Genomic DNA, 70,704 nt, shown 5'->3' on the forward strand with positions numbered 1-70,704 from the left:
ATAATAAATTATCACATTGCAAGCTAGATAAAAGTTATGACAGACATTTACTTACATTTTAAATAACTAAGTCTTGTACACAGGCGTATCTCAATTAAATCCCACTTATTTGGACTGAATGCTAAAAATAAAAAAGGGTTCACTGACTTTATGGCTGGCTAATTCGATGTTAGTTGCGAACTAAGTTCTTGACTAGTTAACTACATAGCCAGCTGTTAACTAACATTAATTAACTACAGCTAGCTAAATGCCCATAATTGATTTTATAGCTTTAATTTGCTTGCAAAAGTTAGAAATAAGAACGTTAAAACATGCACAGCTAGCAGCTCAAGGCTCTAACGTTAGCTGAAATAGGCTCCCAAACCAACAAGGCCCTAAAGTTAGCTAACGGTGAGAAGGATGCCCATATCAGCTAACGGTAGCAGGTTAGTCGACATTAGAAGGATAGATTGCGAGTTTCCTCAGAAACAGATTATAATTTTCACAAGGTGAAGCAACGGTAGTTATACTTTGGCTAGATGCATTTAATGTATACACTATGCCAAAGACGATAGACATGTTACATTTGTACTAATGTTAACGTTTGTCTAAATAGGACTTCGCGAAACTCCTGTTAGACAAACGTTAGCCTTTTCCAACCATTAGCTACACCGACACGCATGTTACACAGCCCGATATTTTCGTTACGAATTTATAAAAAATAAAATGTTTAGGGGTCAGTTTTAGGTTCTTGCTAGACGGTTTAACAGTCAGCTATGTCTTTACCTTAGTCTTCTCCATCAATGGTTTGCTGAGCTAACACCAAGTTCGAATAACAACCTAGCTAGCTACATTAGCTGGCTGGCTAACAATTCAAAACGGAGAAATAACAATTTAGCATATTACGGACGTTTAGTTCACGGAAAACAACTGCCCCACCATGATATGGTAAATATGTAGTCATAAGTCTTAAACGATATTAGCAAACTAACGTTACAGCTAAACATGAATTGCGAACAAGCCGTTAGCCACCTACCTCAAACCGCTTCCAGTACAGTGAATGTGGAAATTGAATTGCCCCTTGTCACGTGACAAGGGCAATATTTTGGTCTTCAACAAAACAATTCCATTTTGAATGCTTCTCTGCTCTTTCTCCTTAACTTGAGCAAATGCATACACGTGTTTGTCTATGCTTGGGTGCAGTTGATTTGGTAAATCATCGAATTAATTCGCTGTTTGTTGCTAGAGATTTGATGAATAACTCCGATGAAAAAAATGTACCTTGAGAGCAGCAGGTGGACCAATACAATTCACAACCCAAACAGTCAGGAAACGTACATGTATTTGCTCCAACAGTATTAACTCAATTATTCAATTTACAAAGAACGCCAAAAACACATGCTGAAGCTTCTTGGCATGTAAACAACAAAACAAGGTTCAGAAGAAAAATTCAGCACCATTTTAAAATTATAATTTCAAAAACATCTTCAAATGTATTTTCACTTGGTTTCAGAGACATTGACTTTATGGTTATCATTAATTCTCTTTTCACATTTTATTTTGTAGGCAAATTCATACAAAAGCCATTGCATACATTAAGATTACATTTACACAGTAGGGTAAAAAGGGATAAAGTTCCTAATTTGCTGCACAGGACTGAAGCTGACACTGAAAAGAGAGAAGTACTCAAAGAACTATGGTGTAGGGGGAGAAATATGAAATCAGAGCTTCTAAACTAAAAGAAAAAACATATTTAAAGAAAAGCTAAACATAGCATTAAATAAAACATGCACCACTTAATAAAAAAAATCTTATCAGCTTCAAAAACTCCCTTGACTGTGGAAATTCAAGAAGCAGTTGTGGTTACGAGAGATGCAGAGAAACACGCAACACTTGAGGCATCGTACTCGAGACATTCGCTCACAGCCTCCGAAGCGGCACCTGCCACCTTCTCCCTCCCCAAGCTGCTCCGGCCAGTGGCCCAAACCGTCGTACCGCGTGGCCACGTCAGGGAGAGGACTATCCTGTAGCAGGCCAGGATCTGGGGCTGTGCCCGGGGAGTGTAATTTCTGAGGGGGGTGCGGAGGGGCTGAGTCCTGGGTGTCTGAGCCACTAGAGAGGATCAAGGCCTTGGAGACCTCTAGCCTGAATGCCATGAGGTTCAGAGGCTCAGGCAGAGGAACATGATCCTGCCTGTACTGCATCCATGAGTTTACCAGAGCCAGATCTGTAAGGTACCACAGAACGGCCTGTGGCCAGCTAGATGGTGCTGAGGCTGAGAGTGGGGAATGGTAGAGATTCAGTAAGTCTCTATTGAGGCTGGCTGCTTTTTGAGCCTTCTCGAAGCTGTCGATGAGAGATGCCATGTTCTGCTGGGCCTTCCCTACAGTAGAGAGGATGAAGCCGAGATGGTACCTGTGTAGCATAAGCCGCCCGTCAGAGCTAACAAACTCATCACCCATCTGTCCTTTGGCTCCTCCCACCTTGCCCGCACCATGCACCCCAGACCCAAGGAGGTGCTCCAACATGGCAGGGGTAGAGAGCTCCTGCTTGCAGAGATACACCATCCCATCTCTGGACACCATTTTCTCAACAGTGGCCTCTTTGTTGGAGAGATCCAGACTAAGGTTGAAATCTAGGATCAGACCGTCAGATCTAACTAAGACTGTGCTGTGCAAGGAGGGCCGCTTGTTGTTGACCTCTCTACACGTCAAAGGGAGAGGGTATTGATCGACTCCATGGTCAACCTCTCTTCTCAGCATCAGGCATCCGGCCCGAACGTGGTCCATTAACGGTCTAACCCTCCAAAGGGGGTCAGTTTTAAAACTAAAACAGTCCTGGCTGGATGGTATGTCCCCACACCTCTGCCAAATGCTGTGAGGGATTGTGGAGCTAAGAGCTTGTATTTGACTGTGGCCGCGTGTAAGTGTGTGGCCGCTGCCATCCAGTTCACCTCTAGTTGTGCCAACTGTAGGGTTAGCTGGGGTGTGTAAAGCTCTGAGTGGGTTGCGTGTAGGGTCTCCCTCCTTAGGCCTGTCTGGATTACCACTGTGTCCAGCTTCCTGGGTGTCCATGGGATCCCCTGCTGGCGCTGGAGATGACAGTTGCAGTTTGCAGGAGAGTTGGGAGAAGCGGGAGGAAGACATGGTGTCAGCAACCAGAGGCACCCTGGTGAAGTCCTGCCAGTACAGCTTGAGACTGGGGAACTAGGAGAGGAGAAAGGGAGAACGACATTGAAGACAATGCTAGTTTATGCAGCATTAGATAGTGTGCTCATAAGAATAACTGTAGACATTCAAAAGTGCAGAGATTAGCATGAGTTTGACCCAKTAYGCCTAACTAKTTTGTTCTTTACATGTCCCATTCAYTGTAGTAAGGATGACGATGCAATAAAACTAYACGCCARAMGAATAAGATTCAGGTTATACGCCAATASTTTCATTTACATACCTTCAATGTTCCCATGGCAATGTGGATTCCYACAAACTGMGCCACCTCTTTTGCTGTCACTGMGTTCGAWAGATGGGACACTTTATTTGTGCACCSGGCAATCTCTGCCCAAGCGTCCCAACCAAAATACTTGGAGAAGTAATCAATGGGTTTCCTGTAGCCAGTCCCTGTCTGGGACCCTCCSATAGARCCTGAARGAGCCTGGCTTTCTGTGGRTGGCAAGCTGAGYYAWYKKAWRWARWTKKAWKKWYACWYKKWYKKWMYRKRMTKKMMAWYSATACAMWKKYTYKKWYWKAAAYMWYYAAKKTTWKAAWTWAAWTMMWKKYMMMWWMRKWMYWGWYWAAWYSYKAWWWTAKWARWRWRWRMTMTYMMYTATAWWWTMWYWYRYSWGKGYGYRYMSMRTMMSMSTSWRYMYYWKASYRSKRAWKWKRASKSRCWSYGMSWSYSMSRGSGMSWSAYKARWRWKKAKKKRCTSKSWCRKCWRRMRSWSAYWWRTSWYYWYMYYYAWKWKKAKYKMCRRCWSWGTSTRMRMSRMCWKAYWSRKSKMCWCKRSMYYAAAAYAYAKASWYRWRWMWMARAMKTARYMKRAWRTTCACTARTGCTTATGAAAATYTACATTGCTAKAACACATGACTCATGTTGAGATCTTACCTTCTCCATACTCATTYATCTCAGATCCKAACTTTGCTGRMCTCCTGTTCACCTCATACTCCTCTACTGCAGGGTTGGTAGTGGATAGAGTCTCCACTGMATGGTTGAGTATGGCCTCTCCAGGCTCCACCAGCGCTGGTACCCCCTGCTCACTTTGAGATGGCTCCTCCAGAAGCTCCCTCTCCTCCTTCACTGGGTAGAATATGCACTGCCTGGTACTGCTGTGCTCCACATTCAATTGSGATTGACCTTGACTAACCTGGGGYTCATTCAAAACCAGGTTGTTTTCCTGCTTCACCAGATACATCCTGACCCCCCTCTGCTCCACTGTGTGTCTGGCATGAGAGTTGTGTGGCACAGGAACCAAATCWGAGMTGTTCTCCTCCACCTTGACCTCRTGACCTCTCAAGTCTGCCATGAGCACCARTCCATTCTCCCCCACTGCTGCCTCTCTCTGCCTTGAGGTGAGGAACCTCTCCAGTATGATGCCTGGGGATTGGCCAGTGTCTCTGTCGTCCTGGTCCCCTGCTACTCCCTTCATCACCATCCCATCTTCYGTCTTCAACACCTCCACTACACTGGTGGTGACTGACTCTAGCTCAAACACTACCTGGTCCTCAGGGTCCTCCTCAAGCGGTGAGATGAAGGATCCAGATGGACATGGAGCTGTTAGCATGTTTTGCTCAGAGATAGATCTGATCTCGGTCTGTAGACTGATGGGAGATGACTGACCAGGATGGAGAGTAGTGACGTCTGCTTCATCCTTGATTTCAGTATCATTATTGAGTGAATACAGCTGGTAGACTACCTGACATTCATCAATTTCTTTCTCTGGTTCCATTTCTCTCATGCCCTCTCCTTCTAGACTCTTCTTTGTGGCTGAACCTCTCCTCCCACGTCCAACTCCTCTTCTCCTGCCCCTGGTGTAATTCTTTCTGCCCACTCCCCTCTTTTCCACTTCTCTCCTCTGCACCATAATCTCCTCCTCTTCTTGCTTGATCTCCAGCGGGTCAGAGGGGCAGGATTCGGTCTGTACATTTTGTGTTGTTACAGTTCTATTCACATTTTCAATCTTAGCATGTGCAGATAGTGCATGAGTGCTATTGTTTTCATGAGTGCTGTTTTCATGAAGGCTGGATCCCTCATTTTGTGAACTGTCTTTATGACATGAGCTCTGGTGTTCCCCCTCATTTTGGTCCCCATCCCCAACAGTGACCAAATCCACCTCCAGTAGTAACTCCTCTTTAATTTCATCCTCAATAGGCCCTAGGTGCTCAAATCCAGAAACAGTAGGTATGGGAGCATCAGCAGTGTCATTCATATTGCTCTGACTCTCTGACTTAGTGTCCGCTGTTTGGTGACAGCTGTGGAGGGGGGCTATGGGTGTGATGTGAAGAGGAAAAAGATTCTCGGACAGAAGGGGTTGGACCTTGTCAGATTTGGCCAGATAAGTGAATTGAACTTGTGGAGGGGAGTAAGAAAGAGTTGAATTTGGGGCCATATGAGAAAATGATTCCATCCCCTCTGAGGTTTTATCCATGTTCTTCTCCCTTTCCTTCTGTCCACCTTCAACAAGTGCAGCAGCCAGAAGCAGAGAGGGGGAAGGGTTTAGGGCTGGGAAAGAGACTCGCTCCCCTCTTTCTCCCAACCCTATCATCTCCACCGCCATATCCCAGTCAGATGCTACCTGCATTCCAAATGTGTTTTGACTCAATGAATTTTCAATGACCTCTTCAGTCACATTTAGTGGAGGCTGGCCTAGATGTGACCCAGAAACGCCCTCAAAGATGTTGCCGTTAGTGTAGGTGAGACCAGGGCTCTCCACTGCATGCAGGGCTGCCTTGTGCTCCTGGAGGGACGAGACGTCAGAGAACCTCTCACCACAGTCCTTACATTCAAGGGCTCGCTGGGAATGAAAGCCACTGATGATCCCCTTTGGCTCCACTTTTTGGGCCTTACGTTTCCTGCTGGTCTTTGGCTTGGTCGGAGATGTGTCAGAAGAATGAGACGTAGTCTTATAAGGAGCCAACACAGAGAGTGCTGTGTGGTTCTTTTTGGGTCTCCCTACTTTTCTTCCCCCTCCAGCAGCTAGCATTTTTAGTTGTTTGCTTTTTGGCCCTTTCTTCTTATGGATGGGATGGGTGTCTTGGTGGAGATCTGTTTGACCTTGGGGGGCTTTTGAGGCATCTAATTTGTAAACTTTCAATTGGGGCTGTTTGTGACCTTTCAGTAGGAGTAGGGACTGTTGCTTTATTTCAGGGTCGGGCACATCTTCTGATATTGGGCTTGTTTCCACATTCGGTTTATTTTTCTTTCTTCCTGTTTTTGACAGCTTTTGCCCCTTTGTTTTCTTCGGCTGGTCCTCCTGCGCTATCTTCTGCTGCTTTTTCTTTTTTGGCTTGGGTGGAGTGATCACCTTTTGCTCGCTAATCGGTTCAGCTCTAATCTGCTCAGAATAAGTCTCACTAATTACATAGTTTTGCTTTTTTACTTTCTTCTTCCTCAGCTTCACTTGATGCACCTGCTCGTCTACCTGCAAGACTTGCTGCACATGTGTGTCACACAATATAGATGGGGATTTGATTTTTGACTTGGAAATATTGTTTTTCTTCTTGACTGTTTTTTCTTTACCAACCTTTAAGGGCAATTTCTTGTCAGGTAGAGTTGAGACACACATTTGGTTCATATCCTGAATCTGGTCTCCTTTCTGAAGCAGCTTAGATGGTTGTGGAAGCTTATTCTGGTTTTTAGGCTTCTCTTTAGGACCAAACTTAACAACAAGACGAGCTTTCGTTGCTCTTGGTCGTTTGGCAGGCTCCCCTTCCAACTCAACCGTCTGCGGTTGCATATTTCCTTGCATTATAGAGTTCTTCGGCTGCTTCCTCTTCCTCACTTTTACAAATTCTTGTACTGACATCAAATGCACAGGCAGTTGTGAACTCTGTGGCGCCTTTGTCTCTGACGGCGGAGGGAATATTTCTGACGTCTGAGTGCGAGGCATCTCTCTGCTGTTTAGTGCGTTGTTAGAAGCAGACTTATCTATCAGTGTCTGCAACTGCTCTTGTGATGTCCGTTTGTTTCCTTCGCAAGGATTTTCCAAAATGTGCTGCTGCTCATTCTCTGTGTTTTCTAGAAGAGGTTTCTCAACTGATCTTTGCTGTCCTATTCCCATCTGTTGCGTCTGTCCAATACTGGAGTAGATCTGATCAAACTGTAATGTCTCCATCTGTGTGGCTGTCTCTCCTACCTGGCTTGTTTGTCCAGGAGGAGTTTGTGCAAACTTAACTGTTGGTACCAATGAGGAAGTGGAGAGTTCTTCCTGCTGGTCAGTTTTTAATGGCGTCAGCTTTAACTCCACTGTTGGTATGAGTGACGGGACAGACATGTTTCCCCCTTGAACCATTAGATTCTGTCCAGAAGTCCGTTCAAATAGAAATGTTGGTAGTGACGAAGCAGACATAAGTCCATGTTGATCGGTTTGAGTCTGTTCCAATTCCAGAGTTGGTATCAGTGAGGGAGTGACTTCCAACACAACCGTTTGACTTTGTTCAGTCGTTTCCCTGAGCTCAACTGTTTCACTGTGACAGAACACCTGTTCCACTGATACAGTCTGAATCATAGTGTTCTCTTCTTCAACTGTCTGACCAGTCTGTCCAAGTAACTGCTGAGGAATCATCTCTCCTTCATGTGTTTGTGTTAATCCAGCATGCTCAGCATATGTAACTTCCTGTGTGTGTGAAAGTAATGGGGTCTCCATTTGTCCATCTGATATTACAGGTTCCAATGTAATGATTGGTTCCAGTGATTCACATTGTGGCTTTGCCTGTTCCAGTCCCATTGACTTWGTCTCTCCACCCCCAATCTTTTTCAGCTCTATAAACTGTGGTTGAGTAAAACGGAATTGCAAATGCTCTCTCTTTCCCTGTAGCCGCTGTAGAGCCAATGGTTGACCGTGTGGCAGCACCTGTCCCAGTATCACCACCTGGTTCACTTTGCGCACGTTCCCCAAAGACTCTATTAGTTTCCGGATTTGTTCAGTGTCTATGTTGTCCACCTGCTGGAGGGGCCCAAGGGATTCCATTTGGAAAAAGGTTGGCTGGCCCAAAATAGCCTGGGTTATGATGGGCTGACCTGGCTTCACCTGTTGGCCAGCTAGTGTGGTGCTGCTGGGTGCTGTAATACACAGGTTGTGCTTGTGTTTCATGTGATGCAGCCGTGTCTTGGCAGTCTTGAAGGTTGCCTTGCACACGGAGCAGGACAATTTTACCACTGCAGTGCCTAGATACAAAGAATACAGATGAAAGTTTACATCTTGGCGTAAAAGGTGAAGTAGTCATTTGTCACTAACAAAAAGGTTTGGCTCTGCGTAGAATCACTAGCTTTATCACTGTATAGTGTATATCACTAGCGTTTCACTGCACATCCCAGTATGGGAAGTTGTATGACATGAAAACAAACAAGTTTTTCAGTACTCACCACTATTCTTCTTTAGCTGTGCCTTCGTCAGTGGTGTGATCCCTCCACCTCCTTCCGGCGAATGCGCTAGTGCGTGTTTCTGGAGGGCCTTGGACATGCTAAACCTCTTGCCACACTCCTTACACGCATAGGGCCTCTCCCCTGTGTGCGTGCGGCGGTGATACTTCAGTAAGGTGAGTGTCTTGCAGGGTTTTCCACAGTCTGAGCAGGTGTATCCGTACAGGCCGAAGTGAAGCTTCTTATGGAGGGTGAGCTCAGAGGAACGGCTGAAGGCCTCACCACAGATGGGGCACTTGAAGGGCGTCTTTTCCGTGTGTGCACGCTGATGAAGCATGAGGTCACTGGAGTTGGTGAATTGGCGGTCACAGACGTAGCAGGCAAACAGGGCATCCACCAGCATGCACTGCTCGTACTCTGCCGGGTGACTCTGCTTGAGGTGGCGCTCTTTGCTCTTGTGGTCGCTGAAGATGATGTGACACTCCAGGCACTGCAGAGAGATCTGGGAAGCTGGGGGAGGGAGAAGGGATTAGAGGACAGAACACTTGTATCCCAGCTTCAAACCTATATTAACACACAATAGAGGTTATTATAAGAGCAAAAAAAATGAATGAACTGGAGTAATAGCTTAAAACTGCGTATGAAAGAACTACAAATAAATCACCTAAAAACACTACAGGGGACATTATGAGATTCTGTCTGCAATACTAAAGCCTTGAAAGATAAATACAAAAATGTATTACATGGTAACCAGTCATGTCAGACTATCAGAGAAGTTAAATACTCACATGTGAGAGGCATCACCATTTTTGGTGGCCTAGACATGTCCATCTTGAGTGGCTCCATTCTGTCCTTCTTGGGTGGGATATTTTTTCTGTCACCAGCAGTCACGTCATTCACATGGGTCTCCTTCTGTGCATCCTCAGGTTGGCCCAGTTCCCACTCTTCAGGAGCAGCAGACTCTAGAGGAACAGCGGATAGTTCAAGTATTATCTCTGTAGAAGCAGTGGGGTCTGAGACACACTCCAAAGCCTCTTCTACTGTGGCAGGTAGCAGTTCCCTCATTGGTTGTTCTTCAGTTTCCATGTATTGTTCATCTGTAACTATTGGTTGTTGCTCGATTTCTACTGCTTGTTCAACTGTCTCCACTGGCTGTGTCAAGCGCTCCATGGCCGACTTGGTTCCTGCCTCCACAACTGGAGGTTCCTCCAGGTCTGTAAAACGAATTCCCTGCAAAAGAGTGACAAGTTCAACAACCCTCACACAACATCTGCATTAAGGTAAAACACAATGGTGTGGAAAACAGTGAAGCACACACTGCACACTAAAACACAGGCTAAAAGAGACGTTTTATTTATTTAAAAAAAGAAAACGACGCATAATGTGTGAATGTAAAGCAACCGACTCTGTATTCTAAAGAGAGTATACGCCCATAAAATGGCCATCCCAAACTAAGCCTATAGGCTCTGATTCCAAGGGAATCATGACATGCTGCTGCCTTTATCGACAGCTGGCAGGCAGGCAAATTAATGGACACTATATTTGTATGACAAAGATGCTCTCAAAGAGGGATGGATAATAGGCTACAAGGATGGTATTTTACATTGCGCTAGAACAACAAGCCTACAACCAGGGTACTTTACTGCTGCGCAAATGACGGCCCGACTAAACATGCCAAATACTGACGAGGAACGTTATTGCTCACAACTAACTGGTGTCCATCCATCATCTTTAATTGTTCGGATGTCTTGCTGCTAGGCTACTGGACAGCTCAGAAAAGGCATTGATGAAAGGCATACAAATAGCCTATATTGCGTGGATTTAAAAAATTTGCAACGCTCAGCATTACACACAAGCGGCATATGTATCGCCGTATGACTGCTCATATGATCACACCACTATGTGTAAATCTATTACGTTACCTATGCTGGTTTCTTTATCCCAAACATCTCCGCGTAGTTTCTCGCTTCGCACAAAGCCAACAGAAACGAGCTGCAGAGATTATGGAGTCATACACAAACCAGGTTGCAGAATGGGATTTGTAGTTTTTCCTGGGAAGCATTTATTTGTTGATCAGCCTTAAAGGCCCTGCGTGGTAAATCTGCTGTTTGAATTGGCCGTGCAGCATTTACCGTGATATGGCCTCTGCAGAAATTCGGAATTCATGCTTCGCGGAGCAGAGCTGTTTTGAACGAAGTTGGCAAGGAAGTGAATTTGTATTTATACAGGACCTCCCGCCCTCACCTACCGCCAACCAACCATGTCAATGCGGAGCACAGCGATGCGGTAAAGAGCTCTATTTGGCCTCTTTAAAAAAAATATTTTAAAAAAAGTTTTATTTATTTATTTTCTTTTAATTTATTTAATTTATTAACAACAAATCAACAAGTTTATATACATAATATACAAAGGACAATTGGGCTAGGGGGTACAACATCACATTACACAAGGACCTTGTGGGACATACATACACTTATAATTCTAACAGCTTCTTTGTTGGTAGATTATTTAATTGTCTTAAAATATAGTTCAATGTATTTTTGTATGGTAAGAAAATGTGGTGTTTTGTTTGTAAATTTACATTTGTGAATATGAAATGTGGCCAAAAGAATAATGAAATTAATTACATAAAATTGTTTCAACTTATTTCTTTCATAGGTAAAGAATCCAAGCAGTACATCTCTCCGCAATAGTGTAATCTTCATAAATGTGTTCAATTATAAATCTACTGATGTCGTGCCACAATTTCCTTACATGAATACAATGCCAAAAAAGATGCAACACCGTTTCTGAGTGGTCATTACAAAAGGTACAATTTGAGTTTATGTTTTTCTTAAACTTCTTCATACAGTGGTTGGCAGGATAATATTTATGAATAATTTTAAAGCAAACTTCCTTAATTTTGTTAACAAGTAGGTATGTGTGTGGCAACATCCAAACTTTTTCCCAACAGATATTAACATTAGAACCGTTCCAATAAGGCATGACATAAGGTATAGATAGATACAACATCCTGCTGAAACAAGGTTCGTATCGCTCTATTGTTGAATGGAAACTAATCTTTCCTACTGATGAGTCAACAGGGTTAATAGAAGGAAGGTTCTGAGGGTCAGATCTTTACACGTTCCTGAATAATAAAGCAACAAAATCTGGCAAAATCTTTAGGTGTTACAGGTATCTTGTAAAGTGATAAGAATTCCTTATAACTAAGTAAAAAAAACTCTGCATTTACAAGTTGGCTCACCAATAGGATATTATTTCGGAACCAATATTCTAAAAACAAATAAGTATTTTTATACACTATATCCCGATTATTCCATATATAATATCTGTGTGGAGAAAAATTATGCTTATAAATTAAGGACCATGACAAGAAAACCTGCTGATGAAAAGCAGAAAGTTTCACTGGAACTTTGTCAATATTATAATTGCAAACCAACATGAAGTTAAGGCCACCAAAAGTAGAGAAGACATGATGAGGAATAAAATTCCACATAGAAGTGGGTCTTCTTAGGAATTGTTTTATCCAATTGATCTTAAAAGTATTATTTAAGGTAGTAAAGTCCAGAAAATTCATCCCACCATACTCATAAGTGTTCCTTACAACAGTTTTCCTAATGTAATGGGTACGGTTTCTCCACAGAAAGTTGAAAAGCATCTGGTCTATCTCCTTGCTTATTTTACCATCAAGATATAAAGATAGAATGCCATATGTTAGTCTAGAGATACCTTCAGCCTTGGTTATTAGGACTCTACCTTTTAAAGATAAGTCCCTCTGTAGCCATTGATTTAGCTTCTTCTGGGTTTTTTTAATAAGAGGGTTAAAATTTAGTAAGCCTTTAGACTTCTGATCCTTAGTAATGGTTATGCCTAAATATGTAAGTTCTTATTCCACTGGAATACCATAATATGAAGGTCTCACACAATCTGCCATGATAATAAATATTAGCCATGAGTTTATTAATGTTAAGATATATACCAGATGCTTTAGAAAAGGATTGTATCACATTGATCAATATGGGAATTTGGTTAGCGTCTTTCAGAAAAAGTGTGATATGGTCAGCCAGCTGGCTCATAATAATTTCTTTACCAGCTATGGAAATACCTTGTACAGGACAATTATTGAAAGAATTTGTAAGAAGTTGGGTGATTAATAAAAACAGATATGGAGAGATGGGACAACCTTGCCTAATTCCTCTCTTTAACTCAAATCTAGGTGTGGTGCCATGTTTCAGTTTGATAGAGCTGTTACCATTTATATAGAGAGTCTTAATAGCCTTACAGAAAAAATCCCCAAAGCCAAATTTCTCAAGGGAGTGGAAGGAGAACTGATGCTTTGCTGTGTCAAATCCTTTATAAAATCAAAAAATAATATGAAGCTATCCTCAGCTATTAGGTCTGAGTAGTCAAGTATGTCTAATACTATTCTGATATTGTTAGAAATAGGTATGTTCCTCATATAGCCAGACTGTGTTTCATCAATGATTGCATCCAGGACTTCTTTAATTAGTTTTGCAAGTAGTAAGGCTAATATCTTATAGTCATTATTAAGAAGACAAATTGGATGCCAGTTATTGATGAGCAGCACTTATTTTTTAGGCTTAGGTATCAGTGTTATTAACCCCTGAGTCATTGTAGGAGGGAGAACATTGTTTTTAATATTCTCTAAAAAAGACCTCAAGTAGGAAGGGAGCTACTTGGTCAGAAAATAATTAGTTAAATTCTGACGTAATTGCATCAACACCTGGGGATTTATTGTTCTTTAGATGTTTGATAAACTCTATAATCTCTTCAACTTTGATGGGTTCATCACACTGTTTAGATTCTGTATCACTGATATAGTGACATTCAGTGAGTCAAAAACATATCTGTGGATTCCTGAGAGTACGTAGCGCTATACAATTTTCTGTAAAAATTGCTACAGTATTTAGCGATTCATTTTTGGTTCATATGTAATAACACCATCAATGTTTAACTAATGGATAGTGTTATTTGTAGAGTGACATTTCTCAAGTCTAAAGAAATAGGATGAATTCTGTTCTCCCTCCTCAAGCTATTTATTTCTAGATCTAATAAAGGCTCCTTCTGCTTTTAATCTACAAATATTATCCAGTTTATTTAATCTATATATATTATCCAGTTTATTTAATCTATATATATTATCCAGTTTATTTAATCTATATATATTATCCAGTTTATTTAATCTATATATATTATCCAGTTGATTTAATCTATATTTATTATCCAGTTGATTTAATCTATATTTATTATCCAGTTTATTTTGTAACTCAATCAGTTCCATCTTCTCCTCCCCCGAGAGGCCGGTTGTGAACCTCTGACAAAGGGAAGTTATCTTAATGATCACCTTTTCCTCCTCAGCTCTTCTGGTCTTAGCAAGATTACTACCATATTTTCTAAGGTATTTGGACACCTCAAATTTAAAGAGCTCCCAGTTCTTGCAATAAGATTTTCTTCACAAGCCCTTTCCCAAAAGTGTGAGAGCAGATCTTTAACCTCAAACTTAACTATATCATTATTTAATAACGAGCTATTTAGCTTCCAGTAGGATGCTCTACCAAGGTTAGTATCAGGGGTAAATATTTTGATATCAATGTAAATGGCCCTATGGTCTGTGAGGGGAGTAGTACAAATATTTGTAGTTACACACTCACTATCAATACATTTGGATATGTCAAGGCTGTGGGTAACTGGTGAAAGGAGTCAGGCGCAGGAGAGCTGAGATGCGTGGACAAGGTATTTAATTCAAGAAAACACCAGTACAAATACAAATACTATGGTGCTGGAAAAATACCGGTACCACGAAATACACGGGCGTAACATGTCGTGGAAAATTGCAAGATTATGTTATAATGCTTGTAAGATAGTATTATAATGCTTGTATTGCATTATAATGGTTGTTTTATTCGACAGAATAGAGTATTGTGTATGTGTTCCACTGAGGATGGGCCTCTATGAGATAGCACTGACAGAGAAGATTTACGATGTCTTTGGGTGATAAAACCTAAAGAGCATTCCAGAGAACATGAGCAAATGGTTCTGTTCTATGCCGTACCAGGGAGAGACGGTTCCCTTTTGGAGTAAGGGGGCCAGACACTGGTCTTTACAATGAAAACTGTTGACACAGCAGTAACTGTCTGCTATGTTTTATAGATATCTTTCATACAAATCTTAACCTTTGTGAACTGTTCCTAAAATCCGTGGTTCGTCAGTGTAAGTTGAGAGGGGTGTATCTTGGCTATAAAAGATCTTTGTACTTTTCTGTTGGTACTTCTCAACGGTTCATTAGAAATAGTGAATTGTTGAAAGTCAAATGCTATTGCAAAGCTTATTATTATTAAAGATGTAGTTTAAGTATAACTCTGACTGGTGTGTAGTTTGTAACTCTCCTCATTTGGTAAAGCAGAAATATGCCACCACAAACAACAAAACCCGGCAACAATAATACCAGCCGTCAGATACAGCCTTACAATAAAACAAACAAGCACACAAACATGGGGGAAACCAGAGGGTTAAATAATGAACATGTAATGGGGGGAATTGAAACCAGGTGTGTAGAAAACAAAGACAAAACAAATGGAAAATGAAAAGTGGATCGTGATGGCTAGAAGGCCGGTGACGTCGACCGCCACCTAAACAAGGAGAGGGACCGACTTCAGCGGAAGTCGTGACAGGATATAAGCCAAAAATCTATTCTGGACTGTCTGGAACCTGTTTCTCTTTAGATTCAAGCAACTCATAACTTTCATGTTTGGTGTTGTACCCGTAGTAGTTTACAGTAATGAGCGTAATGTCATTGTGTCATTGTGTCATTGTAACTGATCACAAGACAAATAAAGTGACCAAAGGGGTCACATTCCGAGTGTAGAATATTACCACCAAAGGTATTTTTCATTGTAGTGACCCCAGCGGAGCGTTCAGATCCATGGGAAAGCCAAACCTCGTTGCCCCACTGTGACCCCAAAAAGTTGGCATCAGCAGAAATTGAGTGAGACTCTTGAAAAACGCAAAAATATGTTCGAAATTGTTCAGCAAATAAAAACAAGGCCTTGCACTTGCATGGGTACCTCATCGCTGTGAGCCTCTCAAATGTTGTAAGAATGTGGGTGGCTCCGTGTAGCTCTGCATTGACATGATTGGTTTTCGTAAGCTGAGGGCGGGAGGTCCTGTATAAACACAAACACAAACCATGACAACTTCCTTCCCAAGAGCTTCACGAAGCGCAAGAAATATGAATGCCCTGACTTCTGCAGAGGCCATGTCACCGTAAATGCTGCACGGCTCTAAACAGCAGATTTACTATCCCTCTCTCTCATAATTGTGTCGTCTAAAGTCCTCTTTCCTGCGGTCTGAGTGTATGTAACTTAATTTAGAAAAGGTATATCCATCTGTGTCTGACCCGGAAAAGAACAGGTGCAATGGATATGGTCATTGTAGTTAATTACCAAGTTTCTGCCCTGAAATTAGGTTGAATATTTGCTTAATGAAAACTATAATTCCCTTAAGCCCAGCAACCCATATAGTGCTTGACTTCATCTCTCTTGTGAATTATTTTATTTCTCGAGAGCAGGTATTCCCAAACTGGGGGGTCCGCGCAATGCCGTCGGGGGTACTCAAAATAAAAATGTGATTCCCATTTTCAAACAGTCCATTTATATTTTCCATCGGGGCTATACATTTGGGTGTTTTTTTTCTCTCGCCTGAGCAGCCTCGTTTCACTGGCAAAAATAAAATTAAACCATCTAGTGTTGAGCGAAATAACAACACAATATCAAATACAGGTAGCCTAGTCAAATAATTAACATCCAATCACATTAAAGTTACTCTCTCGTGGGAATTCCACTAATGGTCCATATGTAGCCAAACGTAGCTGCTGGTTATGTTGGTATCTGTACTGATGGCACAAAAGCCATGACTGGGAGACATAGTGGAGTGGTAACGCACGTGCAAGCAGTTGCTCCCGACACCACTTGGGTACCCTGCAGCGTACACCGAGAGGCTCTTGCTGCCAAGGGAATGCCTGACAGCTTGAAAGACGTTTTGGACACTACAGTGAAAATGGTTAACTTTGTTAAAGCAAGGCCCCTGAACTCTTGTGTCTTTTCTGCACTATGCAATAAGGGCAGCGACCATGTAAAGCTTTTACAACATACAGAAGTGCTCTGGTTATCATGGGGCAAAGTATTGACACGTTGTTTTTGCATTGAGACGAGAGTTTTGCATGTCTGACCGCTTGCATGATGATGAGTTTCTCACACAACTGGCCTATCTGGGTGATATTTTTTCTCACCTGAATGATCTGAATCTAGGATTACAGGGAATCTCTGCAACTATATTCAATGTGGGGGACAAAATTGAGGCTATAATTAAGAAGTTGGAGCTCTTCTCTGTCTGCATTAACAAGGACAACACACAGGTCTTTCCATCATTGTATGATTTTTTGTGTGCAAATCAACTCAAGCTTACAGACAATGTCAAATGTGATATAGCGAATCACCTGAGTTGGGTGCGCAACTACGCAGATACTTTCCCGAAACGGATGACACAAACAACTGGATTCGATATCCCTTTCATGCCCTGCCTCCAGTCCACTTACCAGTATCTGAACAAGAGAGCCTCATCGAAATTACAACACTCGCTTCTGTGAAAATTGAATGTAATCAGAAGCCACTGCCATATTTCTGGATTGGGCTGTGCTCTGAGTATCCTGGCTTGGCAAATCGCGCTGTTAAGACACTGATGCCCTTTGCAACCACATACCTATGTGAGAGTGGATTCTCGGCCCTCACTAGCATGAAAACGAAATACAAGCACAGAATGGTGTGTGGAAAATGATTTAAGACAGACTCTCTCCAATACAACCTAACACTGCAGAGTTATGTGCATCCTTTCAAGCACACCCTTCTCATTAACCTGTGGTGAAACCATGACTAGAGAGACTCAATGAATACAGCAAAGAGCTGCTGTTTTATAAGTTAATGTTTAAGTTGTGCCATAAAATGTGCATTCTCCCTACTTCCACTCATGCTACAACCAGCACTGCAGCAGCAATGAATGAGTATAGCAAAGTGTTTTGATAAGCTTGCATTGTTATTATTTGTGGCTTTTAATATCGAGGAATATTTCACTTTCTCTGGTCATAGTAGTAACATGAATTGGTGCATGAGGCAGAAATAATGCAGTGCGATTTGAGTTTCGCCATCTGCAGGAAGACTGTCCTGTTTTCTCAGCAGATTGAGGGAGAGCGGAGGGACGGTGAATACGGTGAGGCACTCACCACTGCTCTCTCCCGCCCCTCAGATTGACCATCAGATGCAGGCTATCAGTCCAGTAAAATAAAAAACGATTTATTATTTTCACTCAGCTGTGCCTCCAAGTAATACAACACATTATCTATTACCAGTGTGATCATATACTTACAATTTTGAAATATACAGCCTACTGCACAAATGTCATTGCTACAGAACTGTATTCAATAGGTTAATGTTGCATAAGCTTATGTTTTTAAGTCATCTTTAAAAAACAAAATCTGAGCGGTAGATCTCTGCTTGCTTTTGGACTCAGAAAGCGATATTGACTCAGAAAAGGTTGGTGACCACTGATGTAGTTGGAGCTGAATTCCACAAAGCCTGGTCTCTGCTCAACTCCATTGGAGTTCATCAAACACTTCCTTCACCATGGAGTTGAGTTTAGTCAGCTATGATTTAGTGAGTTTATAAAGCATGACAACATACTTGGTGATAAATGTATGTTTGATTGCTATAGCAATATTCATATTGTAAAATAAATAAGATGAAAACTTAGCATCTGTTCAGGCATACATCAACCAGCAATCAAACATTATTTATCAGACAGGTTCCTCAAAACCAAGAATAGACTGGAGTCATCCAGTGACTGGAGGAATGCACATAAGCCAGTAGATGTCGCCCTTTGCGCCACACAGAGCAGAAAACGTGCCTTATGCGCACACAAATGCAGGGTTGGAGCCTAAAATGGCTGAAATACTTATGGCATACAGTCATTACAATCTGAATCTAGACTATAGTGAGAAGATAATTGTGATGTAAAATCTCATCTATGTAAAGTGCACATACAAAGAGAGGACTCAAAATGCATTTAATTTATTACCACAAGTTACAATTCTATTACAAAAACAGAAATTTAATCCAGAAAAGAAAAAAAAATCCTATGCAAAGCATTAAAAAAAAACATACAGCTGAATAGGTTATCAGACTGACAGAAGAGCGAGTGATGTGGTTGTATCGAAGAAAAATTCCTGGTACATACTAGATTACATGTTAATGGAATCATAGCAACTACTACAGTAGGCTGGATATACAGTACCAGTCAAACGTTTACACCTACTCATTAAAAAAAAAAAGATTTTTTTTTTTTTATACAATGTAGAATAATAGCGAAGACATTAAAACTATGAAATAACATATGGAATCATGTAGTAACCGAAAAAAAAGGTGTTAAACAAATCAAAATGTATTTCATGAGATTCTTCAAAGTAGCCACCCTTTGCATTGATGACAGCTTTGCACACTCATTGCATTCTCTCAACCAGCTTCATGAGGTAGTCACCTGGAATGCATTTCAATTAACAGGTGTGCCTTGTTAAAAGTTCATTTGTGGAATTTCTTTCCTTCTTAATGCATTTGAGCCAAATCAGTTGTGTTGTGACAAGGTAGGGGTGGCACACAGAAGATAGCCCTATTTGGTAAAAGACAAAGTCCAAATTATGGCAAGAACAGCTCAAATAAGCAATGACAAAGTACAGTCCATCATTACTTTTAGACATGAAGGTCAGTCAATACGGAAAAAGTGCAGTCGCAAAAACCATCAAGCTCTATGATGAAATTGGCTCTCATGAGGACCGCCACAGGAAAGGAAGACCCAGAGTTGCCTCTGCTGCAGAGGATAAGTTCATTGGAGTTACCAGCCTCAGAAACTGCAGCTCAAATAAATGCTTAACAGAGTTCAAGTAACAGACACATCTCAAATCAACTTTTCAGAGACTGTGTGAATCAGGCCTTCATGGTCAAATTGCTGCAAAGAAACCACTACTAAAGGACAGCAATAAGAAGAAGAGACATGCTTGGGCCAAGAAATATGAGCAATGGACATTAGACTGGTGGAAATCTGTCCTTTGGTCTGATTAGTCCCAATTTGAGATTTTTGGTTCCAACCGCCATGTCTTTGTGAGATGCAGAGTAGGTGAACGGATTATCTCCGCATGTGTGGTTCCCACCGTGAAGCATGGAGGAGGAGGTGTGATGGTGCTTTGCTGGTGACACTGTCAGTGATTTATTTAGAATCCAAGGCACACTTAACCAACATGGCTACCACAGCATTCTGCAGCGATACACCATCCAATCTGGTTTGTGTTTAGTGGGACTATCATGTTTTTCAACAGGACAATGACACAACATCTCCAGGCTGACCAAGAAGGAGAGTGATGGAGTGCTTCATCAGATGACCTGGCCTCCACAATCACCTGACCTCAACACAATTGAGATGTTTTGGGATGAGTTAGACAGCAGAGTGAAGGAAAAGCAGCCAACAAGTGCTCAGCATATGTGGGAACTCCAAGACTGATGGAAAAGCATTCCAGGTGAAGCTGGTTGAGAGAAAAACAAGAGTGCGCAAAGCTGTCATCAAGGCAAAGGTTGGCTATTTTGAACAATCTCAAATATAAAATATATTTTGATTGGTTTAACACTTTTTTGATTACTACATGATTCCATATGTGTTATTTCATAGTTTTGATGTCTTCACTATTATTCTACAATGTAGAAAATAGTAAAAATAAAGAAACCTTGGAATGAGTAGATGTCAAAACTTTTGACTGGTACTATATATATGAAATAATTCAGACAATGTCTTCCCATTACTGACAAATAAAACACCCAAGTTTACTTCAAAAGAATGCTAGATTCCATAATGAAAAACATGATAGAAATAGACATGATTGAATCAAATTGAAGAAAGCAAGCTGTTTTTAGATTATATTTCAGGGAACCCGGCAACACTAAATCTAATCACAGTTTTATCAAATTACAATTAGCTATATGGTCGGTGTAAACACAAAAATAAAAGATCTCTCGGATTGAAAATGGGTGTGAAAAACAAACGTCAATCTGCCTTGTCTTCTATCAATATTATGTATAGATAAGCACAGTTGAAGAATTTAAATTCTAGAAATCTGAGTCTACAAAAAAATTGGCAATACACCTTTCTTACCAAAAAGGCACAAAAACATTTAGATTAGTTTGAAACAATCTAAATGTAAAGACAAAGTAGCAAAAAACTTCCTCATGGCCTTCAACTCATACAACTAAATTCACCCATTCAACCCACACTTCAAAACATTTAAACTCGGGGCCAGAAAAAAAACAGGGCAGAAAAAAGGACAAAAATAAGTCATACTGGTGATCAACAATTGGGAGAGGAATCATTAGGAATTGTCTTCAGTGTTCTTCAATTCAAGGGATCAGCAGTGACTCTACTCTGAAGTAGTAGAAATACATTGAACAGTGCCCAACTCACCAATCTTTTCACAGCTAATCTCACCATGTACTGGGCCGTCATTGTACTGGCAGCTCCCCACTGGCGTGTTTCATATAGTGCAGGTGCAACGCTGACTCTTGATCAAACCCTTCACCACATTCAAAACACTCCCATTCTTTAGGTCTTTTCTGTTGCACCGCCACATGTGCTTCCAATGCTGTCTCTTCTTTCCCCTCTTGCTCCTCCTCCTCCACTCCCGATCCAGAGGAATCAGAGTCGTCAGAGGAATCAGATCCAGAAGAGTCTGATGAATCTAATTTAGACGATCCCGACGACGACTCCTCAGCGCCAGAATCTTCAGAACTAGACTCAGACCCCGACTCTACTGATCCAGATTCCTCCTCACCCACCTCAATATCCTCTTCTTCTTCCTCCTCCTCCTCTTGATGTTCCTGAAGCATATCTATCACCTCCGCCTCCTCTGTGCTACCCATCCCTGTGAACACCAGCCTCTTCATCTCTGTCACCCTTCTCCTCCCAGCAAACAGGTGGTTCCTGGGTCCCAGTGGSGTCTTGCTGGCCCCYASGTAGACCCCTACGTGCTTCTTCCGATGCGTGATGAGGTTGCCCAGCTGGGAGAAGTTCTTCTTGCAGAGCGTGCATTTGTAGGGCTTGGCGCCGGTGTGAGTATTGTAGTGGTAGCGGAGCTCAGCGGGCACGCGGAAAGACTTTTCACAGAGGTCACACTTGTGGCGCCTCAGGTTGTGGCCCTGCAGGTGTTTGTCCAGAGAYAGCTCATCCCTAAAGCCCTTAGCACAGGCCAGGCACCAGAAGGGCTTCTGCTTGTGCAGGTCCATGTGGATCAAATACGTCTGCAGGGAATTGAAGTTTTTTACACACTGATCGCACTTCAGAGTGGAGGGTTCCATCGACACAGGAGGCCTGTGCACTTTCAAGTGAGTCACCAGAAGGGATGGGCGAGCAAAGACCTTCCCACAGTCCGGGCACTTGTTCTCTGTGGGTTGTTTTTTTTCTTCTTTTTCATGCYTCTTCTGGTGATTTCTAAACGACTCGAGGTAGGAGTAGACCTTCCCACAGATGGAGCATGCGTAGACCRTGTGGGAGCRGCTGAAGACTGGCTTCTCCTCCTCAGACAGCATGGCGACGCGCGGACGAACTGTGACGATCTCTGATGGTCTGACCTGCCAGGAACTGTCGAAGAACTCTTCATCGTCTTCTTCATCACCTTCCACGTCTACATCACTGTTCTCTTCGTAATCACCGTCGTCATAATTTTTCTGCTTTTTCTCAGGTGCTGCCGACTCCACATTGCCATTGCTCCCGTTCATCTCCAGAGATCTCTTAATGCCCTGCCTTCGTTCCTCCTCCTCTGCTATCGCCTCCTCCAGGACATGCTTGCGCAGGTGAGTCTTGAAGGCCTCCCAGCGAGTGAACTGCTGTCCACAGTCCTGACACCTCATACTGGCTAGTTTCACTGTGGAGGAGAGAAAGGGAGCATAAATTAGGACAATATAGTCCCATGATATTCCTGTAATTTTGCTAAACTTTCAACAATTTATTTGAACTTGTTTAAATCCTTCTGTGAAGATAGTTTATCTCAGATTGAATTGCCAAACTATCAGCAGCATCACCGTGGAATTTAGGATGAAGGGGCATATTTTTCACAACCAAGATGTTTACACCTATTGACACATTTTAGCATAGGCACAGCACAACCATATAGTGTTTTAAAAAGGTGCAACATGCAGAAATCACTCTGCCATTTCCTGGTTGCTAAAATTCTAATAGTTTGTCTAATTTCAGTGTGTGGCAAAATAAGCTATGTATAGTGTATAGAATCATTGTAACATCTAAACCACTGTGAAATACCTTTTCAAGAACCAGAAATATTGTATTTTCAGCTGTTTGAAGCTGGTATACAAAGCCGAAAGTAAAAGACGCAAAAACAAAGCTTAAGAACAGGAAGCATAGAAATAGCACACAGAACATATCTACCGCCTCTTAGACTTGCTTTCAATGAGAATGACAGCTCTTTAACTCACATTTCTATGTGATTTCGGTCGGGTCTCCCAAAAAGTTGCATATTGCAACTTTAAGTGCACCAGAAAATTCAAAAACGTACAGGTATGTAGTTGTTCTCTCCACTGCTAGGATCAATACGCTCAATCACACTCCTTGTCACCTCAAAATATTCTATATTTAGGCTGATTAATAACTAACATGATTGGATATATACTTAATTAGAATACACTGCAAGACTGATCACATAATACAAACACACACCACTTACACCCCCAACATATAGAGTGAGCTACAAAATATTGGGAGTGTGACGCGTTGTTTTGGCTCTCCACTCCAGCACTTTGGACTTGAAATGATACACTACATTAAAAAAAGTTTGGAGACACCTTTTCAAATGAGTGGATTTGGCTATTTCAGCCACACCCGTTGCTGACAGGTGTATACAATTGAGCACACAGCCATGCAATCTCCATAGAGTAGACAATCAAACATCGGCAGTAGAATGGCCTTACAGAAGAGCTCAGTGACTTTCAACGTGGCACCGTCATAGGATGCCATCTTTCCAACAAGTCAGTTTGTCAAATTTCTGCCCTGGTCAACTAAGTGCTGTTATTGTGAAGTGCAAACATCTAGGAACCACAACGGCTCAGCTGCGAAGTGGTAGGCCACACAAAATCACAGAAGGGAACCGCAGAGTGCTGAAGCGGGTAAAAATCGTCTGTCGTTGGTTGCGAAACTCACTACCAAGTTCCAAATGGTTCTAAAAGCAACGTCAGCACAATAACTGTTCGCCGGGAGCTTCATGAAATGGGTTTCCATGGCCGAGCAGCTGCACACAAGCCTAAGATCACCATACGCAATGCCAAGCGTCGGCTGGAGTGGTGTAAAGCTTGCCTCCATTGGACTCTGGAGCAGTGGAAACGTGTTCTCTGGAGTGACGAATCACGCTTCACCATCTGGCAGTCCGACAGACGAATCTGGGTTTGGTGGATGCCAGGCGATTGCTACGTGCCCCAATGCATAGTGCAAACTGTAAAGTTTGGTGGAGGAGGAATAATGGTCTGGGGCTGTTTTTCATGGTTCGGGCTAGGCCCCTTGGTTCCAGTGAAGGGAAATCAACGCTACAGCACACAATGACATTCTAGATAATTCTGTGCTTCCAACTTTGTGGCAACAGTTTGGGGGAAGGCCCTTTCCTGTTTCAGCATGACAATTCCCCTGTGCACAAAGCGAGGTCTACACATAGTTTGTTGAGATCGGTGTGGAAGAACTTGACTGGCCTGCACAGAGCCTTGACCTCAACCCCATCGAACACCTTTGGGATGAATTGGAACGTGGACTGCAAGCCAGGCTTAATCGCCCAAAATCAGTGTCTGACCTCACGAATGCTTGTGGCTGAATGGAAGCATGTCCCAACATCTAGTGAAAATCCTTCCCATTAGAGTGGAGGCTGTTATGAATACCCATGATTTTGGAATGAGATGTTCTACGAGCAGGTGTCCACAAGCATTTCACTACACCGGCAATAACATCTGCTAAATATATGTGTATGTGACCAATAAAATTTCATGTAGTGTGCAATGCCTGAGGTTAAAGTGCAGACTGCTTTAATTTGAGGGTATTTTCATCCATATCTGGTGAACCGTTTAGAAATAACAGCACTTTTTGTACATGGTACCCTAAAATGGGGGGACCAAAAGTATGGAGACACATACAGTACCAGTCAAAAGTTTGGACACACCTACTCATTCAAGGGTTTTTCTTTATTTTTACTATTTTGTAGAATAATAGCAAAGACAACAAAACTATGAAATAACATATGGAATCATGTAGAACCCAAAAAAGTGTTAAACAAATCAAAATGTTTTATATTCTTCAAAGTAGCCACCCTTTGCCTTGACAGCTTTGTACACTCTTGGCATTCCCTCAACCAGCTTCATGAGGTAGTTAACCTGGAATGCATTTCAATTAACAGGTGTGCCTTCTTAAAAGTTAATTTGTGGAATTTCTTTCATTCTTTAATGCGTTTGAGCCAATCAGTTGTGTTGTGACAGGGTGGGGATGGTATACAGAAGATAGCCCTATTTGGTAAAAGACCAAGTCCATATTATGGCAAGAACAGCTCAAATAAGCAAAGAGAAAGGAAAGTCCATAATTACTTTAAGACATGAAGGTCAGTCAAAGCCGAACATTTCAAGAAATGTAAAAGTTTCTTCAAGTGCAGTCGCAAAAACCATCAAGCGCTATGATGAAACTGGCTCTCATGAGGACCGCCACAGGAAAGGGAGACCCAGAGTTACCTTTAATGAACTTATCCTCTGCAGCAGTTACCAGTCTCAGAAATTGCAGCCCAAATAAATGCACATCTCAACATCAATTGTTCAGAGGAGACTGCGTGACTCAGGCGTTCATGGTCAAATTGCTGCAAGGAAACTACTAAAGGACAGCAATAAGAATTAGAGACTTGCTTGGGCCAAGAAACACAAGCAATGGACATTAGACCGGTGGAAATCTGTCCTTTGGTCTGATTAGTCCCAATTTGAGATTTTTGGTTCCAACCGCCGTGTCTTTGTGAGACGCAGAGTAGGTGAACGGATGATCTCCGCATGTGTGGTTCCCACCGTGAAGCATGGAGGAGGAGGTGTGATGGTGCTTTGCTGGTGACACTGTCAGTGATTTATTTAGAATCCAAGGCACACTTAACCAACATGGCTACCACAGCATTCTGCAGCGATAGTGAGAATATAATGTTTTTCAACAGGTCAATGACCCAACACATCTCCAGGTTGTGAAAGGGCTATTTGACCAAGGAGGAGAGTGATGGAGTGCAGCATCAGACGACCTGGCCTCCACAATCACCCAACCTCAACCCAATTGAGATGTTTAGGGATTAGTTGGATCGCAGAGTGAAGGAAAAGCAGCCAACAAGTGCTGCATAAGTGGGAACTCCTTCAAGACTGTTGGAAAAGCATTCCAGGTGAAGCTGGTTTAGAGAACGCCAAGAATGTGCAAAGCTGTCATCAAGGCAAAGGTTGGCTACTTTGAATTATCTTATATATAAAGTATATTTGGATTTGTTTAACACTTTTTTGCTTAGTTAATGATTCCATGTGTTATTTCATAGTTTTGATATCTTCCCTATTATTCTACAATATAGAAAATAGTCTAAATAAAGAAAAACCCTTGAATGAGTAGGTGTCCAAACTTTTGACTGGCACTGTAGGTGTATAACAAAATGTAAGTACTTGGTCCCATATTCCCTTTCACGCAATGACTACATCAAGTTTGTGACTCTACACATTTGTTGGATCTATTTGCTGTTTGTTTTGGTTGTTTCAGATCATTTTGTGCCCAATAGAAATTAAATGATAAATAATGCATTGTGTCATTTTGGATTCACTTTTACTGTAAATAAGAATGTTTCGAAACACTTCTACATTAACGTGGATTCTTCCATGATTACAGATAATCCTGAATGAATTGTGAATATAGATGAGTGATAAAGTTAGACGCACAAATATCATGCCCCCCAAAACATTCTAACCTCCCCTGTTACTGTAATGGTGAGAGGTTAGCATGTCTTGGGGGTATTACATTTTTTATTTAACTTGGAAAGTCAGTTAAAAACAAATTCTTATTTACAATGACGGCCTACCCCGGCCAAAACCAGACGATGCTGGGACAATTGTGCGCCGCCCTATGGGACTCCCAATCACAGCCGGGTGATATGCGAGTCTAGCTTTCTCGCTCATTACTCATGATTCCTTCAGGATTATCCCCCCAAAAAAATTCCTGTCCCAATACTTTTGTAACTGTATGAAAGAAGTGTACCTACTACTGCGTAGGTTATCATTTGAAAGTGTGAAACAATTTAAAAGATGCACTACGCAGAAATCCCCCAGCCATTTCCTGGTTTCTAAACTAGTTCAACTAATTTCAGTTTGTGACAAAACAAGCAAGTTTAGTGTAGAGGATCATTGTAACATCTAAACTGCTGTGAAATATCTTTGCCATAACCAAAAATACTGTATTTTCAGCTGGTGTACAAAACTGAAAGTAAAAGACAAAAACTAAACTTAAGAACGGGAAGCATAGAAATAGCGCACATTAACGTATCTACCACTTCTTAGACGTGCAAAAATAAAAATAAATAAAACAGAAATACCTTATTTACATAAGTATTCAGACACTTTGCTATGAGACTTGAAATTGAGCTCAGGTGCACCCTGTCTCCATTGATAATCCTTGAGTCCACCTATGGTAAATTCAATTGATTGGATATAATTTGGAAAGGCACACACACACACACACACCTGTCTATGTAAGGTCTCACAGTTGACAATGCATGTCAGAGCAAAAAACAGGTAGAGGTCGAAGGAATTTTTCGTAGAGCTCCGAGACAAGATTGTGTTGAGGCACTGATCTGGGGAAGGGTACAAAAAAAATAAAAAAGGGCCTTGGTCAGGGAGGTCACCAAGAACCCGATTGTTACTCTAGAGTTCCTCTGTGGAGACGGGAGAATCTTCCAGGACAACCATCTCTGCAGCCCTCCACCAATCAGGCCTTTATGGTAGAGGCCAGATGGAAGCCACGCCTTAGCAAAAACACACATGACAGCCTGCTTGGAGTTTGCCAAAAGGCACCTAAAGGACTCTGTCCATGAGAAACAAGATTCTCTGGTCTGATGAAACCAAGATTGAACTCTTTGGCCTGAATGCCAAGCGACACATGGAGGAAACCTAGCACCATCCCTACGGTGAAACATGGGTGGCAGCATCATGCTGTGGGGATGTTTTTCAGCAGCAGGGACTGAGAGAATAGTCAGGATCAAGGGAAAGATGAACAAAGAAAAATACAGAGATCATTGCTGAAAACCTGCTCCAGACCTCAGACTGGAGCGTAGGTTCACCTTCCAACAGGACAATGACCCTAAGCACACAGCCAAGACAATGCAGGAGTGGCTTCGGGACAAGTCTCTGAATGTTCTTGAGAGGCCCAGCCAGAGCCCGGACTTGAACATCTCTGGAGAGACCTAAATGTAGCGACGCTCCCCATCCAACCTGAGAGCTTGAGAGGATCTGCAGAGAAGAATGGGAGAAACTCCCCAAATAGAGATGTGCCAAGCTTGTAGCGTCATACCCAAGAAGCCTTGAGGCTGTAATCGCTGCCAAAAGGTGCTTCAACAAAGTACTGAGTAAAGGGTCTGAAAACTTATGTAAATGTGATATTCCTGTTTTTTATTTTTTATTTTATTAATTAGCATTATTATTATGGGGTATTGTGTGTAGATTAATGAGGGACAAAACGATTTAGTCAATTTTAGGACAAGGCTGTAACGTAACAAAATGTGGAAAAAGGGGTCTGAATATTTTCAGAATGCACTATACATATTGCAGCTTTAAGTTTTAACATCTATAATATGTTTCTCAACCATTTGCAATCAACGGTAAACATGACATGATGCGTCATGACTGAAAACCCACTAGAATCTTTTGAGTTAAGCTTCAAGGTCCATTAACACCAGTAACTCAGTCAACACAATGAACCACACAGGAAACTTAACTAGTTTTAACCATTTACTAAAACTCTTCATGTCTGCATTAATAAGACACCAGTAGTAGTTTAAAGGTACAAGGAAAAGGTTACATTGAAATTAGTGATCAAAGGTAATGACTTCAAAAGATTAGCAATAGCCTAAAAACTTTAAGGTTTCATTTAAATCAACAAGGAACATAACTCCATGAACAAATGCTAAATCTGTTTGTTAAATCAAACTCATTACGATAGATAAATGTTTACACAACAACACAGGAAAGTAAAAGAAAAGTAACAATCAACTGTTAGTATTTGGGAACTTTGGTAGTGAAATCCAGGAAAACATTCAATTTTCTAATTATAAATGATACAATGTTAGTGTGGTAATATTTTGCAAAAGAAAACAGACAAAAATAGGTACTAATAATACTATAAACATCCATCTTATATAGACAGGTTAAAGCCAGAACTTGGTTAATTTCTCAAAAGAAAGTCAAGTGCATGTTACTGAAAGTGGGTGACTCACGTTCTCCCCTTGCATACTAAGTCAAGCAAAACAAACTTAAATTAGTGCCTACCTTGACAGACAAATCGCTGTACTTTACAGGATGTAATCATTTCTCGGCATYGAGAYACAGCACCATTTTCTAAATMAAACCGCAGTTASRMAACMTTKTCTTTCTCTATAACTACACCAAGAGGACACGTTTCAAATCAGTGGAACTGATAAAAGGAGTTTTTCTTTAGACATTTTTACATTTATGTACAGATCCAGTGTGAAATAAAGCCTGAGAAAGATAAAATAATGATGTCAAGAGCTAAAGAAGCACTTAGTGGATATATTTGAAATAATGTTAACAGCATTCTATAGATATAATTAGAATAGTCAAATTAGAATGGTCAAATTTAGCAAGTCTCTTAGACACTTAGTCCTTGAAAATACCCTGGAGAAAAAAAAATGTCCACCTTGGAAATTGAACTTTAGTAGAAAGAGGTGCATAAGTGCATGAAAAAGTACAATTCCACTTCTATTATTTCCTGACTTGTATTAGTTTCATTGTTAATCTAATATGCTCCACGAGCATGTTCAATGTAGTGCTGGTGCAACTCCAACTCTCGACTGAAACGCATTCCACATTCTATGCAAGTAAGGCCATCAGTGTCTCTTGAGGAGACAGCAGTGTAGGGATCTCTCTGCCCTTTGTCATCACCCATACATTCCTGGTGATGGTCAATGAGGTCCCGAATCTCACTGAAGGTCCGGGGACAAAGGGAGCAACGGTAGGAGCCATCGCTGTCGTGTTGAGCCTCGTGTTTATGCAGAGCACCTGGAGATAAAAACGCTTTTCCACAGTGCTGGCACTTGTGGCTATTCTGTGGCCGGGAGGGGGGTGTAGGTAGTGGCTTGAGGGATGACTTCGCCTTCAAATCAGGCAGAGGGACATTGAGTTTAGCGGGCCCTGTGCTTACAGAAGCACTGAGTCTGTAACGAAGCTCTGTTGGTAGTCGCCGGCGGACATCGTCGTGCCAGGCCAGGTGCTGTTGCAACTGAGTCTCAGTCCAATATCCACGGCAGCACAGGGCGCAAGAGTGAGGTCGGCTCTTTTCCAAGTCCTTGTGGGTTCCTAGTTGCTCTTCAGTTGGGAAAGCTTTTCCACACTTGTCACACTTGAAGAGGCATTTGATTGTCTGCTCATAGAGGCGGGTTGGTGGAGAGGGTTCCTCTTCCACTACTTCTGCCATTCCTGGATTAACTTCCTGCTTGAGCACTCCACAGATCTTCTTGTGATTATAGAGTGCTCCAGAAGAACTGTATCTCTTCCCACAGTCAACGCAAGGGATGGATTTGAAACCTGGTCGACCTTTCTTCCTTCTGCCAACAGCATTCTTACTCTTTGTAACAAAGTGTTCGGTTTTGAGAACAGTGCCTTTGTTTTCTGTAACTAAGTCCTTACTCTCATTAACCAGTTCATTTTCCTTGGTAGCCAAGGTGTTAATGGCAACAGAGTCCCTGCTCTCAGCCAAAGTGCCCTTGCTTTTAACCTTCTTGCCCTGGGAGTGGGCCTGCCATTTGTGGGCACGCAAGCCTCGAACCTTCAAGAAGCTCATATCACAATGAGGACAATGGTGAAGATTTGATTTAAGCTTTGGCTTCTTTAATGGAATGACTTCAGACTTGCTGTGTGACGTGGCAGGTTGCTCCGGGACCTCTTCAATGGACATGGTCATGGACTGGTCCCCCTGAAGATCTGCAGACTCAATGGGTTTGTTATGCTCACTTTCATAGTGAGCTGCTAAAAGTGAGCCCTTGACGAAAGTTTTGTTACATTCTGGACATGCAAATTCAGCGTGTGAGGGTTTGCGGTTGCCTTCCATGCTGGTGTCAGCTGCAGGCTCTGGTTCGGCTTTGGTCTGACATGGCGGATAATACAACTGGTGTCGGCGAAGAACACACAGGTAAAAGAAGCCCTTACCACACTTGTTGCACTGAAAAGGTCCCTCATCCACTGACTTGTGCCCAACAGAATTTGTATTGTCATCTTTTATCAGTGACCCAGCAAACTTCTTATCTGTGTGCCATCGTCTGTGAGTGCCAAGGGCTGCATTGGAGATAAAACGTCTTCCGCATTCTGGACAACAGAATTGGCCTTTAGTTGTTTGCTCTACCTTTTTGGATTGCTTGGGTTCTTCAGGGCTTGCGGCCACTTTAAATTTCAGCTTTGGTTTTACTTTAGACTTGTGACCCAGAACATGAATCCTTTTATGGAAATTCAGTGCTCCTACAACAGCAAAGCTTCTCTCACACTCTTTACATTTGTATTTCAGATCAGTTGTGTCGATTGTGGCAGCTTTCAAGGTTTGGGACTCACTGGTCTCCTTTTGTTCACCACGTTCCTTCTCAGTAACAGATTTAGTAATTTTCTCAGTGCCCGAGTTGTTTGACCGAGTTGTTTTCACAAGGTCTTTGACAATGCACGTTGTCACCTTCTCTAAACCTCCTTTCACTTTGGCATCCAAGCCTCCAATTGCCCTCGGCTTGCCACATTCTTTTCGATGATACTGCAATGACAGTAAATTGTTGAAAAGAGAAGGGCAGGAGGGACATTTGAGCTTCTTCGCTTTAGGAACTGTGTCATGTTGGGCAACATCCTCCTTGTAGCTTTTACTGACCGTCTTTATCTTGCCACACTGTTTTCGGTGGGTGTGCAATGAGGATTTGTTGCTGAAATGGGAAAGGCATGTTGAACACTTCAGCCCCTCTAGCGCAAGAGCAGATTTAGGCGATGAGGCAGAGTAGTCGGTCTCATAACCATGGCTCTTCATGTGGAATTTAAGTGCCTTGGCTCGTGAAAACAGTTTTCCACAATCAGGGCAGCTGTATGCATTCTTCGTCACTTGTTCTACCTGATGTTGAAAAGACTTGATAGGAGGCGGGAGGATTTGAGCATTATGTACAACCTGGTGCCTGAGGAGGCTTGAGAACATGCGAAAAGACTTGCTACAAAGTTCACATCTATAATTCCCATTCTCGTGCTTCCTCATATGAGATTTCATAATGCCTTGGTGACGAAATTTCTTTCCGCATACAGGGCAGGCAACTTTACCACGAACATGTGGAGGGCCATTGACAGAATGTGAAGACACTGTTGGCTCATTCTTCTCCTTTAAATGTGCACACTGAGCTTGATTCTGCTTGTGGTGAGCGTAAGCACCCAAAGACCAGAAGCCCTTCTCACATCGCTCGCAATAATAAACCTTTGGGCCTAATAAAGTCTTTGGATTAAACACTTCACTTTTAGTGTCTGATACTTCATCTTGGGTGGGGGTTTGAGCGTGGCAGCTTTTGCGGTGGTTGTACAAACTACTGGCATTAGAGTAAGTCTTCTCACAATCTGGACATGGATGAGCTTTGCTTTTTGGATGCTGTTGCTGATGAGAGTGTAGAGCAGACATGCGTGAGAAACACTTTCCACACACCTCACATTTGAAGCTATTCTTCTGTAGTCCGGCAAGCTGGTAAAATACACTCTTGTGGGGTTTTCGGCCATCGTGTTTTCGCATGTGATTGTGGTACGTTTTGCGATGTGTCGTGTCAAACCCACAAACATCGCACTTGAAAATATCKTTTTCAGGATTCCATAGTTTTTTGCCATCTACTCTGTGCCACAGTTTGTGAGAGCGCAAAGARGCAYCACTGGTAAACCAGCGGTAACACTCAGGACAGTTAAATCTTTTAGGTGGGTCTTGTCCCTGAACCTTCTCCGTTTGAGCTCCTTCACCTYCAAATGGCGGAAAGTCAATTTGTACAATTTTCAGATCAATCTCTGGTTTAGACTTAAGTGTACTAGAGATGTACTCCGTTGGACACAACACAGCATCCATCTCCTCTTTTCCATCCTGGTCTGATTCYCACAGTAATTCAAGATCAGGGTTGAGTTCTTGTAGTGACTCTTCTTCATCCCTTACAGAGCCATCTGAGGCACTTATACTGATCACCTCTACATTGACATCATCAGTTCCATCAGCRTCTGCATCCCCATCKGTTTCACAGAAACAGGGGTCTCTCTCYGTCACAAGGGTCTGAGAGGTGTCCTGTGGGTAGACAATGGCCCCTAAAGCAAATGTTTCAGTTTCTGTCTTGTTATCTAGTAATAGCTTATGTTGAGGTAGTGGGGATGTTTGTGTCTGGGATTCTTTCTCAGTCTGTCCAAAAACATCGTTGTGGCAAAGCCGATGGGACTGGAGAGCCGAGGCCCTGGAAAACCGGAGCCCACACTCCTGACACTCAAACGCTTTCTTCTGGAGCTGGCAAACCTGATGAAGGAAAGACTTTGCTGGAGTCTCTTCAGTATGAGCCAAACGRTGGTGCTTGTAGTAGAATGTGAGCGTTGTGAAGACTTTGCCACACTCCTCACATGGAAACCTTTTGRCACRACTACCACCTCGTTTCATATGATAGCGTTGATGGCAGAGCATGCCGGCGTAAGAACTGAAGGTCTTCTCACACTCACTGCAGTCAAATTTTTTGGGTTTTCTCTTAAGCTTTTCAGGAGAACATTTMTCATTYTGGCTAAATCGTTGGTGTGTTTTCAGGCCAGACTGGGKYCGAAATGTTTTGCCACATGAACACCCAAACAMATTTTCCTGTGCCCRATCTYRCTGTTCAGAAGCTTTGTTYCTGTCCTCTGTTGCACTGGCAGGCTCCTCTGCGGGTGGTTGCTTCTCTGCARCCCTTTTGCGGGACTTTGGGATTAGTTTGACCTCATGACAACGGCGYTGAGCATCAAGAGCTGATGAACGGGAGTAACAGCGACCACAAGTTTGACACTCAAAGGACTTCTTTTTCAGGTGTGCCAGCTCATGGAAAACTGATTTGGAAGCTTGCTTGTGTGAGCGTGTATGACTGATGAAAGAGCCCATCGAAGTATAGGATTTACCACAGTCTTCACATTCATAGACATACTGCTTAGCCACCKCCAAGCTCTGATCYSGAGTTGACTMGGGCCCAGCTGTTGYCTGGGCCACAGGAGTTGATTGCAAAACAGYAGTTGACTGCTTGAGGGCTTCATTACGGTGTTTGACCTGGTGTGAGTAAAAACCCCTTGAGTCTGCAAATTTGCGCCCACAAAGAGCGCAACATAGTGTCCGTTGGCCCCCACTCTCTGAAACAAGCAAGCCATCCAACTGGGAGTCAGAGTCCAGGCAGACTATTGGGCCATCATGGGTGTGCTCATGTTGATGCTCCTGGTAGGCCGCCTCCTCCCCAAAGGCTTCTCCACAATCCAGACAGCGGAAAAGCCCATCCCCTAAAAATAGAAAGGGGAAAATGGGAGGTCAGGGCGACTCCTGTTGCCAAAGAAAAGAGAAAAGAAAACCAAACAATAACACAAACAGCACAAATGAATATTTATGTCAGATAATGACTATGTGCCTCCATGTACAATTAGGGCTTGCGCAATTATCGTATAATCGTGTAACCAACAATTATGGATGAAGACAGTCATGAAAATTAAAATAACCGTTATAACCATTATTTTTGGTGTGGAAAGAACAGCTGACAGAAGACAGGACAGCTGGCATTTTGTCCATTTCTGCGGTAACATGGACTAGTCACAACGTAATGAAACTTTGTTGCTCCTTGCTGATAAAGCAAGGTGTTGTAGTAATCAAGTCTTGGGTTGCCTAGGCAACACCCCCCCCCCTCCCCGCAGCAGCACAGCTCAGGAGTGGAGGAGAAAATGTTTGTCTTAAAAAAATTCAAAAGATTATAAACGGTTACCATCATCCAAAATTCCATTACTGTCAAAAAGAAACAAGACTTAAGCATATTTTATTACAATGATACATATTATCGTCAAGATACATTTTTTGCAACGGATACAACTTTTGTTTGGATGGACGTATATTTTGCAGAGACATTTTACTTGACAATTATAAACATATTTGCTAAAGTGCATATCACCCTAATGATGGAGAGTCAACTCATTGTGGATAATATACTTTTGAAATGTAATTGTTATAAAAAGACACATGAATGTGTGAAGCAGCCTAATTTAAAAATGTTTTCAACTTAACTTCTGTATTGGGAAAGTTTGATTTAACCTAAATGTTCATCACGCTTTTCAGATCAGTCAAGTTCTCCTATTCACTACTGACCTGTGGACAGAGAAAGGATTGGGATCGTATGACTTCCCTTGAGGTGAATGGAGCCAAATGCAGGTCTACTCTATTGAAAACCCATAAAGTTACCTATATCAAACATTTCATCAGGTCTCAAATAGGAGAATCTCACCCAAATATATTGAATAAAATGATCAAAGATTCACCTATTCAGCTCCTAGGAAAATAAGGTCAGACCTTCTGTTTTGCTTATATGATAAATAGTCTATGACAGAGCCCTTTAAGCCTTATTACTCTTAAACAGTAAACATGTCACCCCCCATGAATGACGCAGCACTTGGGCCAATTAGTGACAATTCACGCTCAAACAGAACATATGCTTGTTCAAAGTTTGGAATTTCAGTTGATTACTAGTGCCCCCTTTGGGCCAATCATTTTAATTGTGTAAATGCCAGATCTATGGCAAGATGCATCATACACTCAAGTTAAGACAAAATCGTGTGTGACTAAATTACGTACAAACGCAGACATATCCATAGTCCCCCCTTCCAATTGAAAGGTGGGTAGATGTAGCTCAATATGGCGACCTGAGTATGGGCGAGTGGGTGTGCCGAAAGGAAAGGAGTGGGTGTGTAAAGGAGTGGGTGTGTCGAAAGCACTCTGCTAATAGGTTAGACGGTTTTGATTGAGCGGTGTTTATTCCCTTCCATTTCTTACCACAACTACCATGCATTGATTGAGCTACCATACCGTGAGTACTTCTGTTTTGAAGACAGAGGATTAGTATGAGTCTCATTTCACTGTTTTACACAAATTGTACAGTTTCAGTTCTAAAACTGACGATTGTCTTTTTTATTAAAATGACTGATGGCGGGTGTACTGTTTCTTCATGCGTTGTATGCGTTAGCTACCGCAGGCGACCGGACCATGATATCCAGTAGGACGCTTCCTGAGTATCACGGTCAGGTATCAGGTCGGCAGGCATGTCCATACAACACAGGTGCACTGGTCGCCGGCTTTTCGACTCGTCATGCAGCCCAATCAGCAACGCAAAACGGTCTTGAGTTGCAACATACAGTATCTTCCCTATTGGGCAGCAGCTACCCAATATTTAATCGTAGGGGACAATTAGATGGCTCTGGCCTACGGCGAAGTTCCAAAACATTGGGGAGGTGATCACGCTAGTCCAGGGGCGTAATCATTATCCAAACGTTTCATTTTGCAACTAAAACGAGTTTCTAATGGACAAATTGAGGTAGGTCCCGTTTCGTTCGATTCCGCTTAAGGAACGTTTTGCAACAGAATAGGCGTAATAAATATGCCCCAGTATTATTTATCACAATATGACAGCCCATTGGATTTCACGTAACATTGAAGAAACCGTAAGATCAAAGAGTAGACGTGTAACTATTACAGTATTAATGTAATTCGGATGATCGACTATTTACCCTTGCTAGCTAGCAACCCCAAGTAACGTCACCGACTACACGCACAGCTTCTTAGTCACCACTAGTTAGCTACTTTGCTAGCTAAGAAATGTGAACAAGATAAAATGGGACAAATTGACTTATCTGGTCAATGGCTACCTAACAATAACTGCACCCGTAGCTATAATCATGTTAGAATAGTTCGCTAACGTTAATTAGCTAACTAGCAAACATGGATTTGAGCATGATGTAGCAATAGTTAACGTTACGTTAGCTATGTTTAGATGATTGTGAAAGGATGGGGTCACTTACCATCGGTACTGTCATCTTTGGCAGACTTGTGGGCGCTGTTTTCGGTCTTCTTGGTTAAATGTTCACTGACATCTTCCGACTCTTGTTCATCTCCTCCCTCGTCTTTGATCGTTACAGCGGAGACATCCTCCATAGCTAACACCCAGCGTGGTGCTTGGTTTGCTGTTACTAGGCCACTGCAACTTGGATCTTCGTTCTTAGTGTTTACCGCTTCTATTACTTAAATTCCCCTGAGTTTTCTCAGAGGGGGGGCTCGTCTAATGCATGCAAAAATAAAACTCCTTTCACGGAATAAACAATGACATGGAGGCCTCGAATGCTGTTCGGAGCGCCTCTTACTCTTCTCCTCCGAACTGTTGTTGCAGTGGTTCCGTCCTAGGAAATTACGACAAATGACAACTTCCTTGCCACAGATCTGTCGCGAGAACATCAGCTAATCATGACGCGTTCAAAACAACTGAGAACTGCGTTCAACAACACAAATGGGAACTCGGAGAAAAACGAGCTGGGAAAAATGGTTTTGAACGGTCATCCAACTCGAAATTACAAAACGGGAACTCGGGCCTCTTTCTAGAGCTCCGACTTTCCGACCACTGACGTCATGATTTAACCTCGTTTTTCCCAAGTTCTCATTCGTCTTGAAAGCACCATTAGACCCAACCGTTAGTTCTCTACATGCAATGTAACGGATATTAACGCTTTTTTGTTGAAAACATCAATTTGGTAGACTGTTTTAATTATTGCAGGATAATGTCATTATGTTTTATTGAATACAGACGACAATATAAAACATTTTTCCCAATGATTTTTATTACCAGGTATTTACATATTTAAAACTACTGCTAATGCACAGATGTAGTAAAACGTAAAATATGTTACATTATGTTTTGCCAGAAGATAACGACCCTACCATTACGTTGATTTACACTGAGCAGCACTGGGGTCTGAACACAAGCATGGTTACATTAAGACACCGTGGACCCGGCGCAAGATATGTACAATGTGGATAAAGGTAACATTTGGAGTATAGTGGCTTATCCCATCCTTGCAGAGGTACGTTTTCCGACCCATATCTCGCGTCTGCTCCACGGCTTCTTAATATAACCATGATTGCTTTCTGATCCCAGTGCAGCTCAGTGTAAACAAGCGTATCTTCTGGCAACATTGTCATGTTGCTGATACAATATCACAAACCCAACAGGTAAAGTGAGTTATTAGTTTTTCATTTGAATACAATACATTAATTTGTATACTAACCCATGCCACACTGTTTGGATAAAATGTGTGCTCCTCCCAATAACCCTAATTTCATAACTCTAGCACCAAAACAAGATAAACATTAACCCAAATGAAGACAGAATAAGAAATGACTCATACAAATGACTCATTATTCCAACCTGACAAGTTGAATAACACCCACTACAACATTAAGAGAGAGCAGAAAGAACATGCAGAGTGTTTTGAAACAATAAAAGGCACAAATATGCAGTGCAACACAGGTGAAATCCACTTGTTTGAGGAATACATTTAAATGGTGTAACGAAGACAGAGTGTACACAGAAAGAAAAACTAACAAAGATCCATAAGTTGACATACACACTCAGCGGCCAGTTTAAGGTACACCCATCTAGTACCGCTGACTGTTTTTTGTTTTTCACACCATTCTCAGTAAACCCTAGACACGCATCTCTGAAAAACCCAGGAGGCCTGCCATTTCTGAGATATTGTAACCGGTGCGCCTGGCACCAACGATCATACCATGCTCAAAGTCGCTTAGGTCACTTGTTTTGCCCATTCTAACGTTCATTTGAGTAGTAACTGAATGCCTCCATGCCTGCTTTATATAGCAAGCCACGGTAACTCACTGTCTATAGGTGCAAAATATTTTTGTGAACGGGGTGGTGTACCTAATAAACTGGGTAAATCCATGGTATGTTTACAACACAGTAAATATGATGGTACTGGCCAAGAAATACATTACACAGTCATATTTCTAAGTTCTTTGCAGTTCAAGGTAAAGCTGTGAACTCAGAAAACTGACAACTGTGCTTGATAAAGTTAACAAACTATACACTTTGAGAGTATCTGACCCTTTCTTATAGAGTGACAGATCAACAACATGGAGAATGTACAAAAAGGACACAAAACACAGCTAAATTGCTATAGTTATACAATAAATGTACATTAAAAACATTTGGAAAAACAGAGTGGTAGATGCACTCTTTGCCAGTGTCAAATCTCTCCCTGTGCATGCTGCATGTAGTGCATTTGCAAGTCTAACTCCCGGGGTAGAGAGCACCCACAGATCATGCACTGGAGAAGGCGGTCTGGGGCATAAGGCAAACGGCCCAGTTTGTGAGGAACAGGCCGTGGGCTAGCTGAGGTAGCGACAGGGTCTGTGTCATGTGTGGCCTCTCACTCATGACCGCCTGTGGCGTGAAGAAAATGTTTGGGTGTGGAGGCCTTGGTAGAGAGCCGACTGCTACAGAGTGAAGAGGGTGTGAGCCAGGCAAACTAAGTGGAGGGAGCGGAGGGAGAGGAGAGAAGAAAGGAGAGGTCTGATTTATGATGATTTGAGTGCCTGTTACCATTGGCTGCTGCTGCGGGCCAGCTGGAGTGGTTTGGAAACCCACACAGTGGGTCCCACCCCGTGAGTGAAACGTTGTGGGTCATATTGAATGGAGATGGGAACATTCTGGGTGGATGTGGGTACATTGGTCCAGCTGGAGGATAGATGTTTTTGCTGCTGCTGCTCTAACTCCTGGCTAAGGCCTGATTTGTTTGAGGGGGATCCTTTGAAATCCCAGGACTACCTCCAATCCATGAGATGGAGGGCTTGAAATTGACATGACAGAGCTGTGGCCCATCTGAGCTGAGAGGATGTACTGAGTAGAGCTGGGACCACTGTTTCTGCTGCTCACGCCCACTCCCAGCTTTCTCTGATGAACTAACAGTTGGGGACATTACCAGAGGTGCATTAAAGTCCCAAACTCTAGTGTCCTCTTTTCTAGAGGTGTGGTGATTCATTAACAGTTTTGCATTGGCCACTGAGACGCTCGACCATCTTGGTAAGCTTAAGCTCTTGGCCCATTGTTTGATGGCTTGGGATGGTGGCACGCGGAGGAGGTCCTCAGCCCACCCCACAGCAGCCCATCCATGTAAATGGGGGACCCAGGGAAGTCAAGCTGAACAGAGCTCAGTGTGGGGACTGGTGGTGTAGTGGGTGTGTTACCCCAGCTCATGGGCTTCGGCTGTTGCCTGTGTGCTCCTGCTCACTCACAGCTAATGGGCTGGGGTTCTGTGGCCCGGCCACTGGGGTGTTTTTGTTACCAAGGCATGGTCCCTCCACTTTCTCCTGGAGGAGGGGTTCTAGCTCCTGAGATGCACTAAGCCAGGCTGTGACGTTGTGGTGCCTCTGCCCTGCCTGAATCCTCTGCTGTTGTTGTGGGGGTGGCCGAGGCAGGCCATCTGAGTGCCACTGCTGGGGTTGCTGTGGTGGGGTGGGCCGGGGCTGAGATCTGGTAACCAGGGCAGCTTTTGCTGGAGTTGGAGCAAGTGTCTGCAGGCTGCCACTGCTGCTGTGGTACTGGCTGGGGCTGGAGCTGTCCACCTGGTTGCTGCCACTGTAATTGCTGTTGGATCAGGGAGACTGTAGATGATGCTGAACCTGCTGTTGGCGGCAGCTGCGGATGTAGATGTAGTGTGGCTGTAGCGGTAATTGCACTTGTTGTTGTGTATCAGTGGAGACTGTGGTACCTGCTGTGGCTGTGTTTGTGGAGATGGTTGCTGTTGGACAGGCGCTGGTTGTCTTTCAGGATCCTGAGATGGTTGAGACTGGTTAGGCAGTGGGACAGGCCTCAGTTCTCCACCTTCCACCCGCCACTGTTGGTGGACTGGTGGAGGCCTTCTCGCAGACGTCTCCCCTGGCTGCTGCATATCCATCTGGGATGAAAACATGGGAGGCTGTGGCTGGGCCGGCCTCCTCTGCCACTCAGGACTCCTWGACATTGGGACTTGATATGGAGGTGTTTGTTGGGGCGTGTCCATACCTGATCGCCCCATTCCACCCSYCCTGGGCCAGCCTGATGCCAYCCTGCCTCCGCTCCGGSCCCTGCTACCCRTGRCTCTTATCCTCATMGCCATTGGAAAAGAYTAAGGCTGACTCGACCCCTGGCGCTTTCGAGCGTGGATTTTCTGATGCACCAGCAGGCTGCCGAGCCATGGGAATGTCTTGTGGCACTCCTGACAGCGATGGGGCCTCTCGCCTGTGTGGGTGTTCAGATGGTCCCGCAGCAGGTAGGCRAGCCCAAAGCTCTTTTCYCAGAGGTGGCACTTGTGGGGCTTTTCGCCGTTGTGTGACAGCAAATGGCGCTGAAGCTGATTCTCGTCGCTGTARCCCTTACGGCACTTTGTGCAGCGGAACGGTTTCTGTGTGTGCAGCCTCTGATGYGTTCTCATGTTCTGCAGGAAAGCAAAGTCCTTGCTGCAGTCTGGGCACTTGTATGGTTTCTCCCCGGTGTGAATGATCATGTGCTGCTGCAGATAGCTGTTGAATCTGAAGGACTTGTTGCACACCCTGCACTGGTAAGGCTTGTCCTTGGAATGAATACGCATGTGCAGCGTTAACACAGAGCGGTGACGGAACGACTTGCCACAGTCTGGACACTTTAAAGGCTTACTACTCATCTCCTCCCTATGCCACCTCCCTGGAACATTGGCAGTGTTAAGTGGAGCAGATCTCCCTACTTCAAGTCCATTACCCTGCCTCTCTACACTGACCCGGGCAGACGCGTGAGTTGTCAGGTGGGCCATCATATTAGACTGGTCAGAGTAGGTGGCAGGGCAGTGGGGACAGGTGTAACGGTTTGTTTCCCAGTCTTTACACGCCCCGTTCTCCATCCTCTCATGCTCCGCTTCATGGATCAGCATGTGAGCCCTCAGGTCAGCTGGTGAAGGAAAGTTCTGAGGACAGAGGGGACAGTTGAATATACGTTTTGGCTCCACCCCGTGGTTTGTGTTCTCCTTGTCTAGTCCCCCGACTGTCTCGTGGCATGACACGTGAGCCTGCAGACTGCCCTGGTCGGGGAAAGTGAGGGGGCAYATAGAGCAMGRGTGAGGGTGRCGTCTATGCTGGCGGCAGTGCGCCTTCATGTTCTGGGCTAAGGCAAACGTTTTGCCACAGTCTGGGCAGCGGAATGGTTTCTGGCCTGTGTGAAGGTATTGGTGCTGTTGCAGGAGGCTGGAATACTTGAAGTGCTTCCCACAGATGTTGCACCGGTGGGGGCCTMGTGTGTCCTCTGTGTGCTTACGACGGTGGTCCTCCATGACAGAGCGGTGCCTGAACACCATGCCACACTCTGGGCATGCGTAGGGCTTGAGGGAGGCATGGGAGCCCTGGTGGTCACGCAGGGAAAATATGTCAGAGAAGCTCTTGTGGCACTCCTGGCAGCGGAAGGGGTGGGAGCTCAGGGAGTGGMTCTGCATGTGGCTGGTGATGGAGATCTTCATGCGGAACTCTTTGCGGCACAGGGGGCAGCGGTACGCCTTATCCGGGGCYCAGTTGCAGGTGTGGAGCCTCAGTTTGCTCAGTGATGGGAAAGTCTCTTCACAGTGGTCACACTGGAAGCCTGACCTCTCCTCCTTGTGGACTCCCTGTGGGCTCCTTCTCTTCCGCTCCACAGGCTGTTCAACCTTCTGTTGGTGCTCACTGCGGTGCTTGATGAGGCTGCTGCGGTGATGGAAGGTAAGGCCGCACTCCTTACAGGTGAGTGAGGCCAGTTCATCCTGGTGAGCGTGGAAGTGACGATGGAGGTTGAATGTCTCCCGACGGGTGAACCTCTTCCCACAGTCTTTGCACTCCAAACTACATTTCCTCTGTTTCACTGTTTGGTCCTCTTCTCCTCCTTCTTCTTCTTCCTCCTCTTCCTCTTCTTCCTCCTCCACCCCCTTTCCTCCATTACAATCTTGTTSTTCACCTGTGTCTTTTGATACATCCATCTCCTCGTCAGAATGTGATTTTTCTTTTCCCACATCCTCTGCATCTGAGATATCTTCAGTAATCTTATCCTGKTGCACCTCAGGAGTCATCCCCATATCACCATTATGAACTATAAATTCAAAAGAAATAAAACATTGTCATTGTGAAGCGTTCATGAGTAAGCATGAATATAAACGTTTTGAGACTAAATATGAAAACAGTCCTACTACACAAATCAATCTCCACAAAAATATTATGAAAAGGCATTTATGCCATCAAAGGGTACGATTAGTGTACTATTTTGAGTCACCTGCATGATCAATATTCTATTGGATAAACGGTTGGCCAATAACAAAGCTAGCTCATTTCGTGCATGAGACAACTAGCTAGCATCTTGGCAATTAAAGTGAGCATGAGCACATTTACAGTCAATGCTGCATCCTGCATGTTTCCAGGGATACCCCGTACATTTCAGTCTGTTTTTGCACACGACTGTTTTCCTAAATAGATAGACGAAACTTAGATAGCTCATATTGATAAGGCAGGCTATTCGAAGAAAGATAGTAAACGCTAGCTAGCAAACATAAACTTACCGTCGTTTCCATTCTCTTTTGCATCCGTGCCGTCTTCCTCGTCCTCCGTCTCAGACCAATCGAAATGCCGCTGCTTGTTGWAGGAAACATCGGTGTTGTGGGTCTTTTCTTCAGAAGATGTTAAATCTACCAACTCGTCACATATCTCTGATCTATCATTAGCTCGAAGCGCAATGCTACTTTCAGTCTGGCTAGCAAGCCCATCGGTAACAATACCAGATTCTCTATTTTCATTTGAGTCCTTGGGAATTCTGTCTATTTCAATAGCAAAAGTGTTATCGGGGTCTGTCGATTTATAGTCAGATGATTCACATTTCTGTGCTACACCCCCCGGGTCCCCCAGCTCATCGTTGGGGTCGCCCTGGCGTCTCTCTGACGAATTCACAGCAGCCATGTTTTACCCATGCAGCACTCTTCCAAAGATGGTTCTCTATGACCCCTCTTCCTCAACGCGAAGGCAGAAGGCGAAACGAATTGTATAGTATGTTACTGGCCGCTAGAGTGTGATGGTGTGAAGGCCTGCACTGCATTCTGCAGGTGATATGTTTATCCACTTCAGATTGTCATCAGTATTGAAACGAAAGCAATGCATTTTACATTTATCCATGAGCATTCACTCACATCAGTCACCAGGTTGCACCATCAGCACTTGTCTGAATAAAGAGCTGTGATGAGATATAGTTCAGGGTTGCCTTTATTAATCTTTAGTCAATACATGTCTCAGAACAGAGTCAGACCCTAAAACTATATTTAGATATATAAATTGTGCAAAATGGTACACAAATTATTAATTTGTTTACAGATCCCTTGCATTTTATTGTCTACACATCAGACACTGCATGCAAGATAACACATACATCATACTTGTAGATAATGCTTAATAAATTGATAACATCACGAAAAACAGAAAGAAAATCTGAAGCAAAATACATACTGATACAGATTTTCCTTTAAGAGCTATGCAGGGAAACATTTCCATATCTTAAACATTATAGGCCAATTATAATGATTTATCATCACATGTTAAATACACATTGTATAATACTTTTTCTAAGATTTGCATGTGTATGTCCAGCCTGTCACACAATGCATGTTTAATATGTATCATAAAATTGGAAGAGCATTGGTATATTACATTTCAATGGTCATTTACTAATATGCTCTAATGATAGATTGCTGCAGACTCCAAAGTGCTTTCTGTCACTGTAATGCTGATTGTCTATCGACAATATTTAGACAAAAACAGAAATCGCTGACATTTCTTGGTTCTATTGCAGCAACTTCCAACCAATACATTATGCTAATATATGTGGATGAGGGCTGAACCTTCAATTAGCCTACTGTGTTTAGTTTGAATAATATATACAGTGCATTCGGAAAGTATTCAGGCCCCTTGACTTTTTGCACATTTTTGTTATGTTACAGCCTTATTCTAAAATGTATTAAATAGTTTTTTTCTTCCATCAATCTACACACAATACCTCATAATGACAAAGCATTATTTTTTTTAGAAATGTTTGCATAAGTATTAAAAATAAAATACAGAAATATCACACTTACATAAGTATTCAGAACCTTTACTCAGTACAGAGCACCCTCTACTTACTTTGTTGAAATACCATTGGTCGCGATTACAGCCTCGAGTATTTTTGGGTATGACGCTACAAGCTTGGCACACCTATATTTGGGGAGCGTCACTCCCCATTGGATGGGGAGCGTCACTGCACAGCTATTTTCAGGTCTCTCCAGAGATGTTCGATCAGGTTCAAGTCCAGGCTCTGGCTGGGCCACTCAAGGACATTCAGAGACTTGTCCCGAAGCCACTCCTGCATTGTTTTGGCTGAGTGCTTAGGGTTATTGTCCCTTTGGAAGGTAAACCTTCACCCCAATCAGAGGTCCTGAGTGCTCTGGAGCAGGTTTTCATCAAGGATCTCTCTGTACTTTGATTTGTTAATCTTTCCCTCGATCCTTACTCTCCCAGTCCATGCAGCTGAAAAACATCCCCACAGCATGATGCAGCCACCACCATGCTTCACCTTAGGGATGGTGCCAGGTTTCCTCCAGACGTGACGCTCAGCATTCATACCAAAGAGCTCAATCTTGGTTTCATCAGACCAGAGAATCTTGTTTCTCATGGTCAGAGTCCTTTTAGGTGCCTTTTGGCAAACTCCAAGCAGGCCGTTATGTGCCTTTTACTGAGGAGTGGCTTCCATCTGGTCACTCTACCATAAAGGCCTGATTGGTAGAGGGCTGCAGAGATGGGAGAACCTTCCAGAAGGACAACCATCTCCACAGAATAACTCTATCAGTGACCATCGGGTTCTTGGTCACCTCCCTGACCAAGGCCCTTCTCCTCCAATTGCTCAGTTTGGCCGGGAGGCCGGCTCTAGGAAGATTTTGGTGGTTCCAAACTTCTTCCATTTAAGAATGATAGAGGCCACTGTGTTCTTAGGGACCTTCAATGCTGCAGAAATGTTTTGGTACCCTTCCCCAGATCTGTGCCTCGACACAGTCCTGTCTCGGAGCTCTACAGACAATTCCTTTGACCTCATGGCTTGGTTTTTGCTCTGACATGCACTGTCAACTGTGGGACCTTAATTTACCACAGTGGACTCCAATCAAGTTGTAGAAACATCTCAAGGATGATCAATGGAAAAAGGATGCACCTGATATCAATTTCAAGTCTCATAGCAAAGAGTCTGAATAGTTATGTAAATAAGTTATTTCAGTTTATAAAAAATAAAATGCAAACATTTCTAAAAACCTGTTTTCGCTTTGTCATTGTGGTGTATTGTGTGTAGATTGATGAGGAAAAACATTAATTGAATACATTTTAGAATAAGGCTGTAACGTAACAAAATGTGGAAAAGGTCAAGGGGTCTGAATACTTTCCACACTCTACATAAGAAATGTACTAAAGAAACATAACTTTTTCAACTTTGGTTGAAATTAGAGGGACACAATTATTTCAAATCAGATTGTATAAGAGAAAATAAATAAAGTACATCAAAGCTTATTTACATCTCTTTATCTAACGCCTTCTTCTTCGTCTATGGTCAACAATTCTCCCCCGCCTTGGCCGTTGGACGGGTCCATTAATGACTGCGGGTGGATCTGGACGGGTGGTACCATCAAGAATATCTGGGGGTGGTGGTACTGGGGCAACTGCTAAAATTGGTTGATTACTTGGACTCTGGGGGTGTTGCTGCTGCGGTTGCTGTGGTAGCAGTTGTAGCTGTTGTTGCTGCTGCACCAGTTGGGGTTGCTGTAGTAACAGTTGTTGCTGTTGTGGTTGTATCTGTTGTTGTTGCTGCTGCTGCACCAGTTGTTGTTGCTGTAGTAACAGTTGTTGCTGCTGTGGTTGTATCTGTTGTTGTTGCTGCTGCGGCTGCTGCTGCTGAATTGGTTGTTGAGGCTGTGGTTGCTGCTGCTGTAACTGTTGTGGTTGCTGCATTATTGATTGTTGTGGCTGTTGTTTTTGGGAATGATGTGGCTGCTGCTGTGGTAGTTGTTGTTGCTGCTGCTGTGCCTCTAGGACTCCCAGCAGCCTTTGCAGGAGAACATTGTTTTGCTGTAGGCTGGTTGCCAGTGCCTCTTGAGAGGCCACTAATGTTCTCATATCACATCTGAATCCCTCCCCAAACTCCCGAAGACTCTGCTCCACCCGATCCCCCAGCTGCAGAGCTGCCTCCCCCACGCCGCGTAGCTCGTCCTCCAGCCATAAGCCGCGAGGAGGGGCCTCCAATGGTCCCTGCTGGGCCCCTAGTGAGGGCTGGGGACTAGGCTGAGGGGTCCCATTGAGGAAAGGGGCGCTGTAGAGGGGAGAGGGAGGCAGCCAGCGTTCCGAGTTAGGGGGAGGCCCTATTCCCAGTCCTAAACCCAGCTTTTCCTCCATACTGCTCTCTGCCCCCTCGCATTCCGCCTCTCCCACCTCCCCTTCCCGCTCGCCACTATCCTCATCCTTCTCAAAGCCATCCCTCTCCAACCCTTCACCTCCACCCACTGCAGTAAACAAGAGGATATAGTAGAAAGCAGTGGTTAAAAAGTGCAGTTTTTACATGTATTATCTGAATGTTCCTACAAGGCTTGAATCTAAGGCTTTACCTCATTGTTAGTGTTCAGATTTACCTGGTTCTGTATCAGTMAAGCARGTGAAACTGGRCTTRCCTCTGGTGCTTTGCTTCTGTCTGGCCTGGTMAAGCCTGGGGCTTGCCTGAGCTGACCMTRCCAGCATGGAAGCCCCTCTYTTYGATGGCAGGTAACAAGTMCGGTGCCTAGCGTCTGCCAGCCTGCCTCCATTGCGTCTCTTCAGGTCGTCCCAGCGCTTCTTGACCTCACGGAGGGTACGAGGGACTCTGGACACAGCGTTGACCCGCTCCAGGATCCCTGCCCAGATCCTCTCTCTCTCCCTGCGCCGGAGCCTCCCAGCAGGACCAAAAAGCTCTCCCTCACACCGCGTCACCTCAGAAACCAGCACRTCCAGCTCTGCACCGCTAAAACGACTCTTCCTCTTTCCTGCACCCCCTGCTGCCAACACAGAGGACATACCTCTGTCTACAGAAAGACAGAGTTGATCTATAGGTGTTTYCTATGTGTCATATGAGGTGAAACATAAAAATTTAATAGTGATAACATATTTATCATAACAGTACAGAGCACCACTGCAAGCATTAATATTGAACAGTAGACATGCATTTAATAGCTAAACGTTGGTTAAAGCTTACGCTGTTCCATGGATAGGAGGTCATCTGAGGACATGCCAGGGGTCATGATGTTAGGATGCACCACCACCACGTTGAAGGGGAGTCCACCAGGCAGCCCACTGCTTTGGTCACAGCTGCCTTCTGAGTCCTCATCCTCCCTGGGAAAGCCGTCCTCTGAGACGCCCCCTCCGAAGGGTCCCTCCGGAGACTCCACTTTGATGTGCATGGGAGGCGAGTGCTCGTACAGCAGCCCCCCCTCCTCYTAGTACTCAGTCATGAGTCAGSCCTGGTTTACAGACGGACCAACTGACAGTTCCATTCACACTGCGACAGATGGCCGGCCGTACCACAGCATTGTTGGGGACGTGAGCAATATCTACCTGACAACTAACTAATCTTTCAGTGGGGGCAGCATAAGGCATATGTTCACAGGATACAACTAAGTGGCACATAAAAAAAATAGGGGCGCTAGGAGAGCATCTTGTGCAGGGACGTACTGAGAACAACATTCACTATAATGTGCATTCGTTTGCATAAGATATTATTCATTCATACCAGGTAGCCTACAGCTAAAGTCCTGGAGCAGACGTTCATCAACTGTACAATATGGCCAAGAGAGACATGCACTCTCTCTGAAAACTAGAATTTAAATTCCTTTATATTAGAAAAAACAACTATATGACAGTACCCATCAACAGAGATATGCAAAAGTGCAGATACACTTGAGTAAATAGAGGATCGAGGGAATTCTACAAAAGAGAGAAATATAATACATGTTACCAAATAGTTACACAAATTACAAATAATTTACAATATAGGTTTCAACTTGATGATGACGATGTCTAACACCTTTATAATTGCGTTTGTCGCAGCGATGCGCATTTTTTCTGCACCACATCCGCAATGGTTGCGCATTCCGCATATATTACTGGTGGTGCTGATATAGCAATGCAGGGCACTTCGCTTCAAGTTAGCTAGCTTTAATCTCGAAAATGTCAATACACTTAGTGGGATAAAATCTTATTTTACTCACCTCACGATTATAAYACAAAACAAAGACACATTTGATGCAGTTGTCCTAAACGTAACCCTCCGATCAAGCTTGAAATTGTACACAAACCGTAGAGCGTCGCTGAATATTMACGTCACCATTCCACTGTCACATGTTCCCAGCGCTAGAAAAAGGGAATAGGAATATGTGAGGCATTTGCTATAAGGCAAGGGCAAGATGTATGTCAGGAGAAGTGCAGTATAATCATAAGGATACGTATACTTTGAATGCGGAGGAGGAATGGCTGGCAGAGGAGGTCTAAGAGAGAGAGAGGGAGGAAGGGGGTGAGCTTGAGTCGGTTAAAAATGGCGGAAAAGGGGAGATGGTTTGTTAAATAAGAATGTTAGAAAGTGTAAGCAGAGCCAGCTTAAGACCGGGGGAGAAAGGGAAGTTAATGAGGTCGAAGCATCGGAGGTGGTATGTGTGAAGTTCTCAGAGCCGAGGGTCAGATTAAAGATGAGTCTGTGACTGTAGGAGTGACGTGTTTGTTAAAAGTGGACCCTTGCCTTTTGGGGATCCATTTGTGGTTTCAGGGTGGGTGAAAACAGAGTTTGGTGTTGTGGAATTGGTGAGGGTAACCAGAAGTGGTCTGTGATAATTGTTCTCCACATTAAGTGAATGGATGCAAGAAATGTGAATTGTTTTGCTCTCAAGGAAGGGGTGCCATTGAAAGGAGTGATTACTGGGGTAACAGTGAATGTAAAAGTTGACCAACTGAAGGGGAAGATTCCCAGTATTTGTGATGGTTGTTGTTTGGTGTGACGCAGACAAGGTGGCGGGAGTAGTGAAACATTAGTCATTGTCTGTTCTTTTGAGTTTTGATGCTGTCTTTGCCCGACAAAGTGATGTTAGGATACATTATCCTGTACGAGCTTTTGTGCCGAATACATTACTTTATTACAGGTGTCAAGCTCATGTGTCAGCAGTGTGTAGGAGGAAGGTTCCTAGGTGTGAGAAGTGTGCAGAAGGGCATGAGACAAAGGAATGTGTAGTATTGTGGAAAGTAGTGGTATGTGTTAGTTGTAGTGGTGTCTATGGGGCTGAGGACTAGAAATATCCCGTGTGAGAGGCAGGTTGAGGTTTCCAGGGTTAGAGTAGTGCAGAAGTTGTCATATGCTGAGGCAGTGAAGAAAGTAGAGGAAGATGGGTCAAGGGGAGGGATCCTGAGAGGAGTGGTGTCAGTAGTAGATCTGTACCAGTACAGAGGGATAAACCAACAAGTGATGTTTCAGTAAGATTGGATTTATAGCAATGGTTATTAACTGTACTGCAGGGATTGAACGTAAATCACAGAAAATTGAGGTTGTGGTGGCAACTGCAGAGGTATTTGGGATTGTGAGACTTGACACCAGAGTTACAGGGTGTGTTAAGTGGTGGTGTCCCATCCTTTCAGGTTGTTGGCCTGAGGTAGGACTAAATAGATTTAAATTGTGGAGTATGGTGGTGTTATTTGAGTGTAGTGTTATCTGGTAGGGTATTTTATTTTTTCAAGTAAAGTATAAGGGAGTTGTACTCCAGTCTAGTAAGTGGCGGTAATGCAAAAAAAAATTGGATGCCAACCGCGTTAAACCTCATCGAAGAGGCATTTGCCATTTGAAGTTCACCAATTTAAAGTCAGCAGACAAACGAACAGAAACCTTTATTAATTAACTGTCTTAGCTGAATAGCTACACATTTAGGTTAATTGTATGCATATTGTCAAAATATTCTACTTAATTTAAAATGTTTTCTGCACTTTATTGAACCAGGTAGGCCAGTTGAGAACAAGTTCTCATTTACAACTGCGACCTGACCAAGATAAAGCAAAGCAGTGTGACAAAAACAACAACACAGAGTTACACATGGAATAAACAAACGTACAGTCAATAACACAATAGAAAAATCTATATACAGTGTGTGCAAATGAGGTAAGGCAATACATAGGCCATAGTGGCAGCTGAAAGACTACATTTGTGTAAGTTCCATTAATTAACCTATGAAGAGAAGAGATGAACAAAAGTATGTTTTACTCATGTCTATTGCAAGTTCAAATTTTATTTGAAGTCATATTTCCACTGACAGAAGTTCATTCTCATGTCAGAGTTTCCAGGAAACCGCTTACCAGCGCATTTTAGCATGGAGAGGAAACTGATAGGACAGTGCACAATCAGCATTGAACAGATTTAGCTGTTGTCTGCAACTCTTGCTTTACAAGTTACACATAATAAGCACTAGCCAGATACCTGTTTCATAACTTCCTAAAAGCATATATTGCACTTTAAAATAATGAATAAGTCAAAGACTGGTTATTTTCTCATACCAGTTATCATGGGTTTCTGTCTTAGAGAAMATGTCTCTTCCAGTCTAAATCAATTAGTTGGAAGACATGGTGCTGCTGATCGAGGAATTGTAGGCACCAGGCTTGTTCCTCTGGGCACAGCTGTAACCCCAGGACACAGCACCCTGCAGCTGCCAACCACAGGGCCACCGGAGTCTCCCTGACAGAATGAAGATGGGGCAAGAGAGAGGTGCATCTTTCAATATTGGTTGAAGCTGGTTAATCACAACAGATGAGCGCTTTTAACAAATCAAATGAAAAGGACAACAGTAGTAAGGTGTGCTATGACTTCAACTCTGCTTACCTGGCAAGAGTCCTTGCCTCCCTCCATGAGAACATGTTGGAGGTGATCTGTCCAGGGTAGGTGCTGTTGCAGCTGCTGCTGCTCAGGATGGGGAGATCCAGGCAGAACAGTGGGTTGGGGTAGAAGGCTAGTATATCAAACATTCTCCCTTTGGTTCTGAGTGGTCAGTGATATAACTTGTCATTTGTTTTGATAAACAACAAATACCAAAAGTATTTATGGGCATATTGTTGATGCTACTCACAGCCTCTGCTGGGTAGGTTGCCCCAGCCAGCGGGTGCCAGAGCTGGCACAGCTGCAGGGCATGATCACGGTGCACATGTAGCTGTTCAGGGAGGCGGGCTTTCTCAGCTTGACGTCGTTGTCCAGGTTGCGGCTGTTGTAACTGGGGTGCATGATGAACTGCTCAGTGCCCTCGTTGACGACAATGTTGTGTGGTCACCTAGACACACCTGAATGTGGCTGGGGAGAGAGGGTTAATCAGATGTACAAATACAGTTATGTCGAACATACTGTAGATGGCTTTAGTAAATGTTTTTGAAGAAAGTTTCATCAGTCACGACTTGTAGCAGTGAGCAGCAGACACCACCCATGTGCTGGAGATCAGGGAGCCACCACAGAAGTGGTACCCAGACTGCAGAGATGTTCTTTCTGCACTCATACCTTCCAACAATCTTGTCATCCTCATCGTCAAATGGGGGCAGCGACTGAAATACAGAAAGAATCAGTGTGAAATTGCATGGAAATACAACTCATGCAAACAGAACGGTATACGTGTTCAGTAAATATTCAGAGTATTATCACAGGATGGACACCAATGCGAACTTAAACAATTTCTCTCAACGAGTAAAGCAAGGACTTACATGCAACAGCAAACAGAGCCAGGAGAATACCGTACTTCATGATTGTGTTTTTTAGCTGCAACACAGGACTCAATCATGAAGACAAACTGTTATATACCCACTTCACCGGCCACATTATCTGATCTTCTCAAGGATTTGCACTTCTGTGAACAGTAYGCCTATATCTGACGCTCAGACATTACTCTACCTGGGAAAGAATTATGTCCACCTGAAGTGACACAAGCATCTGCATTTTTCTTATTCTTATTTTCATACACACAACTTAGGTGGCAGCTTAGTTGTATATTTTCTAACACTTGCATGGTGGGTGGTTCCGTTGTCGTTTCCTTTCTCGCGGGTGTGTTTTCCTGTTCCCTATGGTCTTAACACCAGTACAGTGCAGTCACAGAGCAGCACAGAGACACATTAGAATACAGTGTATGTTATAGTTGAATTGGAACGACAGAGGAAAATAACATGATGTCTGAGTGTATCATTGACAGCAAAAAATGCATTAAAAGGAAGGAACAAGACTGTGGTGATTCTGATGAGTGGACTACGGTCATATGTCAGTGCAGAGACCCTGAAAGGACATGATTCTGGTACCAAGACAGAAGACACCACACCAAAGAGTAGACCTGGAGAAAGTAACTACGGCTCTGAGGGCTCGATGGGGAGACGCTCCAGAGTTGCTGCAGCGTGTCTGGGCCTGCTGTGCCTTCTCCTACTGGCTGGGATCATGGTGCTGTTTGTCTACTATAAGGCAGTCACTGTCAGTTTGGAGGAGAGGTTGTTAGTTTATAGAACCAGCAACAACAACCTGACTGAACAAAGAGACGAGCTACAGGTCCAAAACAAAAACCTGGATAAAGAAAAGGCCYATCTAAAGAGAAGGTACAATATGTTGAATCAAACCTGCCTTGAAGAATGGAAGAAGTTTGGTTCCAGTTTGTACTACATCTCTGACAGGACTGAATCCTGGGARGAGAGCAGACAGAACTGTCTAAAGAGAGGAGCAGACCTGGTGATCATAAACAACAGAGCGGAACAGGAATTCATCTGTACATTTAAAAAGTTTTTCTGGATTGGTCTGACTGACAGAGAGACAAAGGGGACTTGGAAATGGGTGGACGGGACACTAATGACCACAGGGTTCTGGTCTACTGGTGAGCCAAATGGTGCCTCTATCGACTCTACTGAGGACTGTGCTGAGGTTAACACCTTCAATGACCAAAAGAAAAACTGGAATGATCTCAGGTGTCGTGAACAGCGGCACTGGATTTGCGAGAAATTACCTGATCAGTAGCACAACCTGGTACATGCCTCAGATAAACGCGTGCAAACACACCTACAGGTCACACACCATCTGCAAGACTGAAACAATTCCCCATGACATCCTAATCTCACTGAGCAAACAGTACCAACTGTTTATGTCCAGACTAAACATCTATTATATTTATTGTGTTTACATTGTACCAAACATTAACTTTGTTATGTTTATTTTTGTCATGTCTGCCATGTTTTTCCTGTAATGATGCCAAGAAAAATTCCTAATGCATAATAGAGCATTACATTATTATATTTCATTTATATAGATTATKGTCACAATCTAAAAATAATTTCCTGTCCCTGAATATTGAAAAAGCCTTTCATGAATGTATATCCAATCAAATACATTCTGAAAATGTACAAATGATGAGTGACATTCTGCTGTATTTGTAACACCATCTATGATACTGTACAACATCTATAGGTATTTCTGAGGTCAATAAACCAATAAAGGAACAAAAACATATAATTAGATTACAACAATTAGATATCATGATCATATGATTAATGTTGTTATACAATCCATGTTGTTATACTGTTTGTTTAATAGCTCTTTTTTAATATCAAAGAAACAGGCTCAGTAACAAACAGCCTATATTGATAAATTAAGCCGAGGAACCCTTAGAGACACTCCTTTCTGACCAATACTCAAACCAGTTGCAAAATGCCAGGCTTACTTCAAATGCAAGGTCAGTCGCTCTGGATAAGAGCGTCTGCTAAATGACTTAAYTGTAAATGTCATGAAACTCCACCTTGTGGCCTCATAGTGAATRTATTTTGGAGAAAGTATGTGACACAAAACCAAGCACTGTGTATGAATACACATTTCTATATTGCTTCAATGAAGAGTCAAAAAAAGGGCAAATGTCTATTCAGTTTAACATTATAGGGATTTACATAGGGATGTAAGGTAATGCCGTTAAGCACACATCCTCAGTTGAGGAGCCTCGTTAGGCATATGTCCGTTCACACGCAAGTTACTGTTTGACAGGTACCAATGGAACTGTATACATGTATGCCCTTGAGACTGACCAATGGCAGAGGACAGAGTGGGTTTATAAGAGGGCTCTGACAGTGGCTCAGTACCGAGGCAAAAACAGACAACCATGAAGGTCATTATTCTTCTCGCTCTGTTCACTGTGGCATGTGAGTACCGGTTTATTCAACAGGAAATAATATGTGGGCCAAAATCTTGACGACGGCATGAAAATAAAAAACTCTGGATTAAGCTATAACTATACACTATTTGAAAAGTTTGGTACATTTGACCTTTTTCTTTACAAAGATTTCTCTTTTACATCCCCACTCAGTCGCTGCCCCCATTGAGGATGAGGATGACAAGATTGTCGGAGGTTATGAGTGCAGAAAGAACTCTGCATCCTACCAGGCATCACTGCAGTCTGGCTACCACTTCTGTGGTGGCTCCCTGATCTCCAGCACATGGGTGGTGTCTGCTGCTCACTGCTACAAGTCGTAAGTGACTGATGAAACTTTCTTCAAATATATTTACCAAAGCCATCTACAGTATGTTCGACATGAAACTGTATTTYTCTGAGTACATCTGATTAACCCTCCCTCACTCTCTCCCCAGCCGCATCCAGGTGCGTCTGGGTGAGCACAACATTGCCGTCAACGAGGGCACTGAGCAGTTCATCGACTCAGTGAAGGTCATCATGCACCCCAGTTACAACAGCCGCAACCTGGACAACGACATCATGCTGATCAAGCTGAGCAAGCCRGCCTCCCTGAACAGCTATGTGAGCACTGTGGCTCTGCCCTCCAGCTGTGCCAGCTCTGGCACRCGCTGTCTYGTCTCTGGCTGGGGCAACCTATCCGGCAGCAGCAGTGAGTAGCATTAACAATATGCCCACAAAGACTTTTGGTATTCATTGTTTCTCAAACTGATGATAAATTATATCACTGACCACTCAGAACCAAAGAGAGAATGATCGAGAGACTAATCCTCTTCTGCCCGTCTCTAGGCAACTACCCCGACACTCTGAGGTGCTTGGATCTCCCCATCCTGAGTAGCAGCAGCTGCAACAGTGCCTATCCTGGACAGATCACCTCCAACATGTTCTGTGCTGGCTTCATGGAGGGAGGCAAGGACTCTTGCCAGGTAAGCTGAGTTGAAGCACTTCCACTGATCCATTAACAGAGTTAATGAAAATACGATTCAGAATTTCCAAAAACCATCCTTCAACCTAGATTGACTGATACCCTGAAACAAATCTGCTCACCTTTAATTTCTGTCTCCCCATCGCTCTATTAGGGAGACTCCGGTGGCCCCGTGGTGTGCAATGGTCAGCTGCAGGGTGTTGTGTCCTGGGGTTACGGCTGTGCCCAGAGGAACAAGCCTGGTGTCTACACCAAGGTCTGCAACTACAAATCCTGGATTAGCAGCACCATGTCCTCCAACTAATTGATCTAGACTGGAGTAGACATCTTCTSTAAGACAGAAATCCATGATAACTGTCATGAGAAAATAAATTATATTTTACTTTTAAACACTGTCTTCTGTTATTTTTTCACTAACTGTTCTAGAGGAATATATACAAAAGTATGTGGACACCCATTCAAATGAGTGGATTCGGCTATTTCAGCCACACCCATTGCTGAGAGCACACAGCCATGCAATCTCCATAGACAAACATTGGCAGTAGAATTGCCTTGAAGAGCTCAGTGACCTTTAAGGTACCACTGTCATAGGATGCCACCTTTCCAACAAGTCAGTTTGTCAAATTTCTTCCCTGCTTCCCCGGTCAACTGTTATTGTGGAAACGTCTAGGAGCAACAACCGCTCAGCCGCGAAGTGGTAGGCCACACAAGCTCTGGACAGCCGAGGGCTGAAGTGCGTAGCGTGTAAAAATTGTGTCTCCTTGGTTGCAACTAGGGCTGTGGCGGTCATGACATTTTGTCAGACGGTAATTCTCAAGCAAATATCTGCTGGTCTCACAGTAATTGACTGTTAATGAACATAAATACATTTAGCATCTCCTGGCTTCCACACATGGCCTACAAGCCACTGATGCAGACTTTTGGAACATCTACATTTTAAAAGGTATAATAAATCCATGTAATATAGCCTACACCATCATAATAAATCCATTATTTATTTTAGACAGTTCTAAAGAAACATGATATGAAGAAAATGTAGTCTATTTCAGAACAACAGAATAGCATTTTTCTTCTTATGTTAGGCCCTGATCTGGCTTTGCCATATGGCTGTGGTCTACACCAGTTCATTTAGCAGACAAGATTTGCTTAGAATTCCGTAGCATTATTTTATAGTATGAAGAATACAATTGGACATAGCTGAATAAAATATATTTTCTCCAAACAATGAGGGAGTGCGCACATTTTTGTGTTGAGCGGTAAACAAAGAAACAGGTACTCCTATATGCTTCATTTAGAGTTATGTAACTTCACTTGGGTTGTGTTTTGATTTTTAATACATTCTTGGCTGAATGATGCAACTACTGATGATTTGAAAAAAAGTCACATGAAAGCCATGAGCTCTGCTTTGACTTTTTGCTTAGGTTGTACCAGTCTGATTCACAATTTGAAGAGCCTTGAATTCACCGGCTGCATCCCCTTTCTATGGCCGTAATGCCCCCTAAACAAATCCATGCTTTTTGCGGCCAGTGACCGTTGTGCCCTTGGGCTGAATACAATAATTACAATTCCCTTCTCCCGGCTGCGTGCCGAAGCACCTCTCACTCACATGGCTCGCAGTCACGTGATTGGGTCTTTCTCACAGGCTACAAGTGAAGACATACAACTGCACACATCCTTATCCAATTCCGAGGCGCATATTGAAGATATTGGAGGAACTGTCTACATTTACTTTTCGTCAGCCAACAAGATGAGTAGGCCTAACAAACGACTATCCGCCGTAGTACAAAAGTTGACCTCTTCTATTCTGTGCGAGAAATAAATATTCCAAACATAGTCTGGGACAGTTGTGGGATGCGACAGATCCCAAATTAATATAACCACTAGCATKAAAAAAAACTSTTTTAAGCAATGAGCCTGACGGAACAGATGATAATTTTTATTATGAAGGTGCATTTTTATTGTGAAAATTACCTGCCACAAACTTGAAACTCATGCTCTGCATATGCCATTTAGGCTCTACACCCGTTGTAAAGTGGATTAATGTGCTTAATTTTAAGCAGTTATTTGGCCACTTTAGTTGTGATACAAACCTTAACATAGCATATAGGCCAGGCTACATTAGGTGTGCAACTATGATTTGAAAAAGTTGCCAAAAAAAAGAAAAAAGCAAGCGCTGTTTGCCTTAAACTGGGCATAATTCACAAGCGATAATATATCACTCATAGGCTGATATTGTCACCAATCACACTATTCTTGATTTAATCTTGTCTTTACATACAGTGCCTTTGGAAAGTATTCAGACCCCTTGACTTTTTCAACATTTTGTTACGTTACAGCCTTATTCTAAAAATGATTAAATGGCTTTTTTCCTCATCCACATAATACTCCATAATGACAAAGCAAAAACAAGTTTTTAGAAATGTTTGCTAATTTATAAAAAATAAACACTGAAATATGACATTTACATAAGTATTCAGACCCTTTACTCAGTACTTTGTTGAAGCACCTTTGGCAGCYATTACAGCATTCRTGGTTATGACGCTACAAGCTTGGCACACCTGTATTTAGGGAGTTTCTCCCACTCTTCTCTGCAGATCCTCTTAAGCGCTGTCAGGGTGGATGGGTAGGGTTGCTGCACAGCTATTTTCAGGTCTCTCCAAAGATGTTCGATCAGGTTCAGGTCTGGGCCACTCAAGGACATTGAGACTTGATCCGAAGCCACTCCTGCGTTGTCTTGCCTGTGTGCTTAGGGTCGTTGTCCTGTTGGAAGGTGAACCTTCGCCCCAGTCTGAGGTCCTGAGCACTCTGGAGCAGGTTTTCATCAAGGATCTGTACATTGCTCTGTTCATCTTTGCCTCGATCCTGATTAGTCTCCCAACCCCTGCCACTGAAAAACATCCCGACAGCATGATGCTGCCACCACCATGCGTCACAGTAGGGATGTGCCAGGTTTCCTCCAGACGTGACACTTGGCATTCAGACCAAATAGTTCAATCTTGGTTTCATCAGACCAGAGAATCGTGTTTCTCATGGTCTGAGTCTTTAGGTGCCTTTTGGCTAACTCAAAGTGGGCTGTCATGTGCATTTTACTGAGGAATGGCTTCCGTCTGGCCCCTCTACCATAAAGGCCTGATTGGTGGAGTGCTGCAGAGATGGCTGTCCTTCTGGAAGATTCTCCCATCTCCACAGAGGGACTCTGGAGTTCTGTCAGAGTGACCATCGGGTTCTTGGTCACCTCCCTGACCAAGGCCCTTCTCCCCCGATTGCTCAGTTTGGCCGGGTGGCCAGCTTTAGGAAGTCTTGGTGGTTCCAAACATCTTCCATTTAAGAATGATAGAGGCCACTGTGTTCTTGGGGACCTTCAATGCTGCAGACATTTTTTGGTACCCTTCCTCCTGTCTGTGCCTCGACACAATCCAGTCTCAGAGCTCTACAGACAATTCTTTCGACCTCATGGCTTGGTTTTTGCTCTGACATGCACTGTCAAGTGTGGGACATTATATAGACAGGTGTGTGCCTTTCAAAGTCATGTCCAATCAATTGAATTTACCACAGGTGGACTCCAAACAAGTTGTAGAAACATCTCAAGGACGATCAATGGAAACAGGATGCACCGGAGCTCAATTTTGAATCTCATAGAAAAGGGTCTGAATACTTATGTAAATAAGGTATTTCTGTTTTTATTACATTTGCAAAAATTCTAAAAACTTGTTTTCGCTTTATGGGGTATCGTGTGTAGATTGCTGAGGATCATTTAAAAAAAAATCAATTTTAGAATAAGGCTGTAACGTTACACCATGTGGAAAAAGTCAAGGGGTCTGAATACTTTCTCGAAGGTACTGTACACTAAATAACATATGTGTGAAATTTGTTTTGATATATAATGGACCATTATCATGCAGCTGTCTCGAAACAGGGGCAGCGGGAAAAAAACATGTCATCTATGCACTTAAATAGTGAATGGAGGACGCTTTTCTCATGGTTCATTTTCATTCCAGCCAGATAGGCTATACTCCTGTTTCAAAGAGAAGAAATGTGCTTAATATTAGGAAAGTTGATAAATATAGTATGCCTAGCCTATAGAAAGCTGATGGGATCCTCTTTTTAATAGAGGCTATCACTCTGTTTTCTCAATTGCATAGCCTATAGAAATGTTGCACGACATGAGGTCATGGGCTCTCATTAAGTGTTTGATTAGATTTTTGATCACATTTGCATTGATGTCAGAGTGATAGAGAGACAATAGAGTGCCAGGCAGTTAGCAAGTTTGGTATGCTACTAATGACCATCAGCAGCATCAGAGCTTGGAGAAGCCTAATTTCTGTGACTAAATGGTCACGTGGAATTTGACTGCCCTCCTGACATGTGTGCCGGTAATACTGTCACCGTATCAGAACTAATTGCAACCCTCTCTACCGAGTTCCAAACTGCCTCTGGAAGCAACGTCAGCACAATAACTGTTGGTTGAGAGCCTCATGAAATGGATTTCCATGGCTGAGCAGCCGTACACAAGCCTAAGATCACCATGCGCAATGTCAAGCGTCGGCTGGAGAGGTGTAAAGCTCGCCACCATTGGATTTTGGAGGAGTGGAAACACATTCTCTGGAGTGATAAATCCCGCTTCACCATCTGGCAGTCCGATCTATGAATCTGGGTTTAGCGGATGCCAGGAGAATGCTACCTGCCCCAATGCATAGTGCCAACTGTAAAGTTTGGTGGAGGAGGAATAATGTTTTTCCATGGTTTGGGCTAGGCCCCTTAGTTAAAGTGAAGGGAAATCAACGCTACAGCACACAATGACATTCTAGACGATTCGGTGCTTCCAACTTTGTGGCAACAGTTTGGAGAAGGCCCTTTCCTGTTTCAGCATGACAATGCCACCGTGTACAAAGCGAGGTCCATACAGAAATGGTATGTTGAGATCGGTGTGGAAGAACTTGACTGGTCTGCATAAAGCCTTGAACTCAACCCCATCGAACACTTTTGGGATGAATTGGAACGCCGACTGCGAGCCAGGCCTAATCGCCCAACATCAGTGCCCGACCTCACTAATGCACGTGGCTGAATGGAAGCAAATACACACAGCAATGTTCCAACATCTAATGGAAAGCCTTCCCAGAAGAGTGGAGGCTGTTATAGCAGCAAAGAGGGGACCAATTCCATATTAATGCCCATGATTTTGGAATGAGATGTTTGATGAGCAGTTGTACACATACTTTTGTTCATGTAGTTTACATGTCGTAGTACAAACATTATTGCTATCAAAATGATCAAAAGCTGGTTTGGTCTGTTTTCATCCTATCTTTATTCATGGTACAGATGAATTACTATTCTTTTTTTTATGTGAATCTCTAATAAATATGGTCATGCTTTTATTTTGAAAACTACTCCATTTTGACACTCGTGCTTTTCGAGTTGTTAGGGCCGGGACGATACCAGTATCGTGGCAAGGAAACAAAACACAAAGTGGATTTAACTTCTTTGGGGAAACAGCCTTGAAGTTGGAAACAAACATCATTATGTTTTCATCCAGAATCACATATTTATTTTCAAAGCTATAGCTTGGAAAATAAAAGGACCAGAGTCTGGTCTGCTTCGCGTTTTKATTTTTGGCATGGAAAAAATATTGCGATACTGGTATCGTCACAGCCCTAGAAGAGATATTAATTCAAAATATATTTTGTGAGGATTCTGTTGGTGTTGGAGAAAGTTGACATAAGGGTTGACACTAAGACCTACAATGAAATTATAGTATAAATCTCATAAGTGACACGTAATTTCTTCGTTAAACAACTTTATAAATAGTTAGTCAAGGCACTCCTGGAAAACAATCCTATATATATATATCACTCCAACTTGCCTCTTGTCCTCTTCATCTTGGTATCTATGCTCCCAGAACCATCCTCTCTCAGCTGGCGTGTGCCTCGGTGCAGTGTTTGGTCAGGGTGCTTTCCTGTATGAATCTCTCTCCACAGGAGGAGCAGCGATAGGGTCGTAGTTGACCCCTGGCAGGTCTGGAAGTCAGGTAGGCATTCCCTGGTGAAGTAGGTGTCGACAGGGATGGGGGGTGCTTGGCCGTCATGTGACGTTCCCAGSTTCGAGGGTCATTGAAGATGATATGACAGTGCTCACAGCTCGTTGGACCAGCTCTGTTTTTTTCACTGTCCATACCTGAAATACCAAGCCGACACGATGAAAGATCTGTTGATGTGTCCTTGAGCAAGACAGTTAACCCTTATTTGCTCCAGGGGCGCTGTACTACTATGGCTGACCATATAAAAAAACATTTCACTGCACCTATTCGGTGTGTGACAATAGAAACATTGTAATTTTTTTTAAATAAATCACAAAAAAATGTATAATTATAAAACGTGAAAACTGAAAGAAATAATAAGTACATAGACTGTATTAAAAACATTCAAAAATTCTATATACCCTCAGCCTCTCCTCCGTCTGTGCTTTCTTGGACAGAGTCTTCTGGTCCAGTGGGGGGCAGACTCCACTTGCTGTGGGTGCGTTGGTGAGCTGAMAGCAGYCYGGAGGAGGGGAARGTACYGTCGCAYACACAGCAGGCAAACACTGTGCGACCTCTGAGATGTCTCTCATACTCTACTGGGTGCTTGAAGCGTAAATGCCTCTCTTCTGTCTCTGCATCCTGAAAGGTCATGAAACACTGGTGGCACTGAGGAGACTGGGGAGGCTGGGCTAGGGGAAGAGAAAGCTAATTAGACACGGTTAGGAGAACCAGTGGATACACAAGTGATGTGGTGATTTGCTGCAAAGAGGAAAGATTGTCAAATACAGGTAAATACTGAGTCATTGAAAAGAGAAAATAACAAGATACATACCATATCTAYATCAGAATAATCGGTTTTAAGACACCAGTTCACAGAATTCCAAGTACCTTGCAAATGAGAGGTGAATCCATAGCCTAAACAAGAGGAAATACTAATAAAGACCCAGCCTTACCTGAAACTCTGGTTGAATCATTAGAGATTACTGCAGTGCTTCCCTCCTCTTCCTCTCTCACTGCCCTGTCCTCCTCATCTTTCCAATTCCTCTCCTCTCCGTGCTGTCTCTCCCGGTGGCTTCTGAGTGCTGTCAAGTTGCAGAAGCTCTGGCTGCAGTCATGGCACTGCTGTCGTTCAGCCACAGTCCCGCGGCGGCGGGAGTGTGAGCGCTTGTGGGAGGCCAGCTTGCGCAGGCTCTTGATTGTCCGTCCACAGACCCCACAGACGTACTGGGACTGGCCCATGTGGCTGCGCTTGTGCATGATGAAGGCTGTGGGGCGGAGGAAGCGGTCGCCACACACTGGGCACCGGAACTCCAGTTTGACCTTGTGGCCGTGGGCGACCCCGTCCTCCCCCGCGATGCCAGTACAACAGTGTCCCGTTAGCTGCCAGGAGGAACTGAAGCAGCGCTGACACAGTCTGCAGCACCAACTGGAGTCTGACCCAGAGACATCCTCAGTCTCAACAGCAGACCAGCACCTCTCTTCGGTCTTTCCCTTCCTATTTTTCTCCTCCTCTGCTTCTTCCAGGGTGTCTGTTTCCTCAGGGAGTTGGTCGCATGGAGCTGGAGTTGAAATGCGACCGTGATTTAGTGGGATAGCAGGAGCGAAGAAAGTAAATGTGTTGAGAATCAAGGTTGAAAATAAGAGACTAATATATTGTATCGTGCTGTAAAATTATCAACACTACCAATTCTGTTTCTGTGCAAGTGTTGGCTTGCAGGCTCCTAAACACTTATTTGGACCCACCTGTAGTGCCTTGTTCTAGGCCCTCTTCTTGCTCCTGTTTGATGAGCGTGTCAGATGACAGTGGACCATTGGACATCTGCTCCATATGGTCTTCCTCTTGTTTAACGATGACCATCAGCATGTCACCATCCAATGTCCCTCCTTTACCACATAATGTCTCCATCCTATTGTATTCTTTGAGATTAGTAGGCACATCAATAGGGTATGATCAAAAATAAATGGCTTGAACATTTGGTCCTTATTGCTAAGGCTTATTATAAACAGTCTGTCAGCTGTAGAACCATACTCTGGTCACCGATCAGACTACTTTCCCAAATATGGTTAAATAAAACATTTGTGTAATTTCTTCAGTTTATAGCCTACGCAGTAAAGATAACATATTTAGGTCAAAACAGAACACCTCCTGTTTAGTTACCGAGTAATTTGTACAAGATATCATGGACAGAACATGGCTGTGACCGTCAATGACCTCAAATTCCGTCGCCTACCTTGGCTGCTCCTCAAGATTCAATGGATCCTCTGTCCCTTGCGGTTTAGTGCACGGGTGTAAAATACTTCAAAGATACCGGTGAACTACATCTCTTGTTTGCAGTAGAATAAACATATTTGCATTATAACTAAATTATATGCATGTTCTCCATGTTTGATGTCAACCGGTGCGCATCCGATGATGAGATTGTGAAGATTTTTTTTTTTTAGCCCAATGCTTTGACCGTGGCGTGACTTACTGCCGCACATTTGGATCACGCCCCATTCTGTCGTCTGCAACCGTAACAAACTATTAGCGGCGCCTCACAATTATAATAAAGCTTTATCACAATTTCACACTATACATAAGGGCGCAATAAAATACAATCACTGAAAAGTAATTACATTTAATAACAATTTAAATTAGTCTCACATATGTCTTAAAATTAAAATGTAGTCGATAACACATCAATCTGATTTCAAAGTTAAAGTCTTCAAAAATGTTGAATCTTACATTGACTCCCCATCATCTGGGGAAAGTTAGTTTGTTCTCCACAGTGAGCAAACGACAATACCATTCAATACTTCCATGAGAGCAGTTTCTTCAAAAGGGCATTCTACAACAAAATAATTTGAACCAGTAAGTGAATCCCACATGACATGTGTCCTGTTGGCCTACATATGTACTTGTGCGAGGCTATATGTCTGTAATTAAATAAGCACAACATTAGAAAGGTGGCTTTTATTCTTATCTGACACAATAACTGAGTGAAACTAGAAAGTAAAATATACAGTATGTAAACAGCTGTCAGTTCATCAGAAACAGAACAGGAACTGCTTTTCTAAACAAAATAACTTTCTGTAAACATGAGGGAATGTAGGCCTATTAGGTAAAACGACTAGAGTATTGGCAGTGAAAATATTTTTCTTGCATAAGTTACAAATCAACACTTAACCATAGAATAAATGACTAGCTTGCAAAACATGAGGTTTCAAATTTTCTTTTAAATAAATGGACAGAATAAAAATGTATGTTAATCACTTGTATTGGTAGGCTAAATTACAACATTATTTTTTATCAGTTGAGAATCAGAGTCTAACAGTAAGAGGTTAACAATGACAAAAAGAGGTATGACAATGTTCAATGATCAAGCATTGGAATTTACACTCAAACTTCCATTGAAAAATAGATTGCAGGCCATGATCTGTCCTCGTCTCAAAACCTGCTACAGCTACAAATGTATAAAAGCACTGACCATCTTTTCAGATTAAGTGACACCCGCCAAAGAAAAATAAAATACTGTCAACTTAAAATTGATCATAGTGTAAGTAATTCAAATAACAACCAAAAGTAATCAGCTTCCGTAATGACCATCAAGCAACCAGAGTAACAATCTCCATTCAACAGAATATTCACTCAATCACATCAATAAAACAACCCCTTATGTGTTAAAAATGCTGCTTTTGTTAGTTGACCTATAAGTCATTTCTAAACTGATAAACCTCTGAGAAAGAGATGGGGGGGATAACGTGCCTTTGTGATAGAAAAAGGTCCCTCATTTTCACTTCTTACACCTCTCCCCTGGCATGCTGCAAATAATGCTCATAGAGTTGTGAGACAGCAGGAAACTGAACACCACACTCCGCACAATCCAAACCCCCCATTGTCGCCTTGTCCTCCTTGGATCTAGCAGCACGTTTAGTCGCATTCCCATAAATTCTACTCCGCTTCCTGTTTACATTCCCATCATTTCTGTCAGGGTATGGAATGGTCTCTACCTGTGAGTACAGTGGCGATATAGGGCTTGTGAGCGGCTGGGTGGAGTCATATGACCGGAGGCCTGGTTGGAAACCTGGGTGTTGCATTGGGGGAGGCACAGGTATAAGGGGTGACAGTGAATGTAGTAGGTCTGAATGGTTGGAAAAGTAATGAAGGAGATGTGAACCTCGTGGGTGGTTTGCTTGAAGAGGCGGAGAAGGGTAGTAGGTATGGTGGAGTTCCTGGGAGTGTGTTACGCCACTGTTCATGTGAGGGTCAAATCCATTCATGTTGMAAGGTACATCATGTTCATGTGTCGAGGGAGAGTAATCATAGCAGTCGTCCTGTATCCACATACTGTGGTCACCTGGTGAGGAATGGCAAAGCTGATGATTGAAAAGCAAATCTAGTGTCCTGAAGCTGGRGTTACACTCCTCACATTGATAAGGCAGGCACTGCTGCTGGTCAAGTCCTTGGAGGGTTTTGTTTGGTCTCTCATCGATCCACTGGTACTCCGGGTGTTCTCGCAGCATGTGCTGCTTGTAGGGCCCAACGAAGCGGAAACCTTGGCGACACTTTGGACATGAGAACCGTCCTAGTTTCTGTCTGTGGARTCGCTGGTGAAGCCAAAGCTTTTTCCAGCTTTCKAGGGTCTTTCCACAGCAGTCACAGGTGTAGCTCTGACTGTGGGCATGAGTTAGCATGTGGGCTCGGAGTCTCCCTGTGTGTCTGAAAAGTCTTCCACAACGTGGGCATAAGTACTTCCTCGGGTCAGAGTTACGATCTAGACTGTTCAACTTTGATACAAGTGGGGTGAGATTGTTTGTGGGTATAATGCATGTTTGGAAGGGGCGCAGAGTTGTAGCAATGGCTTTATTGGGATGTGTTTGTGAAGACAGACGACCACTTTGTTTTTGCTGTGGGGTAGGTTCACAGTTCAGCAACGAGACAGAGGAAGCTGAACTCTGTCCAAGGTTCTGAAATGGTTGATTATCAGCAGCTGCAGGAAATACTAATTGGGTGACTGGTGAATGACTCTTGACTCTTGGTTGCTGCGATCTTTGCTGATTAGGGGCTCTAGGTTTCCAAYTCCTAAATTCAGATTTGGATGTCATCTTCTCCCCCCTAACTTTGGTGCAATATTGGTGGTGCTCTTCAAATTCTGACATCACACTAAACAGCTGGTCACAGAATAAACAGCGAAAGAGCTTCACACCAGCATGGGTTTTCAGGTGGGTTTTGTACTGACGCCTCTGAACAAATCTCTCTTCGCAGATGTGGCATGTAAAAGATATGAAAGGCTTRTTCCGGCRKRCTCTGTCATTACTCTCCCTCAGACCCTTGCAGGGATGTTTTTTTGCAGACGACAACTGAGTGAAACTCTTCCCACACCATGTGCAGTTGTAAGGCTTAATGGACCAGTGGGTCACCTCATGAATACGAATTGATGAGCGATTACTAAAGGCTTTCCCACATACTTTACAGATATATGGTTTTTCCCCAGTGTGCATACGTATATGAACCTGCAGACCAGACCAAAAGGGAAATACTTTCCCACAAATGTGGCATTTGAGTATTCCCCCCTTTCCCCTTTTTCTCCTTTCTTTCAGAGAAACAAGGGGTGTATGAGTGGCCTCATTTCTGTTATCCTTCGTTTTACTCCCAGACTCAGAGTCCTGGTTCGGGTTCTGCGAGTGCCACTTGCAATGAGCAAGCAATTCCTCTGAATTACTGAACTTCATTTTGCAATAAGGACACTTCAGAGGCTGACAGCGCTTGTTATGTTTCTTGATATGACTTTTTAAGTTAGATAGCTGGGCAAAGTCTTGGTCACAATCAATGCACTTATAGGGCCTTTCGCCTGTATGAGTGCGTAGATGGACGGTATATACAGAAACAAAATCAAAATGGCGTCCGCAGTACTCACACGTTTTCCCTGTGCCTTTTGGTCTCCCTTTTGGTCGACCCCTAGCCTTTGAACAACTGCTTGTTGGGTTATATTCAGTTTCATCGCCTACACCATCTCTCTCTTTCTTGATTTTCTTACTTGTGAATTCTTCACCTTGTATGACATCTGATTTCGAAAAGGACTCATGCGACATAGTTTCTAATATGTTTACATCAGTGATGATAGGATTTTGGTGACTCTCAGGCAAATCTTTAAATCCTTCATCTGTTGACTTACTTCCATTTGAAAAGCTGTCATTTGTGTTGCCCTCATACTCCCAAGCTAACTCGCCACAGTCCATCTCCTTTCCAACATCACCATTGCCTTCATCGGCCTGCCTTGACATGGTGTCTGGATCTCCCCGTGAGGTCACACTTTGGAGTCTACCTCTAGCATCAATGCACCTTTTCCTCTTCCCTTTTTTGTATTTAGTTTTTCCAAAAACGAACCGGGATCGCTTTCTGGGAGCAGTGCCAGCAGTTTCTCTGCGTTTGTCGACTTTGAGTGGCTTTTTGAACTCAGTGCCATCACAACTAGTATTACAGGGCTCAACCTTCACACTGGTGTCAGTGTGGCATTGAAAAGACATGAGACAATTTGACTGTGCCAGGGAATTAAAATCCCCCAGCTCTATTTCAATATCCTCACACTTCACATTAGAGATCATGTCAGCAGTCCCACTTGACCTCCCACCTCTCTGAGAATCAACGCGACTAAGCGACACAGACACATGCCTTGCTATATAATCTAGTGAATGCTCAGTCTCAATCTTCTGATGTTGTGGTGGAATATCCTGAGAATTCAAAGATGCTGTAATAGAACATGATTTTCTCTGTGATTTTCTCTGTGCTAATGCAAACTGCCTCACGAGTGTTGTTTTCTTTGGTGGTCGTCCTACTCTGTGTTTAGGCTCAACAGGAGCTTCCTCAGGCTGAGGACCAATGTTTCCTCTCTTTTCCTCTTCAAATAGCATCTCATCAGGTTCCTTTTTAATTACAATTTTTTCTTCTGTTAAATGGGATTGTTGCACTGAAATAGTGTTCATGGTTCTTTCTGGTCGTTTCTTGGTTGACCCCTTTGGTCGTCCCCTTTTCCTTTTTGGTTCCAAGGGTGAGATAGCCACAGGGCTGGATTCAGCTGGTTGATGGTCTTGGGGGGACGAGTCAAGAACAGACACCGCTGTATTGCTTGGTTCACAGTTTAGAGGTAATGCTTTTGTTTCAATAGCTCTGAGAGACGTGTCATCCCTGTTTTCTACATAGTTTGTAGTAAAAGAAATAGCATTCGCTCTGTCAGACATTGTTTCACTCCAATCCTTTGATTCTGCAGTGATCAGATGAGAAGAACTCTCCTCTGTTTGTTGCACAGTATGCAGCATCTTTGCCTTCTTGTGAGGGCGACCACGTTTCCTAACAACGTCTACCGCTGCTGGCCTTGTTACACCCACCAGCTCTTTTGTGATACAGTTCAATGTTTGCTCACTCCCAGTAATTGATAAATGCACTTCAGGATTGGCACTTTCACATTGAGTTCTAGCATGACCAGTAGCAGGTGAATTAACATGCATTTTCTCCATSTTTGCCTGSYTCTTTGTGKMCTTTCTTCRGTGATTAATGRCACCAGAGRTTACCTRTCCGGYATRAGGAWGGACAYCCYAAACAGGGGTACCTGGTAGTGACCGTGTGTCAGAGGGTTCAGCTACCACTTTGTTCTGTTGGCTTTTACTTTCTCTCTGTAGTTGGGGTCTTTGTAAGGGCTCCTTCATAGGTGGCATGTTATGGCAGTTGTCTACCTCCTTGCTGATCTTCTCTTCAGATGGCTGTAAAAAATATATATTTTTAAAAAGGGTATAACACGTCAATACTTTTCTTTTGCACCGGTCTTAGTTTTCATAATCAAATATAGAAACAGTCAAACGCAGCACATATCGCACAAATATATGGGTATATTGTATCAGATACACAGTTCAGGACATGAAAATACCCTGAAGGGGGACACATTAGAACAGTAGCGTCTCCATTACCAGTATCAGCAGTTACCGGTTTCTCGTTAGTCAGGGCAGGCAAGGGTTTAGGAGGGTTGCTATGGGAAGCAGATAAGGCTGACTGTTTCCTCATCATTGACTCCTCTACTGAAGGAAATTTGACTTCCCATGTCAGTCAGTCTCTTGCTCTGTGTTTTCAAACCAAACATAGGGAAGAGGTGAATTCTCATTAAATCTAGATTCAGTATGGAGTTTTTCTAGCCTCTGGGATACAAGTAACAAGATGCTACTATTTCCAACATACATTAGTGACTTTCTTATGCTATTTTAATACTTACTGTCTTTATTTTTAGGCAGGCTCTCTGGCGGGACTGATGAGGAAAATATAAATGTTCAACGTAGATCCTCCAATAACAGCCCAGGCAAGAACGATCATCCAGCTTTTGTTCAAACCACGCGTCTCCTCTTCCACCACAAACTAGCCAGGTAACCCCCACTACTGTGCCCAGGTACCTAAACAGAAGAAACAG

At 43.2% G+C, this 70,704-nt stretch overlaps 8 protein-coding genes and 1 pseudogene across 13 annotated transcripts in view; 2 read left to right on the forward strand and 7 right to left on the reverse strand.

Moving 5' to 3' along the window:
• The window catches only part of znf576.2 (zinc finger protein 576, tandem duplicate 2), an 8,634-nt gene extending 7,368 nt beyond the window's left edge, over window positions 1–1,266 (reverse strand). The window contains exon 1 of one of the 3 annotated variants that reach the window (XM_023980340.2): window positions 1,016–1,266. Coding sequence is in view for 1 of the 3 variants with exons in the window: in XM_023980339.2 (XP_023836107.1) it covers window positions 766–780 (15 nt within the window). In the remaining 2 variants the exon portion in view is untranslated. Of the gene's footprint in view, window positions 1–55; window positions 599–765; window positions 796–1,015 lie in introns of those variants that run through there. The other 2 variants (XM_023980339.2, XM_023980341.3) reach the window with 2 other exon arrangements.
• Window positions 1,267–1,519: 253 nt separating this feature from the next.
• Window positions 1,520–10,771, reverse strand: LOC111958613 (uncharacterized). The gene is made up of 6 exons (XM_023979876.3): window positions 10,476–10,771; window positions 9,342–9,783; window positions 8,557–9,063; window positions 4,081–8,358; window positions 3,430–3,662; window positions 1,520–3,185 (listed from the first exon to the last, which is right to left on the reverse strand). Exons 2-6 carry the CDS (start codon window positions 9,721–9,723, stop codon window positions 1,800–1,802), a joined length of 6,786 nt encoding a protein of 2,261 aa, XP_023835644.2. The 5' UTR covers window positions 9,724–9,783; window positions 10,476–10,771; the 3' UTR covers window positions 1,520–1,799.
• Window positions 10,772–18,676: 7,905 nt separating this feature from the next.
• On the reverse strand, window positions 18,677–37,603 carry LOC111958934 (oocyte zinc finger protein XlCOF28). Of its 3 annotated transcripts, XM_023980313.3 has the most exons (3): window positions 37,023–37,603; window positions 21,124–22,579; window positions 18,677–20,194 (listed from the first exon to the last, which is right to left on the reverse strand). In XM_023980313.3, the coding sequence occupies exons 1-2, from the start codon at window positions 37,153–37,155 to the stop codon at window positions 21,162–21,164; spliced, it is 1,551 nt and encodes a 516-aa protein (XP_023836081.1). In that variant the 5' UTR covers window positions 37,156–37,603; the 3' UTR covers window positions 18,677–20,194; window positions 21,124–21,161. The 3 variants fall into 3 exon arrangements, with proteins under 3 accessions (XP_023836081.1, XP_023836080.1, XP_023836079.1); XM_023980312.3 differs by having other exon boundaries at window positions 18,677–22,579; XM_023980311.3 differs by lacking the exons at window positions 18,677–20,194; window positions 21,124–22,579 and adding an exon at window positions 28,691–34,469.
• A 2,574-nt stretch (window positions 37,604–40,177) lies between these two features.
• On the reverse strand, window positions 40,178–44,059 carry LOC111958938 (zinc finger protein 11). Its single transcript, XM_070437484.1, is given in 2 exon segments — window positions 40,178–43,129; window positions 43,593–44,059. Coding segments are annotated over 2 exon segments (3,132 nt in total). The 5' UTR covers window positions 43,987–44,059; the 3' UTR covers window positions 40,178–40,391.
• A 209-nt stretch (window positions 44,060–44,268) lies between these two features.
• LOC111958946 (uncharacterized) lies at window positions 44,269–49,710 on the reverse strand. The gene is given in 4 exon segments (XM_070437488.1): window positions 44,269–47,594; window positions 47,721–48,146; window positions 48,317–49,044; window positions 49,329–49,710. Coding segments are annotated over 3 exon segments (1,653 nt in total). The 5' UTR covers window positions 48,573–49,044; window positions 49,329–49,710; the 3' UTR covers window positions 44,269–46,623.
• A 1,258-nt stretch (window positions 49,711–50,968) lies between these two features.
• On the reverse strand, window positions 50,969–52,870 carry LOC111958975 (trypsin-3-like; annotated as a pseudogene).
• A 486-nt stretch (window positions 52,871–53,356) lies between these two features.
• Window positions 53,357–54,115, forward strand: LOC111958961 (C-type lectin domain family 4 member E-like). Its single transcript, XM_023980356.3, has one exon. The coding sequence runs from the start codon at window positions 53,357–53,359 to the stop codon at window positions 54,113–54,115; it is 759 nt and encodes a 252-aa protein (XP_023836124.1).
• A 1,100-nt stretch (window positions 54,116–55,215) lies between these two features.
• LOC111958962 (trypsin-3) lies at window positions 55,216–56,646 on the forward strand. The gene is made up of 5 exons (XM_023980357.2): window positions 55,216–55,284; window positions 55,449–55,611; window positions 55,730–55,983; window positions 56,121–56,257; window positions 56,411–56,646. Exons 1-5 carry the CDS (start codon window positions 55,245–55,247, stop codon window positions 56,558–56,560), a joined length of 744 nt encoding a protein of 247 aa, XP_023836125.1. The 5' UTR covers window positions 55,216–55,244; the 3' UTR covers window positions 56,561–56,646.
• A 4,928-nt stretch (window positions 56,647–61,574) lies between these two features.
• Window positions 61,575–70,704, reverse strand: part of LOC111958948 (zinc finger protein 90-like) — an 11,408-nt gene continuing 2,278 nt past the window's right edge. Inside the window, exons 2-8 of one of the 2 annotated variants that reach the window (XM_023980338.2) lie at window positions 70,513–70,687; window positions 70,214–70,362; window positions 64,504–70,009; window positions 64,016–64,179; window positions 63,226–63,831; window positions 62,692–62,961; window positions 61,575–62,427 (exon numbers count right to left, since the gene is read on the reverse strand). In XM_023980338.2, coding sequence (XP_023836106.1) covers window positions 62,165–62,427; window positions 62,692–62,961; window positions 63,226–63,831; window positions 64,016–64,178 — 1,302 coding nt within the window. In that variant the 5' untranslated portion in view covers window position 64,179; window positions 64,504–70,009; window positions 70,214–70,362; window positions 70,513–70,687 and the 3' untranslated portion in view covers window positions 61,575–62,164. Of the gene's footprint in view, window positions 62,428–62,691; window positions 62,962–63,225; window positions 63,832–64,015; window positions 64,190–64,503; window positions 70,010–70,213; window positions 70,363–70,512; window positions 70,688–70,704 lie in introns of both variants that reach the window. The other variant, XM_023980337.2, reaches the window with a different exon arrangement.

The sequence above is a fragment of the Salvelinus sp. IW2-2015 genome, linkage group LG35 (assembly GCF_002910315.2).
Source record: "Salvelinus sp. IW2-2015 linkage group LG35, ASM291031v2, whole genome shotgun sequence".
In the NCBI taxonomy this organism is placed as follows: Eukaryota; Metazoa; Chordata; class Actinopteri; order Salmoniformes; family Salmonidae; genus Salvelinus; species Salvelinus sp. IW2-2015.